A 72,089-nucleotide genomic window follows, 5' to 3' on the forward strand; every position below is an offset into this window, starting at 1 on the left:
ATGCCTTACGGGGAGGCATCGGGCAAAAACCAAGTGGAGGAAGGAGGAGAGGGTGCCAGAAAAGATGCCTGGGGGCAATCCCGTTGAGCGCTTCTTTAAGAATAAGGGTACTACGAAGGCACAGCCTTTCCTCTAGCACCAATCCTGTGTTGGGAAATGTGTCCCAAAAAGCCAATCGTCAAGCTGTTGACGGTTGAGCAACCAAGTATTGTAATTGATTTGTTAATAAATAAAATATATTTGGCATTTTCATCATAAGCTTTCATCTTCTAATGAACTCCGTTGTTATGATGAAGTCCTTAGGACTATTTAAGTTCGATAAAGAGAGGATTTATCGATTAGTCCTTAAAACTGTTCACGACCAAATGATAGGCTGTTAATAAGGACGACAGCTTCTATCAAGTATAGGTCGCTGTAGGCCATATGGGTTGGTTGTCCTCTTAACCAAGGAGTGTGGAGACACTGGTATGGCATACAGGTGAGATGTAAGGGTACATCATCATTGAACATGACCAACTCCAGAGCATTCTGCTGTCGAGAATGTCTCTGATGGGATATAGGTATAAGTGTCCCTTAGACTTGAGATCGCCTCAGTGACTTGCAAGCAACTCACTGTGCTTTGGTACTGGACTAACTGAATTTCTAATTCAGAGACGGAAGGCTTCTGGGCACAGTCAAGTACTTGCGAAGTCAGAGTGTGATCGAGATGGGATTGACCACTCCAAGAGTTGGAGAAGAATGAGTCGTTGTATTTCAATTTAGCAAAACCTTGGCCAGGGTAATCCATCAGATGGATTTGATATTTTGAAATACAATGCGGACAACCTGATCAGAGTTGACAGTTGAGCTCTGGGGTATCCTATGATCATTTTGGTCAAGGGGATGAATTATATGAAAACTATATCCGCATGGGTTCTAAGGATGTTGTTCTACACATTCGACCTATCCGGTCGTCGGGTATCATTGCTAGATGGTCACTTCGATTGGTATAAGAATTTGTTCCTATGCTACCGACTTAGGTTCGGACCTATGAGGTCACACACATTAGAGTTCATGATCCGATCGGATGGTTGATCAACGATTAAGAATCATTATAGGGTTAAATAATCAATACGATTGATATTTAACCCAGTGCAAGTGTTGCAGGAGGATCGATTAGCAATTTGATTGCTAATTGGCTTAATTTGATTAAGCCAATGGTCTGAGATTAAGTCTAATTAAATATAATTTAATTAGATTTATTTTGGGCTTGATTGGATCAAGTCCAATTGGTTTATTGGATAAGCCAAGTGCAAGGAAAGACTAGTCCTAGTTCAACTAGGACTTGGGTCAATCTAATTTCTAATTTGATTAGAAAATTAAATCAGATTTAAATCTAATTTAATCTGATTAAATTAGGTTTTTAATTAGGTTAAAACCTATTTTAATTGGGTTGATCTAATTTTGATTTGATTTGGTTTGGAAAACCAAATTAAAACAAGTTATGAGACAGAATCCTAGTAGGACTAGGATTCCACCTTGCGCCACATAAACCTTCTCCACGCCCTCTCTCTTATTCAACGCCAATCTCCACTTATTTTGTGCGACAAAAGCCCTCTCCCAGATCTCTCCCACGTTCACAAAAGGTCTCCTCTCTTCTTTCTTACATGGAAGGTGATTTGGATCAAATCTAAAAGGAATAAGTTTGGATTTCGAATTCTATGAGATAGAGTTTTAGAAATCCAAAACTCTTTCAATTTTGCACCGAATTTATCCAAATTTTTTTTGGAATTTTCGTGGCTTTTAGGGTTTATATTGTACACCCTTTTCTGATGATCCATGCACGAAAATATGGAGGAGGTGCTCAAGAGTTGGGCGTCCCTTAACTTGCCATGTTTGGATAAGCCTTGACTAGGTGTTTGACCTAGACAAGGACTGTATCATATCTATTTATATAAGATGAGTTTCTTAATGAAATTTTAAGAAGGGATAGTTTTTTGAGAGTCCTTTCTACCATCCAAAAATCAGAGAGAAATACCTTTGGATCGTGGAGATATAAAAGACGCAAGTTTGGGTGTCTAGAGAGAAAAACGTGAAGAAGAAGAGGGTCTTCTTCTAGGGTTTTTATTTTCATATCTTTCCTCCTTCCATCTTGAGTTTCCTGAGAGCATCTCAGATCTAAAACTCCTTCTTCTACTTTTCATCTTTGGAAGATTCTAAATCAAGAAGAAGGAGGCACCTGATCAACCATCAAAGAAGGATCAGCGCAGTACTAGCATACTGTGCTGATTTCCTGAAGCAGGACTTCTGATCGAGATTCGTGGGCTCGTGTGGACGACTCCTAGAGGTCGGACGCGTGTGCGGCTTGCAACATCATCCTTAAGCCTGGATCAGTGAGGTTAGAGCATCTAACTTGCAAGGTAATAGATCTGATCTATTATTTAATACATACATTAGATGTAGCTAGTATAGAAACATGTTGATATGATCAACATGTAGTTCATACTATATTTATATAAATTTTAATTTTTGATTTAATGCTATATAATAATCATGTAATAGGATCTTAGATCTAGGAATTTTTTGATCTTAGAAAATAAATTTTGATTTATTTTAGTCTTCCACTGTATGATCTTGAAAAAGTTTCAAGATCTAACCCTGAAACCCTAGATCTGGTTCCTACAATTGGTATCAGAGCCCAGGTTCTTTATTACATGATTATTTATACATGCTTAGATTATTTTTTAGATTAGATCTAATTTATAATCTGATTATTAAATCTGAAATTAAAATTTTAGATCAATCACAAACTGCAAGGTTGTCCTGCTGTAAGGTTTACCCCTTACAGTGCAAAGGTTGTCCTAGTTTGTGTAGATCTATCTTTAATCATAAATTTGTTAGATATGATCTAGATTAAATTTATGATTTATTAGATTTAAAAGATATTTAAATCTGAAATAAAATCTCTTTGTTAATAATTTTTATGCAAAGAAATTATTTAAAGTTAAAATTGTTTCAATTACATGAACCTGTTTAGATTAGATCTAAAGTAGTTTCATGTTTATTTCACTTGCATCTTGATTTTGAATCAAACATGCAATATGATTGGTAGAATCATATTGTAAAATTATTTTACAAATATGAAAATTATTTTTTGAAAAGCCGAACCCAACCCTCAGCCCAAAACTTAATTAAGAATTAAGAAGTTGTTTGATTAGGTTCTAGGATTGTGAATTGAAGAACCTAAGACACAAATCATAACACATTGGGTTAATGGGTTAGTGGAAATTAGGTCCATTAATTGGGTTAGACCTATGGTTAGATTAAAGATGGACTTAATTAGAGAATTGACTAAATCTAATCAATTGTTGTCTTAGATTAGGTCAAGGATTCTCTAGATCAATTACAATAGTTGTAGTTGGTCAAGTCCATGTCTTTAACGAGAACCAAATGGACTTGATTCTTGGCTAAGCGGTCTAGCACGAACTGTTAGGTTGATCTAATCGAAACTAATTAAACCAGTTGGTGTCTAAGGTAAACCAGACCGGTGGTTTTTAATTGGGAGCCCGCTTACCTGGCCATTCATGATGGTGTCTAAGGCAAGCTTTGGCAGACCCTCCCACTGATCGAACTTACCTGGCCTCTTGGTGAAATTATGTTTTGATCGGATCACTTGACTATTCGAGCTGACCCATGTCAGCTAGGTAAATCAGTGTGACTGATTTAGGTGCTCCTAGACCAGCCCTTTTAATGGTCTCCCTTAAGCTGACTTGGTGAAGTCAGTGGGAGGATCATGATAAGCTGGTTCATCTGACCTCATCCTCTATATTATTTAATCTTCTAAAATTATTAGGTCCTTAAAATGATAAAGTTATGGAGATAACTGAGTCATAGCCTCCCATTAAGGTGTTTGATAATGAGTCCATGAACTCAATAATCATTGCAGACCCAAAGGCCTGGTGCTTGTTGACTAATGGAATTATCACTCATCATATGATGACTTGGAAGTGTCTCTCTAATGGTGGTTAGGTGAGCCAACCAAAGTTGGGCTTAATCATTCATTGGTTAGATACACCAAGTATAATCATGTTAATGGTTGGACCTAACCGGATCCTTACAGTGGAGGCCAAAGCCTACTGATTAGGTTTCTGGGGCAAAATTAAAATTACTAGAAATTGTTTAGAGAAATAATTGGTTATGAACCTACCCTTAGATGTACATGGGTTGGCCAACCAAAGTTGGGCTTGTATGCAGTCTAAGTGGATTCTAGTACCCGCTAAGGAATTAGGGTAATTCCTCGAATTGAAGGTAGAGGCTACCAATTCGAATAAAATAGTGGGAGAAACCTTTTGATTAAAGTCCAAATCTTTAGGTTTAATGAATCAATTACTAATTAGGTTATGGTTCTCCTTTGTGCAAATATGGCCACTTCCCTATCGCTCCGATCATTGTTGGACAATGATAAGTTGGTGGGACCCAACTTCGGTAGCTGGTACCGAAAGTTGAAGATAGTCCTGGAGCATGAACGGATCCTATATGTGATAATGGATCCTGCACCTGAGGAGCCAGCTGTCAATGCACGTGGAACAGTCAGAGACACTTACCAGAAGTGGCTCAGTGACCGGACCACGGTGCGCTGTATCATGCTGGCTGCTATCATGAGCGACGAGTTCAGTCACAGATTCGAGATGGCTCAGCCAAAGGACATGCTTCAAGTGTTGGAGGATACTTTTGGCACACCCGATGACGTAGAGAGGCACAAGACTAGTTGTGCCATCTTCAACGCCAAAATACGAGATGGAGTCTCTGTCACTGATCATGTATTGTACATGATCGAGCTGATGGAACGATTGAGCAAGCTCGGCTTTCCCTTGCATGAGCAGCTTGGGAAAGATGCAATACTGAACTCGCTGCCCAAGTCTTGTCTCCCATTCCTCACTCATTATAGAATGACAAAGCCTGAAGTAAACTATCATGGGTTAATGGGGTTGCTTCAGAACTTTGAGAAGGATCACCAACTCCTCAAGGAGTCGGTGAACTCAGTGAACTCAGTGGGAGGTTCATCTTCTGGTTCTCGACCCTTTGAGAAAGGAAAGAAGAACAAGAAGAAGAAAGTCAAGAAGGTGCAAGTTCAGGCTGGGACATCTGTGCAGAGCCAGACCAAAAAGATCAAGCCTGATAAGAGTCTATTCTACTGGCAAGCACCCTAGATTAGATAGTGTGTCAAATATCTACTTATGGCATTGGAGGCTAGGTCATATAAATAAGAACAGAATAAACAGGTTGACTCAAGAGGGAATCCTCAAAGTCAGTAATTGTGAATCACTTCCAACCTGTGAGTTCTGTCTTCTTGATAAAATGACCAAGTCACCCTTTACTGAAAAAGGTGAGAGAGCTACTGAGCCCTTGAGCCTAGTACATACTGATGTATGCGGACCCATGAGCACCAGTGCTAGAGATGGATATTTCTACTTCATAACTTTCACGGATGACCTATCCCAATATGGATATGTCTATCTGATAAAACATAAGTCGGATTCATTTGAAATGTTCAAACGATTTCGAAGTGAAGTAGAAAAATAAACTGGGAAGAGTATTAAAACTCTTCGATCTGATCGAGGAGGAGAATACCTTTCTAGTGAATTTCTCACATATCTAGGAGAGAATGGGATTCTCTCCCAATGGACTCCTCCAGGAACACCACAGCATAATGGTGTGCCTGAAAGAAGGAATCGGACTCTGTTAGACATGGTTCGATCCATGATGGGTTTTGCTAGCTTGCCGATATCCTTCTGGGGATATGCACTCGAATCGGCTTGTTATCTGTTAAATAGGATTTCAAGTAAGTCTGTAATTAAGACTCCATATGAGATATGGATAGGGCGTAAGCCAGTACTTTCACACCTTAGGGTCTGGGGGTGCCCGGCCTATGTCAAACGATTAGTCACAGACAAACTTGGACCTAGGTCTGACAAATGCTCATTCATAGGGTACCCCAAAGAGACAAAAAGATATTTTTTCTACCATGCTGATGAACAAAAGGTGTTCGTCAGCCTTAAGGCAATCTTTTTAGAAAAGGAGTTCCTTGGTGAAGGAACCGTTGCCTCTAAGGTTGAACTTGATGAAGTTCAACAGGTAGAAGGACCGACACCAATAGCTGAACCTGAGTCGGATATGATTAGATCATATCCGGAGCCCAATATACCTGCACCATTAAGGCGATCCGGTAGAGTACCGCGTCAGCCGGACAGATACTTCGGTTTCTTGGTCCGGAACGGTGATCCCATCGAACTTGATGAGAATAATGAGGATCCGATCACCTATATGGATGCTATGCAGAGACCTGATTTCAAGAAATGGCTTGAAGCCATGAAATCCGAAATGGAGTCCATGAAGGTCAACGATGTATGGACATTGGTTGACCCACCTAAAGGGGTTAAACCCATTGGGTGTAAATGGGTCTTCAAAAGGAAGAGGGGCGCAGACGGAAAGGTGGAGACCTATAAAGCCCGTCTGGTTGCCAAGGGGTATCGTCAACGTTATGGTATTGACTATGACGAGATGTTTTCCCCTGTGGCAATGCTCAAATCTATTCGGATAATACTTGCAATAGCTGCCCATCTGGATTATGAGATCTGACAGATGGATGTAAAGACAGCTTTCCTGAATGGAGAGCTGACTGAAGAGGTGTATATGATACAACCTGAAGGGTTTACATCCACAGATGAGTCCAAGGTGTGCAAGCTTTAGAGATCCATTTATGGATTGAAGCAAGCTTCTCGGAGTTGGAACATGCGTTTTGATAAGGTGATCAAAACGTATGGCTTCATTAAGAATGGAGAAGAGCCCTGCATCTATAAATGGGCAAATGGTCCAGTTGTGGTATTCCTTGTCTTGTACGTGGATGACATTCTCTTAATCGAGAATGACATCCCCGTACTATAGAGAATAAAAGTTTGGTTGTCATCACAGTTCTCCATGAAGGACTTGGGTGAAGCATCCTACATCCTAGGGATGAAGATCTATAGGGATAGATCTAAAAGGATGCTTGGGTTATCCCAGTCTATGTACATAGACACTGTGCTGAAGAGGTTCAGCATGGAAAATTCCAAGAAGGGCTATCTACCGATAGGCCATGGAATTTCTCTCTCTAAGAAGGATTGTCCGACAACTCCTGAAGAGAGAGAGCGTAGGAGTAGAGTCCCATATGCTTCAGCCGTGGGATCTATCATGTACGCCATGATATGTACAAGACCAGATGTGGCATACTCACTAGGAGTAGTGAGTAGATACCAATCTGATCCTGGAGAAGATCACTGGAAAGTGGTTAAAGCCATCCTTAAGTATTTGAGAAATACTAAGGACCAATGGTTGATTTATGGCGAGTCAGATCTGAAACTTGTGGGGTTCACAGACTCTAGCTTCCAATCTGACCATGATGACAGCAGGAGTGTGTCGGGTTATATCTTTACTCTGAATGGTGGAGCCATCTGCTGGAAGAGTTTCAAGCAGCATACTGTGGCAGACTCTGTTTGTGAAGCGGAGTATATCGCAGCATCAGATGCTGCGAAGGAAGCTGTGTCGCTGAGGAAATTCATCAACGAGCTCGGAGTAGCACCCTCCCTCGATGGTCCGATCCTGCTCTACTACGACAGCACTGGTGCCATAGCTCAGGCGAAGGAACCCAAAGCACATCAGCGGACGAAGCACATCTTGCGTCGCTTCCACCTGGTCCGGGAGATCGTGGATCGAGGTGACGTCGACCTTCAGAAGATCGATGGAAAGGAGAACCTAGCCGACCCCTTCACTAAAGCCCTGACAATAAAGGAGTTCGACAACCACAAGTCAAAAATGGGTATTAGATACTGTGCCGAGTGGCTTTAGGACAAGTGGGAGTTGTTGGAAAATGTGTCCCAAAAAGCCAATCGTCAAGCTGTTGACGGTTGAGCAACCAAGTATTGTAATTGATTTGTTAATAAATAAAATATATTTGGCATTTTCATCATAAGCTTTCATCTTCTAATGAACTCCGTTGTTATGATGAAGTCCTTAGGACTATTTAAGTTCGATAAAGAGAGGATTTATCGATTAGTCCTTAAAACTGTTCACGACCAAATGATAGGCTGTTAATAAGGACGACAGCTTCTATCAAGCATAGGTCGCTGTAGGCCATATGGGTTGGTTGTCCTCTTAACCAAGGAGTGTGGAGACACTGGTATGGCATACAGGTGAGATGTAAGGGTACATCGTCATTGAACGTGACCAACTCCAGAGCATTCTGCTGTCGAGAATATCTCTGATGGGATATAGGTATAAGTGTCCCTTAGACTTGAGATCGCCTCAGTGACTTGCAAGCAACTCACTGTGCTTTGGTACTGGACTAACTGAATTTCTAATTCAGGGACGGAAGGCTTCTGGGCACAGTCAAGTACTTGCGAAGTCAGAGTGTGATCGAGATGGGATTGACCACTCCAAGAGTTAGAGAAGAATGAGTCGCTGTATTTCAATTTAGCAAAACCTTGGCCAGGGTAATCCATCAGATGGATTTGATATTTTGAAATACAATGTGGACAACCTGATCAGAGTTGACAGTTAAGCTCTGGGGTGTCCTATGATCATTTTGGTCAAGGGGATGAATTATATGAAAACTATATCCGCATGGGTTCTAAGGATGTTGTTCTACACATTCGACCTATCCGGTCGTCGGGTATCATTGCTAGATGGTTACTTCGATTGGTATAGGAATTTGTTTCTATGCTACCGGCTTAGGTTCGGACCTATGAGGTCACACACATTAGAGTTCATGATCCGATCAGATGGTTGATCAACGATTAAGAATCATTATAGGGTTAAATAATCAATACGATTGACATTTAACCCAGTGCAAGTGTTGCAGGAGGATTGATTAGTAATTTGATTGCTAATTGGCTTAATTTGATTAAGACAATGGGCTGAGATTAAGTCTAATTAAATATGATTTAATTAGATTTATTTTGGGCTTGATTGGATCAAAGTCCAATTGGTTTATTGGATAAGCCAAGTGCAAGGAAAGACTAGTCCTAGTTCAACTAGGACTTGGGTCAATCTAATTTCTAATTTGATTAGAAAATTAAATCAGATTTAAATCTAATTTAATCTGATTAAATTAGGTTCTTAATTAGGTTAAGACCTATTTTAATTGGGTTGATCTAATTTTGATTTGATTTGGTTTGGGAAACCAAATTAAAACAAGTTATGATACAGAATCCTAGTAGGACTAGGATTCCACCTTGCGCCACATAAACCTTCTCCACGCCCTCTCTCTTATTCAACGCCAATCTCCACTTATTTTGTGCAACAAAAGCCCTCTCCCAGATCTCTCCCATGTTCACAAAAGGTCTCCTCTCTTCTTTCTTACATGGAAGGTGATTTGGATCAAATCTAAAAGGAATAAGTTTGGATTTCGAATTCTATGAGATAGAGTTTTAGAAATCCAAAACTCTTTCAATTTTGCACCGAATTTATCCAAATTTTTTTTGGAATTTTCGTGAATTTTAGGGTTTATATTGTACACCCTTTTTTGGTGATCCATGCATGAAAATATGGAGGAGGTGCTCAAGAGTTGGGCGTCCCTTAACTTGCCATGTTTGGATAAGCCTTGACTAGGTGTTTGACCTAGACAAGGACTCTATCATATCTCTCTATATAAGATGATTTTCTTCATGAAATTTTAAGGAGAGATAGTGTTTTGAGAGGCCTTTCTTCCATCCAAAAATCAGAGAGAAATACTTTTGGGTCGTGGAGATATAAAAGATGCAAGTTTGGGTGTCTAGAGAGAAAAACGTGAAGAAGAAGAGGGTCTTCTTCTAGGGTTTTTATTTTCATATCTTTCCTCCTTCCATCTTGAGTTTCCTGAGAGCATCTCAGATCTGAAACTCCTCCTTCTACTTTCCATCTTTGGAAGAGTCCAAATCAAGAAGAAGGAGGCACCTGATCAACCATCAAAGAAGGATCAGCGCAGTACTAGCATACTGTGCTGATTTCCTGAAGCAGAACTTCTGATCGAGATTCGTGGGCTCGTGTGGATGACTCCTAGAGGCCGGACGTGTTTGCGGCTTGCAACATCATTCTTAAGCCCGGATCAGCGAGGTTAGAGCGTCTAACTTGCAAGGTAATAGATCTGATCTATTATTTAATACATACATTAGATGTAGCTAGTATAGAAACATGTTGATATGATCAACATGTAGTTCATACTATATTTATATATATTTTAATTTTTGATTTAATGCTATGTAATAATCATGTAATAGGATCTTAGATCTAGAGATTTTCTGATCTTAGAAAATAAATTTTGATTTATTTTAGTCTTCCACTGTATGATCTTGAAAAAGTTTCAAGATCTAACCCTGAAACCCTAGATCTGGTTCCTACATCCTGTTGGTGCAAAAATCCGACTGCATCGGAGAGGCTGGAGTCGCGGTCGCCGTCGGGACCTGCAAAAGAAGTCTAAACCGAAGGTGGGGTTGCTCCGGCAAGACCCTCCGACGCTCAAGTCAGTTCTCTGCCTCAACAAGAATGGAGTGCTCGAATGAAAATTTTAGTAGAGTTTCTAGGTAAAAAAATGAGAGCTTAGATAATAACGTATCTGGGGTCCCCCTTTTTATAGGCGGAGGGAGCAACAGACTGATAGCGATGTTTGTAATCGTCTGGCAGTGGGCTACCCATGGTCAGGAGGAGTTTATTGCGAAGAGTAGCAGAGTGGAATCATGGCTATCATCGGGACATGCCATGTGGAGTCTATCGCGGGGAGTGGAGCAGCGTCCGTTGTCGCGACTTGCCAGAGGATGGAGGAATCACATGGTATCCATCGCAGAAACTGGAGCAGGATCATGGCCATTATTGTGGTCTACCAGGGAGTGATGGAGCCGTGCAGAATCCATCACAGGAAGTGGAGCAGAGTCGTGGCCGTTACTGCGGCCCACCAGGGAGTGATGGAGCCGTGTGGAATCCGTCGCAGGAAGTGGAGCAGAGTCGTGGCCGTTGCTGTGGCCTACTAGAGGGTCCAGGCCTGTCAGCCGAAGTCCGGCTGGAGTGTCTGGCGGAGAGAGGTGGCTAGTTACCCATCTGAGAGGAGCTCGGAGTCCGGCTCTCGTAGGAGTCCGGATGAAGTCTTCCTTCAGTCGAAGTCGGGGACGAGATCTAGCTCCCGTGGGAGTCTGAACAGAGTCTTCCTGCAGCCGGAGTTGGGGACGAGGTCCGGCTCCCGTAGGAGTCTGGGCAGAGTCTACCTGCAATTGGAGTTGAGGGCAAAGTTCGGCTCCCGTAGGAGTCCGGACGAAGTCTACCTGCAATTGGAGTCATGGGCGGAGTCCGGCTCCCGTAGGAGTCCGGACGATGTCTGCCTGTAGCCGGAGTTGGGGATGAGGTCCGGCTCCCGTAGGAGTCCGGACAGAGTCTACCTGCAATTGGAGTTGGGGCGAAGTCCGACTCCCGTAGGAGTCCGGATGAAGTCTGCCTGCAGCCAGAGTTGGGAATGAGGTTCGGCTCCCGTAGGAGTCCGGGCAGAGTCTTCCTGCAACCAGAGTTGGGGATGAGGTCTGGCTCCCGTAGGAGTCCGGGCGGAGTCTACCTGCAATTGGAGTTGGGGCGAAGTCCGGCTCCCGTAGGAGTCCGACGAAGTCTACCTGCAATTGGAGTTGGGGCAAAGTCCGGCTCCCGTAGGAGTCCGGACGAAGTCTGCCTGCAATTGGAGTTGGGGCGAAGTCCGGCTCCCGTATGAGTCCGGACGAAGTCTGCCTGCAGCCGGAGTTGGGGGCGAAGTCCGACTCCCATAGGAGTCCAGATGAAGTCTACCTGCAATTGGAGTTGGGGCGAAGTCCGGCTCCCGTAGGAGTCCGGATGAAGTCTGCCTGCAGCCGGAGTTGGGGGCAAAATCTGGCTCCCGTAGGAGTCCGGACGAAGTCTACCTGCAATTGGAGTTGGGGCGAAGTCCGGCTCCCGTAGGAGTCCGGACGAAGTCTAGAAGATGGTCGATCATCGTGGAAATTTGGGTGGAGTCCATCCGTCGTGAAGAGTTCGGTCGATGCTGGTGGGGGCTTATCTGTCAGCAAAACTTGGGAGCGTTGCAGGGGCTCGACCGCCCGAGAGGTTTAAAGAGACGTCGTCGGAGGTCGAAAATCGGTTGGATCCCCGGAGGGTCACTCCTGTGACGATCTTCGACTGGGGGATATTTTATACCCAACACTAAGCGTGACCAACATGAGAAGTCTCATGGATGTCTGCTCACTCGTTGGTGACTTTCTCGATGCTGTAGTTGTATGACTGATCCTTCAACCTGTGGTGCTACAGCTGCTCACAGTAAAGCTGCTGGAGTTTGACTACACATAAATATTAATCTCAATAAGCCATTATAATGGATGTTGGTGACAGTTGGTCCACTGTAGAAGTAGGGTGTGCACCTAGATGAGAACTTTCGATCCTAGCAGAAGAAAATAGTCCTTTGAGATTTAAGAAGCTGAGTCTTTAAGTCTATGGCTATAGCAGTGTGATTAATGAAAAAAAATTTTCATGAGAATCGTATATGGACTCGAGCTGATTGAATCTATCATATGACCGATGATAAGGTTTGACGATTCATCCATGACCTGCCATCTGGTCGGAACTCACGATAGAGAGACTGTATCATACGTTAACTACACCTAAAGGTTCATCACTTTTTATTCTGCTGGGTTGCCACTACATACTGCTAGGTGTCACTGGTAGATTATGAGACCCACGAGCATCATCTTGATGATCGATGATCCTTGATGGGCAGAGTTGGAATGGTTCCAACTCATTGAAAAGAGTTTCAATGATATTATGATAGGGATCATAATATATCTCACTATCAGATAGAATAGAATGTATAGGATCACACATAAAGAGACTTTTGACTGATCAGATGGTTGAATTACGATTATGAATCATGATAGAATTTGATTATCAATTTGATTGATGATTAATCCAATACAAAAGTTGCAATCAAGTAACTCGCTAAAGAGTTAGTGAGTTATAGGAGAATTAATTAGCAATGAGATTGCTAATTAGCTCAATTTGATTGAGCTATGAGGCTTGCATCAAGTCTAATTAAATTAAATTTAATTTGACTTGACATGGATTTGATTTGATCAAACCTAATTAGGTTATGAGATAACCAAATTACATGAGAGAAAGATTTTTTGTTGAATTAGGATTTAAATTTTACTTAATTTCTAATTAGACTAGTATCTAAATAAGAGAGTTTAAATTTCTATTTAGACTAAGAATTCTTCTCTTCATTGGTGCATCAAATCCTAATTGGATTAGGATTAAATTGAGTTTAACTCAAGCACCAAGAGAGAGTCCAAAAGGATTAGGACTCCTTCTCTAATTAGGTGATATCTAATCTAAATAGTTTGGACTTCAAATCAGATTTAGATTTTAATCTATTTGGGTCTAATCAATTTTTAATATGATTAGAATTGGTTAGAGTTTAAATTAGTTTAAATCAGTCACCTAAAGAAGAGTCCTAAAATCTTAAAACTCCCTCTTCCATGAACCACAACCAAGTCCCACACCAATCAATTTTTGGATGCCCAAAAGGAGAAGTTTTTGCATGAGGTTTTTAACATATAAGAGGCTCTCTTAATCCTTTCTTCCATGAGAAACCTGGGTGCAAAAAGGTTTGTGTTGGGCAGCACAAAAAGGGTTAGAGTCCTAAGAGAATTGGACTCTTATCTCCTATCAAAACTCTATCCTCTCTTCCTATTTAAACCATGGACCATATGAGGTGTTGTATGGCTAATTGTGATCAGATTTGAACACCAAAAATTAGAGAGGAGTGTGCATGAAAAAACCAAGGGGAGAGGGCGCGGTGTGTATGTCCATGGCGTGAGGTATGGTTGCTTCATATCTCTTCTTTCTTACAACAACCAAAGATTGGTTGTTAGGACATTTACTCTCCCATCAATTGTCCTAGTTTGGACATGGGTTTCTCCTCTCCTCTTTTTCCAAAAGTTGGATAAAATTTTTACATCTCTAGTGTAGAGATTTGGTGCATGGGTTTTAGGAAGAAATGAGAAGAAAAAATTTTTCTCATGATCTCTAGCGTAGAGATCAATATCCTCCTATTTTTTCTTCTTCTCTAAGAGTGTCTTAAGAGAAAAAAAAAATTTCAACTATCAAGATATGATCTCTGCAAGAGAACTAGCACCTCGATGAGATTAATAAGCTTCTGATCAGATCGAAGTCTCGTGTGGATATCCATAGAGATCGGACACTTGTGCAGTTTCAAAAGATTTTTAGAAGACATCCTTGATTATCAGTTCATGATGAAGATTGATTCGTGCCAAGGTGTGAAGCCTATTTATTTTTTTCTATTTGATTTATGTATCTGAATCCTATCTCACATATGTCGATCCTGCTTATGGTTTTAAGATTTGATCTTATGCATGCTTAGATTAAATTAGATTTAATCTGAATTTTTTTAAAATTTTACTACATAATTGTTTTAAAAATTTTTACATGCATGAAACTATAAAACTCCAACTTGTACAAGATCGGATATGATATACCCACTAGGAATAGTGAGCAGATACCAATCAGATCTGAGTGAGAACCATTGGAAGGTTGCAAAAACTATCCTTAAGTATTTGAGAAATATTAAGGACCAGTGGATCGTTTATGAGAAATCTGACTTGAAACTCATGAGATACACTGATTTCAATTTTCAATCATATCGTCATGATAGCAAGAGCATGTCGAGATACATCTTTATCCTAAATGATAGAACTGTCTATTGAAAAAGTTTCAAGCAGCACACTATGGCTGACTCAGTATGTGAAGCAGAGTATATCGCAATATCTGATACTGCAAAGGAAGCTGTGTGGCTAAGAAAGTTCATCACTAAACTTGAAGTGGCATCCTTCATTGATGGTCCAATTTTGCTTTACCACGATAGTACTGGAGCCATGGCTTAGGCAAAGGAGCCGAAAGTACATCAACAGACAAAGCATATTCTGCATCGCTACCATTTTGTTCGAGAGATCGTGGATCGAGGTGATGTCGACTTTCAAAAAATTGACTGAAAGGAGAATCTGGCTGACTCATTCACTAAAGCCCTTATTGTAAAGGAGTTCGAAGATCACAAAATGAAGATGGGTATACGATGCTGTATCGATTGGCTTTAGTATAAGTGGGAGTTGTTGGAAAATATGTCCTAAAACCAATCATCAACCTGTTGATAACTGTGCTAATTGATGAATTGTATATGAATTAAATATTAATAAAATATTTATTTGGTATTTTTTATCATAAGCTTGTACATCTTTTATATCGAACTTCTATGTTATGATGAAAGTCTTTAAGATTTTTTTAAATTGATAAAGAAGGATTTATCGTTTAGTCCTTAAATGAGTTCGCGACCAAATGATATGCTATTACTAGAATGATAGACATATCAAGTGTAGATCATTGTGTGCCATATAAGTTGGTTGTCCTTTTAACTAAGGAGCATGAAGGTACTGGTATGACAAGCAGGTGAAATATATGAGTACATTTCACTGGACGTGACCAACTCCAGAGTACTCTGCTATCAAGAGTTATTCCAAAGGGATATGGGTATAAGTATCCTTCTAACCTGAGATCACCACGGTGACTTACAAGTAACTCTTTATACTTTGGTGTCAGACTATCTGAATTTTTAATTCAGGATCAGAAGATTTCTAGGCACAGTCAGTACTTGTGAAGCGGTGCGTGAGTCAAGATGGAATTGACCACTACAAAGGATTGGAGAGAATGCTTTGTGTTTCAATTTAATAAGACCTTGGCCAGGACAGTCCTTGTGAGGAGGGTAGGATTTATTAAGTTGAGACACATAATGGATATACTGTTAAGAGTTGATAATTTAAACTCTAAGTCATCCTAACATCAAGGGTCAAAGGGATGAATTATACGATAACTATATCTAAGTAGGTTCTTGAGTATTGCTTTGCATACATTCGGCCTATCCGGACATCGGATACTATTACTAGATGGTTACTTTGATTGGTATAAGAATCTATTCCTATGCTACTAGCTTAGGTTCAAACCTATGGGATCACCCACATTAGAAGTTTCTCTCCAATCAGATGGCTGATCTGAAGAGTCCTCTGGATGGGGACTCTGGTGAAGAGTCCCATTGGATAGAAATTATATCATTAATAAAGGATTAGTTAGTGATTAGATCACTAATTAGCTCAATTTGATTGAGTATTAAAATATGGATCAAATTTAATTGAATTGGATTCAATTAAGTCAAGTCCGATTAGGTTATGAGATGACCTAAACGATAAGAAAGAATTGATCCTGATTTGATCAGATCTATGGCTCAATTAATTTATTGATTTGATCAAATTTAATTGAGGTTATGAGAGTCTAATTAGATTAGATTCATCATATTTTATTTGGATCTAATTGGATTGGATTTGAAAGAAATCCAATTGACTAAATCTAGAGTCCCAAATGAATGGAACTCTCTCTCTCCCTTTGCGCCTCCCCTTCTCTCCATGCCTTCTTTCATCGCATAAATTATTTTGTGCATTGAATAATCCACACCAAAGCCTCCTATTGTCATCCATTAGTGATAGGATTAGGTTTGTTTTAAGTTGAATTCAAAAAGTTTGTAGTTAAACCTAAAACTTTATCCTTAACCTCCCACACACCGGCACCTTGTGAAGGACCCTGATTTGTGCGACAAAAAAGAAGAGCTCCCATATGTTTTCTATGTCTATAATCCTCTAGTCGGCCCCTCTTTTAGTCGATAAGGATGAGGAAGAGTTGGGGTTTAATTGAAATTCAAAAAAGTTTGAATCGCAACAAACTCTGGCTCTTATCCTGCCTAATCTATATTGCCGGTTAACATAAAGGGATGAGATTCTTTTGTGCACCAATTGCTCTTGGATTTTCACTATGAGATAGCTAAGAAGGAGGGTAGCCAAATATCCTTTGGGGCATGAGGTTTGGATGGGCTTCTATCTTCTTTGGTGGGAGCAAAGGAGGAGATCTATCTCCTCTCGGGTGAGAGATCTAGAATTATTCTAAGATTTCTAGGTGAGAAAAAAATCAAAGAAAAAAGAGTCTTCATTTGATTTTCTTCTACCTTCCAGTAACCTCCTCTAATCTATCTTGGACATCAAAAAGGTCTGAGGCAATTGAAGAAGGAGATCAAACAAGATCCACCATCAGAGCTGACTGCACGAGCTAGCACTCCCGCAGAGGGCTGATCGATCTGAGGGCTTCGTGTGGACCATTCGTAGAGGTTGGATACTTGTGTGGATGCGAGCAACTAGTGAGGACTTTCATATCTATGTTCTTGATTGTGGAGTTTGATTACCCACTCTCAGATATTGGATTTGGAACCCTAATAGTAGTAAATTAGATCTATTGCTGTGTGCTGATTTTTATTCACATGATTGTTATTTTAAATTCAGATTTTTATGCATATAAATTCATGTCATAGATCCATTTGTAGGAGTTTTAAGATTAGATCTTATGTATATATTTATAGATTAAATAGTTTAATCTAATATTCTTCTACTATAAAATTTTTGAAATACATGCATAAAATTCCTACACATCCCAACAGACAAAGGATAGTTGTTCTTGGGATAAGCTTTGTTGAGGTCGATGAAGTCGATGCACATGCGCCACTTTCTGTTTGCCTTCTTGACCAGCACAACATTGGCTAGCCAGTCCAGATATATGACCTCTCTGACAAAATCGGCCTTGAGTAGCTTGTCCACCTCCTCTGCTATGGCTTTTTGGCACTCTGGGGCAAAACTCTGCTTCTTTTACTTCACTGGATGATGCGTTAGATCCATCCTCAGTAAAGGAACCAGATCTAGAATTTCAGGGTTAGATCTTAAAACTTTTTCAAGATCAGGCAGTGGAAGACTAAAATAAATCAAAATTTATCTTATAAAATCAGAGAATTCCTAGATCTAAGATCCTATTACATGATTATTACATGATATTAAATCAAAAATTAAAATATAAAGAGCAAGAACTACATATTGATCATATCAACATATTTCTATACTACATCTAATGTATGTAAAATAGATCAGATCTATTACCTTGCAAGTTAGACATTCTAACTTTGCTAATCCGAGCTTGAGGATGATGTTGCGAGCCGCACATGCATCTGGCCTCTAGAAGTCATCCACACGAGCCCACAAATCACGATCAGAAGTCCTGGTCTAGAAAATTAGTACAGTATGTTAGTACTGCGCTGATCCTTCTTCGATAGTCGATCAGATACCTCCTTCTTCTTGAATTGGACTCTTCTAAAGATGAAAAGTAGGAGAAGGAGTTTTAGATGAGACACTCTTAGAAAACTTCAGATGGAGGAAGGGAAGAGATGAACCCAACAATTCTAGAAGAAGACCCTCTTCTTCTTCTCTTTGCTCTAACCCAGACATCTAGTTTTGTGTCTATTAGATCTCCATGCCCCAAGACACTTTCTCCTTGGTATTTGACCTAGACAAGGACTCTTCATACCTCTTTATTTTAAATCCATCTGATGGATTACCCTGGCTAAGGTTTTGCTAAATTAAAATACAGCGACTCATTCTTCTCTAACTCTTGGAGTGGTCAATCCCATCTCGATCACACTCTGACTTTGCAAGTACTTGACTGTGCCCATAAGCCTTCCATCACTGAATTAGAAATTCAGTTAGTCCAGTACTAAAGCACAGTGAGTTGCTTGCAAGTCACTGAGGCGATCTCAGGTCTAAGGGATACTTATATCTATATCCTATCAGAGACATTCTCGACAGCAGAATGCTCTGGAGTTGGTCACGTTCAATGATGACGTATCCTTACATCTCACCTGTATGCCATACCAGTATCTCCACACTCTTTGGTTAAGAGGACAACCAACCCATATGGCCTACAGCAACCTATGCTCGATAGAAGCTGTCGTCCTTATTAACTACCTATCATTTGGTTATGAACAGTTTTAAGGACTAATCGATAAATCCTCTCTTTATCGAACCTAAATAGTCCTAAGGACTTCATCACAACAATGGAGTTCATTAGAAGATGAAAACTTATGATGAAAATGCTAAAAATATATTTATTTATTAATAAATCAATTACAATACAAGGTTGCTCAACCATCAACAGGTTGACGATTGACTTTTGAAACATATTTTTCAACAACTCCCACTTGTCCTAAAGCCACTCGGCACAGTATCTAATACCCATCTTCGACTTGTGGTTGTCGAACTCCTTTATCGTCAGGGCTTTATTGAAGAGGTCGGCCAGGTTCTCCTTTCCGTCGATCTTCTGAAGGTCGACATCATCTCAATCAATGATCTCCCGAACCAGGTGGAAGTGCCACAAAATGTGCTTCATCCGCTGGTGTACTTTGGGTTCCTTCGTCTGAGCTAGGGCACCAGTACTGTCGCAGTAGAGCAGGATCGGACCATCGAGGGAGGGTGCCACTCCGAGCTCGATGATGAATTTTCTCAGCCACACAGCTTCCTTCACGGCATCCGATGCTGCGATGTACTCCACCTCACAAACAGAGTCTGCCACAGTATGCTGCTTGAAATTCTTCTAGCAGATGGCTCCACCATTCAGAATAAAGATATAATCCGACACGCTTCTACTGTCTTCATAGTCAGATTGAAAGCTGGAGCTGTAAACCCCACAAGTTTCAGATCTGACTCACCATAAACCAACCATTGGTCCTTAGTATTTCTCAAATACTTAAGGATGGCTTTAACCACTTTTCAGTAGTTTTCTCCAGGATCAGATTGGTATCTACTCACTACTCCTAGTGAGTATGCCACATCTGGGCTTGTACATGTCATGGCGTACATGATAGATCCCACGATCGAAGCATATGAGACTCTACTCATATGCTCTCTCTCTTCAGGAGTTGTCGAACAATCCTTCTTAGAGAGAAAAATTTCATGGCCTATCGGTAGATAGCCCTTCTTGAAATTCTCGATGCTAAATCTCTTCAGCACAGTGTCTATGTACGTGGACTGGGATAACTCAAGCATCTTTTTAGATCTATCCCTATAGATCTTCATCCCTAGGATGTAGGATGCTTCACCCAAGTCCTTCATGGAGAACTGCAATGACAACGAAACTTTTATTCTCTATAGTGCGGGGATGTCATTCCCGATTAAGAGAATGTCATCCACGTATAAGATAAGAAATACCATAACTGGACTATTTGCCCATTTAGAGATGCAGGGCTCTTCTCCATTCTTAACGAAGCCATACGTTTTGATCACCTTATCAAAATGCATGTTCCAACTCTGAGAAGCTTACTTCAATCCATAAATGGATTTCTGAAGCTTGCACATCTTGGACTCATCTGTGGATGTAAATCTCTCAGGTTGTATCATATACACCTCTTTAGTCAGCTCTTCATTCAAGAAAGTTGTCTCTACATCCATCTGCCAGATCTCATAATCCAGATGGGCAGCTATTGCAAGCATTATCCGAATGGATTTGAGCATTGCCACAGGGGAGAACATCTCGTCATAGTCAATACCATAATGTTGACGATACCCCTTGGCAACCAGACGGGCTTTATAGGTCTCCACCTTTTTGTCTGCACCCCTCTTCCTTTTGAATATCTATTTACACCCAATGGGTTTAACCCCTTCAGGTGGGTCAACCAATGTCCATACATCGTTGACCTTCATAGACTCCATTTCGGATTGCATGACTTCAAGCTATTTCTCGAAATCAGATCTCTGCATTACATCCATATAAGTGGTCCGATCCTCATCGCTCTCATCGAGTTTGATGGGATCACCATCCCGGACCAAGAAACCATAGTATCTATCCGATTGATGCAGTACTCTATCGAATCACCTTAATGGTGTAGGTACATTGGGCTCTGGATCTGATCTAATCAAATTCGACTCAAGTTCAGCTATTGGTGTCGATTTTTCTATCTATTGAACTTCATCAAGTTCAACCTTAGAGGCAACGGTTCCTTCATCAAAGAACTCTTTTTCTAAAAAAGTTGCCTTAAGGCTGACGAATACCTTTTGTTCATCAGTATGGTAGAAAAAATATCTTTTGGTCTCTTTGGGGCACCCTATGAATGTGCATTTGTCAGATCTAGATTCAAGTTTATCTGTAACTAACCGTTTGACATAAGCCGGGTACCCCCAGACCCTAAGGGGTAAAAGTGCTGGCTTACGTCCTGTCCATATCACATTTGGAGTCTTAATTACAGACTTACTTGGAATCCTATTTAACAAATAACAGGTCGATTCGAGTGCATATCCTCAGAAGGATATCGGTAAGCTAGCAAAACCCATCATGGATCGGACCATATCTAATAGAGTCCTATTTCTCCTTTCAGACACACCATTATGCTATGGTGTTTCTGGAGGAGTCCATTAGGAGAAAATCCCATTCTCTCTTAGATATGTGAGAAACTCACCAGAAAGGTATTCTCCTCCTCGATTAGACCGAAGAGTTTTAATACTCTTCTCAGTTTATTTTTCTACTTCACTTCGAAATCATTTGAACATTTTAAATGAATCTGACTTATATTTTATCAGATAGATATATCCATATCTGGATAGATCATCCGTGAAAGTGATGAAGTAAAAATATCCACCTCTAGCACTTGTGCTCATGGGCCCGCATACATCAGTATGTACTATACTTCACTTCGAAATCATTTGAACATTTTAAATGAATCTGACTTATATTTTATCAGATAGATATATCCATATCTGGATAGATCATCCATGAAAGTGATGAAGTAAAAATATCCACCTCTAGCACTTGTGCTCATGGGCCCGCATACATCAGTATGTACTAGGCCCAAGAGCTCAGTAGCTCTTTCACCTTTTTCAGTAAAAGATGACTTGATCATTTTATCAAGAAGACAAGACTCACAGGTTGGAAGTGATTCACAATCACTGACTTCGAAGATTCCCTCTTGAGTCAACCTGTTTATCCTGTTCTTATTTATATGACCTACCCTACAATGCCATAAGTAGATATCTGATACACTATCTAATCTAGGATGCTTGCCAGTGGAATAGACTACGTTAACAGATTGTGATAACATATATACACCATTATTCAAATATCCATAAAAAATAGTAACACCATTCATAATGATATTACAAACTTATTTCTTTATTGAAATTTCATAATCATTTTTGGCTAGAAGGCCTACAGAAAAAATATTTAAAAAGAAACTAGGACAGAAATGACAATCATTAAGAACAACGGTATGGGACTCAAATACAAGTTTCAAGATTTCTAATGCTAGAACTGGAACTGATCTTCCATCTCCAACGTTCAGGAACCTCTCATCTTGCTCGAATCTCCTACTGACCTGCAACCCCTGTAACAAATTGCAAATATGGTAAGGGCTACCAGTATCCAATACCTAGTCAGTTAGATCACAAATAGAGAAATTGCAAGGAGTTATCATATAAATACTTTGCCCAACAACAGCTTGCTTCTTTCTCTGCCTGTTCGGATCCAGGGAGGCAATGTAATGAGGACAGTTCCTCTTCCAGTGCCTCCGCTTCTTGCAAAAGAAGCATTCAGCTTGACTCTTATCGGGCTTGATCTTTCTGGTCTAGCCCTGCACTAATGTCCTAACCTGAACTTGCACCTTCTTCACTTTCTTCTTCTTGTTCTTCTTCTCTTTCTTAAAGGGTCGAGAACCAGAAGATGGACCTCTCACTAAGTTCACCGACTCCTTGTGGAGTTGGTGATCCTTCTCAAAGTTCTAAAGCAACCCCAGTAACCTGCGATAGTTTACTTCAAACTTTATCATTCTATAATGAGTGAGGAATGGGAGATAAGACTTGGGCAGTGAGTTCAGTATTGTATCTTTCCCAAGCTACTCAAGTAAGGAAAAGTTGAGCTTACTCAAATGCTCTATCAGCTCGATCATATACAATACATGATCAGTGACAGAGGCACCATCCTGCATTTTGGCGTTGAAGATGGCACAACTAGTCTTGTGCCTCTCCATATCATCGGATGTGCCAAAGGCATCCTCCAACACTTGAAGCATGTCCTTTGGTTGAGTCGTCTCAAATCTGCGACTAAACTCATCGCTCATGGCAGCCAGCATGATGCAGCGCACCGTGGTCCAATCACTGAGCCACTTTTGATAAGTGTCTCTGACTGTTTCACGTGCATTGACAGCTGGCTCCTCAGATGCAGGATCCATTATCACATATAAGATCCGTTCATGCTCCAGGACTATCTTTAACTTTCGGTACCAGCTACCGAAGTTGGGTCCCACCAACTTATCATTATCCAACAATGATCGGAGTGATAGGAAAGTGGCCATGTTTGCACAAAGAAAAATCATAACCTAATTAGTAATTGATTCATTAAACCTAAAGATTTGGATTTTAATCAAAAGATTTTTCTTACTATTTTATTCGAATTGGTAGCCTCTACCTTCAATTCGAAGAATTATCCTAATTTCTTAGTGGGTACTAGAATCTACTTAAACTACACACAAGCCCAACTTTGATTGGCCAACCCATGTATATCTAAGGGTAGGTTCATAACCAATTATTTTTTTAAATAATTTCTAGTAATTTTATTTTTGCCCCATTCCCTAATCAGTAGGATTTGGCCTCCACTGAAAAGGTCTGATTAGGTCCAACCATTAGCATGACCATACTTGGCCCATCTAGCCAATGAATGATTAGGCCCAACTTTGGTTGGCTAACCTAACTATCATTTAAAAAGATGCAATCAAGAAATCATATTATGAATGACAATTCCATCAGTCGATAAGCACCAGGCCTTTGGGCCTCTAATGATTATCCAACTGATGGACCCATTATCATCTACTTAATGGGAGGCTATGATCTAGTTATCATCATAACTATTTTATTTTAAGGACCTAATAATTTTAGAGAATTTAATTGATTTAAAGGAAGAGGTCAGATGAACCAGCCACTGGCTTCACCAAGTCAGCTTAAGAGAGACCATTAAAAAAGTTGGTCTAGATGCACCTAATCAGTCACACTGATTTACCTAGCTGACATGGGTCAGCTCGAATAGTCAAGTGATCCGATCAAAATATAATTTTATCAAGAGGCCAGAAAAGTTCGATCGGTGGGAGGATCTGCCCAAGTTTGCCTTAGACACCATCAAAAATGGCCAGATAAGCGGGTTGCCAATTAAAAACTATCAGTCTGGTTTATCTTAGACACCAACTGGTTTAATTAGTTTCGATTAGATCAACCTAACAGTTCGTGCTAGACCGCTTAGCCAAGAATCAAGTCCATTTGGTTCTCGTTAAAGACATGGACTTGACCAACTACAATTATTGTAATTGATCTAGAGAATCTTTGACCTAATCTAAGACAACAATTGATTAGATTTAGTCAATTCTCTAATTAAGTCTATCTTTAACCTAACCTTAGGTCTAACCCAATTAGTGGACCTAATTCTCATTAACCCATTAACCCAATGTGTTATAGTTTGTGTCTTAGGTTCTTCAATTCACAATCCTAGAACCTAATCAAACAACTTCTTATTTCTCAATTAAGTTTTGGACTAAGGGTTGGGGTTCGGCTTTTCAAAAATAATTTTTATATTTATAAAATATTTTTACAATATGATTCTATCAACCAAGTTGAATGTTTGATTCATAATCAAAATGCAAGTAAAATAAGTATGAAACTACTTTAGATCTAATCTAAATAGATTCATGTAATTGAAATAATTTTAACTTTAAACTGCATAAATTTTTCAGACATATATATGATGGTTCTTTGTGTGGAAATTATTAACAAAGAGATTTTATTTTAGATTTAAATACTTTTTAAATCTAATAAATCATAAATTTAATCTAGATCATATCTAACAAATTTATGATTAAAGATAGATCTACACGAATTAGGACAACCTTTGCACCATAAGGGGTAAACCTTACAACAGGACAACCTACAGTTTGTGATTGATCTAAAAATTTTAATTTTAGATTTAACAATCAGATTATAAATTAGATCTAATCTAAGAAATAATCTAAGCATGTATAAATAATCATGTAATAAATAACCTAGGCTCTGATACCAATTGAAGGAACCAGATCTAGGGTTTCAGGGTTAGATCTTAAAACTTTTTCAAGATTAGGTAGTGGAAGACTAGAATAAATCAAAATTTATCTTATAAAATTAGAGAATTCCTAGATTTAAGATCCTATTACATGATTATTATATGGTATTAAATCAAAAATTAAAATATAAAGAGCAAGAACTACATGTTGATCATATCAACATGTTTCTATACTACATCTAATGTATGTAAAATAGATCATATATATTACCTTGCAAGTTAAATGTTCTAACTTTGCTAATCTGGGCTTGAGGATGATGTTGTAAGCCGCACATATGTTCGGCCTCTAGGAGTCATCCACACGAGTCCATGAATCACGATCAGAAGTCCTGGTCCAGGAAATCAGCACAGTATACTAGTACTGTGCTGATCCTTCTTCGATGGTCAATCAAATATCTCCTTCTTCTTGATTTAGATTTTTTCAAAGATGAGAAGTAGAAGAAGGTGTTTTAGATGAGACACTCTCAGAAAACTTATAGATGGAGGAAGGAAAGAGATGAACCCAGCAACTTTAGAAGAAGATCCTCTTCTTCTTCTCTTTGCTCTAACCCAGACACTTAGTTTTGTGTCTGTTAGATCTCCACGCTCCAAGACTCTTTATCCTTGGTTTTTGGATACCCCAAAGGTCTCTCAATGCTATATATTTTTCAAAAATTTTATGAAAAAATTTATTTTAAATAGAGAGATATGAAGAGTCCTTGTCTAGGTCAAATACCTAGTCAAGGATTATTCAAACAAGGCAAGACAAGGGGCGCCCAACTCTTGGACATCTCCTCCTTCTTTTTCTACCATGGACTACCAACAAAGGGTGCATATTATATGCCATAAAAGTCACAAAAATTTTAAAAAAAATCTGGATAAAATCAGTGCTATAAGGAAAGAGTTTTGATTTTCTAAAACTCTATTTCATAGAATTTGAAATCCAAACTAATTCCTACTTTGACTTAATCTACAACCACATTTCATGTAAGAGAGAAAGAGAGGAAAGTTTTGAGAATGCATGAAGACCTGGGAGAGAGGGTTTTGTCGTACAAAATAAGAGAGAGTGGGATAAGAGAGAGTGGGCGTGGGGGGCTAAGATGGTGCAAGGTGGAATCCTAGTGTTACTAGGATTCAATCTATGACTTGTTCAAATTTGGTTTTTCAAATCAAATCAAACTAAAATTAAATCAACCTAATTAAAATAAATCTTAATTTAATTAAAAATTTAATTTAATCAGATTAAATTAAATTTAAATCTAATTTAATTTTCTAATCAAATTAGAAATTAGGTTGACCTAAGTCCTAATTGAACTAGGACTAGTTTTTTCTGGCACTTGGCTTATCCAATAAATCAATTGAACTTGATCCAATCAAGCCCAAACTAAATCTAGTTAAATCATATTCAATTAGACTTAATCTTAACTCATTGGTTTAATCAAATTAAGTCAATTAGCAATCGAATTGCTAATCGATCCTCCTGCAATACTTGCACTAGGTTAAATGTCAATCGCATTGATTGTTTAATCCTAGAATGATTTTTAATCGTTGATCAACCATCCGATCGGATCATAATGTGTGTGATCTTATAGGTCCGAACCTAAGTCGATAGCATAGAAATAAATTTCTATACTAATCGAAGTGACCATCTAGCAATGGTACCTGACAATCGGATAGGTCGAATGTGTAGAACAACATCCTTAGAACCCATATGGATATAGTTTTCATATAATTCATCTCCTTGACCAAAATACTCATAGGACACCTCAGAGTTCAACTGTCAACTCTAATCAGATTGTCCACATTGTATTTCAAAATATCAAATCCATCTAATGGATTATCCTGGCCAAGGTTTTGCTAAATTAAAATACAGCGACTCATTCTTCTCCAACTCTTGGAGTGGTCAATCCCATCTCGATCACACTCTGACTTCGCAAGTACTTGACTATGCCCAAAAGCCTTCCGTTACTGAATTAAAAATTCAGTTAGTCCAGTACCAAAGCACAGTGAGTTGCTTGCAAGTCACTAAGGCGATCTTAGGTCTAAGAGACATTTATACCTATATCCCATCAAAGACATTCTCAACAGCAGAATACTCTGGAGTTGGTCACGTTCAATGATGATGTACCTTTATATCTCATCTGTATGCCATACTAATGTCTCCATACTCTTTGGTTAAGAGGACAACCAACCCATATGACCTACAGCAACCTATGCTCGATAAAAGCTGTCGTCCTTACTAACAGCCTATCATTTGGTCGTGAACAGTTTTAAAGACTAATCGATAAATCTTTTCTTTATCGAACTTAAATAGTCTTAAGGACTTTATCACAACAACAGAGTTCATTAAAAGATGAAAACTTATGATGAAAATATCAAAAATATATTTTATTTATTAATAAATCAATTACAATACAAAGTTGATCAACCATCAATAGATTGACGATTAGCTTTTGGGATATATTTTTCAACACTCAGATTATGGGATATCACCTCTGAATCGATGCCAGGCATGTTTGCAGCTGACCAAGTGAAGAGATGTGCATTCTCTTGCAAAAGAGCTATTAGCCAGCTTTTGATTACCTCATCCAAGCACAAGCTGATCTTCACAGTTTGGCCTGGGTTCTCCTTCTCTAGCGAGACATCCAAGAGGTCCTTGATTGGTTGGGAATGCCCTTCAATTAGGTCATCACAGGCGTCAAGCCCTATCGGGGGCTTAGGTTGGACCTCCTCCTGGACTGGTTGGCCCTTTGCTTGAAATTTAGCAGTAAAGCATTCTTGGGCCATGGTCTAATTGCCTCGAATCTACCCTACTCCATGCCTGATCAAAAACTTCACCATTAGATGGTAGCTTGAAATGACAATCTTTAGAGTCCATAAGTTCGAATGGCCGAGGATTGCATTGTAGGATGAAGGAAGCTTAACCACCAAGAAGTTAACTTGAATTGTTGTTCGTTAGGATTTGAGTGCCCATAATGAGAGGCAGCTTGATCATTCCCTCTGAGATCATCGAGCTCCCGGAGAAACCCTAGATCGAGGTGTCAAAGCTACTCAGCTGGTCAGATGTGAACCTCATGTGGGTGAAGATAGTAAAGTACAAGCTATCTATCGAGCTTTCATTATCAATAAAAATACAGTGTATATTAAAATCAGTGATATTCATTGTTACAACTATCGCATCATTGTGCAGGGCCAGGACACCCTCTGTGTCATGCTTGGTGAAGATGATAGCCTCTTCCTACTCATCCTCGAGCCTCAACCTCTTCACCTCTAGGGACTCCGCCGACCTGGATGATCTCCCAGTGATCATATGGATCTCCCCATGGATGGATCTCTCTTCTTCTGCCATCTGCCCCCCCGCCTGCCGTCCCTCCTGTTGCACCGATGCTGGCTATGGCTGAGGTAGAGAAAATAGTTGTTAAGGTAAAAGAAGTGGCTGCTGAACTCTCAGAGATCGATATTGAGGAGCTGCCCTCCAAACAAAGTGATTCAGCCTCCATTGTCTGATGAGCCTCTCAATGTCATCGCAGAACTGATGGCAATCTTTAGTATTGTGGCCATGATCATGATGGTAAAAATAATACTTATTGGGGTCACGGTGGCGCTCCGACTTCGTTTGCCTCTACGAAGGCTCAGGCAGCTCAAGCCATATCTGCATCAACACCTCACTCCATGGAACAATCAAAGGTGTGTAGTTATTGTAATGCCTAAGAGGTAAGGGCTGTCTATCCCTCCTTGGAGGACTTCGGGACCAATGATTTCGGCCCCCACTTTTTCATCCCTAGAATGGGGATCGAGAGCACCGACGGGCTCTCTCTTCTTGCCTTAGGGAGTGCTCCTTATTCGATCCTACTGCAACAGAACTGACAGGGGGATCATCAGCAAAGGCTTCCTCATGCGTGCATACTTCTCCGCACGAGCGAGCATATCTGAGAAATTTTAGAGATAAATTTTGGTCAATGACATTTTCAAGTCATTCTTCAGTAGGCCGTCCATCATCGCAGCCATCGTGGTCGACTGGTTCAGATCACGGATCTCTAGGGTCGTTGTGTTGAATCTATTCACAAAAGTGCGGATCGACTCACCCTCTTTTTGCTTGATGGTGTGGAGATAGTCAGACCGCTTCTTCTATCATCGGTGGCTAACAAAATAATCGATGAAAGATCGACACAAGTCTTTAAAAGAATAAATGGAGCTCGGCTTCAAGCTTGAATATCACTGTCAAGCGGCCCCCTTAAGGGTCGGAGGGAATGTTCAACAAAGGATTGCGTCCGATGCTCCTTGGAGGAGCATTGTTGCCTTAAAGATCTCTAGATGATCAATGAGATTAGCAGTTCTATCGTAGACCTCCAGTTGAGGTAATTTGAAATGTAGAGGAAGTGGCTCCTGTATGATCCTTGGAATGAAGGGTGGCTTGTTGTTGAACCCCTCGTAAGGTAGCATCGAGAAATTATTATTATTGAGAGTATTTTCTATCTTCTTGTCCAATTATTGGTCGAGCACCTGAAATCGCCTTTCGATGTCGAGATCTTGGATGGTGCAAGCCTCAAAGTGCAGAGGAGAATAACGACCAAGGGTTGAATCATACCTTGGTCGCAGAATTGGAGATCGCCGCCTGGCTGACTAGGCCCTAGGGCCACTCTGATGAGTCGGCCTCTTCTCCAGACTTCGAGGAGGTGCCTGTGACTTTGACTGAAGCAGTGGTGTGGGGTCAAGTTCAGAATAGGATTCTACAGGGATTCCACCATAGGAATTGTAGGCTGCACTGCTGGAGAAGGTGCAGGGGGAGCCTGAGCAGGCAGCGACACCATCTGAAGGAGCACAAGAAAAATTTGGACCGCTTGGACTACGGTCATCAGATTCTAGACTTACTAAAAAAGCTGATTGAACTGGTCAGCCATGATTGGTGCTGCCTGGGCTGGTCGCGGAACCTCCGATGCTGTTGGCTGCACTTGGTTATTGACTTAGCCTACCGTCTGACGGGAGGCGACGGCATTGGAGAGTCGAAAAAATATTTGTCTAGGAGCCATGATGCAAGTGTTGGTCCTTTCTCTATCTGTTGCTGCTCAAAATTAATCGAGGTCAGAGAGAGGATGATTGAGCCTCGCACAGGATTGCTAGCGCTGGAGTAACCTACAAAATAAGTCTAAATCGGAGGTTGTGGCTCCGATGAGGACCCTCCGATACTCAAGTTAGATTCAGAGAATAATGAAACAGCAACACGCTCTCTGAAAGAGATTGATTGGCTTACCTGGTCTTTGGGGCTTTGGTGATTTATATAGAAGGCTGTTGAATAGCTGGTTAAATAGCTGTGAGATTGTGTGATCCTGAGTTTGTAGGATCGTTGGACATACCATTATGGATAAGATAATTCAGCCTTCAATCACTCCTACAAGATTGGGGGAGTCAGTTACACCTAAGTTGATCCACTCGAGGTGGACAGCTATCGCGTACATCAAAAAAATAAATCAACTGAGGTAATAGGGGTGGCTCATATGCTAAATGGACTGCACGGGTGCCTCCACTCTGCATAATGGTTGGTGGTTGTGGCAGTGGCTCAACAACTTAAAGTAGCCTACGACACCATGCCGATCCAAGCACTCATGGTAATCATCGATCCGAGGCACTTACGAGAACCACCATAACAATATGTTTATCCATAGCCCTACCAAATTTGATAAGTTCAAACTCTTCACTAGTTCAATGTTAACAATTTTCGGTGCTAAATCCTAACCTATTATTAATGTTGGTTTCAAAAGGAAAAAAATAAAGATATTTGATGCCAATAAGTATATATCAAATACACACACACACACTTGCTCTCTTAAACTTTTCTCTCCATCCAAGAAAATTTTTATATATAATTAAATACTATATATGTGGTAGATAAAGAGACTTGGCCTGCTTTCCTTTCTAAGAAGTTTTAACAATAGAAGCAATTGGTTGTAGCAAAAAAATTATTTTTATAATTAACAAATGACCAGATTTGTGATTTCAAGCTTTCTAAATTTTAGAAATAAAAATTAATTATGTATACACATGAATCAAGGTTAAGTGTATATTAGACTGCTAAACACCATCATTAAGAAGAATGTCCCATAATCTAAGCACAATAACTTTAAAAAGAAAGCAACAATTAATTAATGCTCTCAATTTATTAAGAATCAATTTGATTAGAATCTTAACAATCAATAATTAATGAAGGGCCTGAGAATATGAGGATTATGAGAGATGGTTGGGCGAGTCCAATAAATGAATGGAATAAGCATTAATAGAATAGTATTTAAGTTATCATTGATCAAAATTATTTCTTAGCATTTAAGATGGATTTGTTTTTAAAAGATGACATTAATGGAATAATATTTAAGTTGATGTTAATTAAAGTTATCTCTTAGTATTTAAGAGGGGTCTCTTTTCTGATGAATAAATATAATAATTTTGAAGCCATTTTTGAAAACAAAAGATCAAATACAATCTCCACTCCAACCAAAACAGAAAAAATATAAAAATCTTTTCAAAGCAAATAGATACAATTTGATTTCTATTTTTTGAAAGCATATCCAAAAAAATTGAGGCTCTTAAATTCTATTTTTATTTTTTATTTTTCACTTCAGTACACTCATCTTAACCTATGCGTATAACATGTGCCAGCTCGAATTAATGTATTATTGTACTTCATGGGCCTCTTGCCCCAGCTTTAGAGAGCCCTTGCAACTGAGACAACATTGATAGATTAAGAGAACTAAAGAGCTTGTTAATATCTGATAGAATGGTTTAAAAATAGTAAGAAATGATGGATTAGAAAGGATCTTTCGTGGAGTTAAGATCGTTGAATCTTCACAAGATTTGTTCAATAGCTTATCACGTATGCTATGCATAAAATATTATTTTTTAACTATTTTAACTATTTTTAAAATATATATAGAATTGATATAATAAAATAAATAAATAAAATTAAATATTATTTTAAGAAAATCACATCCCATCCATTGCATGGGATTACAAGCTAGTATTTTATGATAATGAAAAACATATATGAGAGGGCCCTCACATTGTAGGGATATCCACTTTACTTAAGAAAAAGTGCTTGATTGGAGAAACATTGAAATATTGACTTCTAACTTATGGCCAAGCGCTGTGATCATGACCGGATCCAATCAATACTGGTAGTCTCTTCGGCATCTCGTGTAACAAAATTCAAATCAACCATTAAATTGGATGATATTCATAAGTTTGCCATTCCAATTTTCATCTTACATGAGAGCAAATCCCTAAATATACGAAATACAAGTGGCATTTAACCCAAGAATTTTCCATCCTTGTTGCCTCTCTCTCCCAACCTCAACCATAGCCCATTCGGCATTGCTTATAGGCTCCCACTTCAAGTAGCTTAGTTGTTGGCAAACGCCTCCCCTCCTCCGTTGAATGATTTTGTTGAAGAATTTTTTTATCCACGTGGCTCTCTCCCACTTTTTCCAAAGCCTCATATATCAAATGGAAGCTCTACCAAGCAGAAACCTTTGTTTTAATATGTATGTGTTAGATTTAAGTTAGGCTTACTCCTTTGTTGCATCAATCATATTTTTTTCCTTGAAGCATAATTGTTTTTGTCATCTCATTGATGTAATTGAAAAAATAATAAATTTATATTCTTTTTTTATGAAAAAGGAGGAAAAATCCATCCAATTTTTTTAAGAAAAAAAAGGTACAAAAAGATACATAAAAAAAGAGGAGCTCCCCATCATAATAAACACTGAAATTCAAATTTCAAATTCTCCACAGCATCCCATCAACATGTCAATTTCAAATTCCTCCATACAAATAGAAATACTAATATTTAAATTTTAAAATTTAAATTTAAAAAGTGAGAGACATTCTTCATACTACCGTCGGAGTTGGAGCATCACAGACTGTCAATTCAACTTGTCTCAAAAAAAGAGAGGAAGGCTCAAATCCAATCTGCAGCCTAGAGAAGGGTCTGACGGCTGCTTAATGCATTTGATACTTGGCAAACAACCCTTAACAAGTTTACTTCATAAGCCATTTCTCTTATATAATTATATTTTGGAATCATCTATTGCACCAATTGGGTAGAGTAGAAACTTAGGATAAGTTAGATGGTCATGAAAATTAAGAATACTTATTCGGTAGTTAATCAAATTACAAGATGTATCAGATTTGCTTAAGCTGTTTGACATTTAGCTTAAATTACAGGAGTAGACACTTGTTCCTGTTAGGATTTGACGCCTTGAGATTCAGCCCACATTGAGCCCACAGTGAGGTTCGCGGCGAAAAACGGAGTCCAACGAGACCAAGATCACCTGAATCGGAGCTCGGATGGAGGAGATACAAGCTTTTGAAGTCGGCACGAGAATCGAGGCGGCGGAGGACCGCCGGCGACCGGCGGCGGACGGCAGCGGCGCGGCCGCAGGCGGCGGCGCACGGGACGCGCGTCCCAGGCCCGCGTGGGACGCGGGACCCAGGCCCGCGCGGGACGCGCGTCCCAGGCCCAGGCCCGCGCGGGACGCGCGACCCAGCGGCCTGCTGGCCCATCCCCGGTCCACCGTGGACCGGGTGGTCCACGGAGCGGTCTGTGGACCGCGTGGACGTTTCCCATATGGTTCTCGCGGTCCACGGCACTATTCCGTGGACCGGAGCGCGATCGGAGGGCCCAGATGATTCCCGGTCTTGATCCAACGGTCCGGAGGGGTTTTTGGTTTTGTTTAGGATTCCTAATCACTCTCTAACCTATGTTTAAGGCTTTAAAAAGCCTGAGAACGAACAGAAGAGTGGGTGTGGTTGTTTTCTCGCCGCCGTACGAACCGAGAGGAGAGAGAGAGGCGTGAGGGGCTGTGAGAGAAGGAGCAGGAGGCTCCTGGACAGCGGTCTCCAGGCTCTTCAGGGGTTCAGGGGGGTCTCCAAGAGAGAGAGAGCTTTTGTGAGGGAAACTTCATGTGAGAGAGAATTGGGTGTACAAGGGTTGAGGGTGAGGTCTCCTCTTGTAAAATTTTCTTTTCATAGTGAAGTTTGCATGCCCCGTGGAGGCGAGCCCTTTTGTAGCTGATCCACGTATTTTGATTGTTTTCCTTCTGTTTTGTTTCTTCTTTCTTCCTGCTGCATCGCGTGGTACTGAAAGGGTCTTGGGAGGTGGTGTCCTGGCCAGACATCCACCCAACAAGTGGTATCAGAGCAAGGCGGTACAAGGACGCAGATTGCAGTGGTGGTGAGCAAGACTGAAGATAGAGAAAACAGGAACAATCAAGATGGAGATCAACAAGTTTGATGGTAAGAGCAATTTCTCCTTGTGGCAGGCAAGGGTGAAAGACGTGCTCATCCAACAGGGGTTGATCGAAGCTCTCTTATGCGATGAGAAGCCGACCACCATGGAGGTGCGGGATTGGAAACGGCTACAGATGCAGGCGGTGAGTACCATCCGCATGTACCTGGCGGATGAGGTGGTGATCCATGTGCTGAGCGAGACTTCCCCGACGGTGCTGTGGTCGAAGCTCGAGGAGTTGTACATGGCGAAGTCTCTCACCAACACTCTTTTCCTCTGGAGGCAGTTTTACCAACTGCGGATGACTGAGGGACAGAGCGTGCAGGAGCATCTGAGCCACTTCCAGAAGATCCTCACCGACCTTCTCAGCGTTGGCGAGAATGTTGAGGAGAAGACCAGGGCGCTGGTTTTGCTGGCGTCGCTTCCCCCTTCGTACGAGTCCTTGGTGACTGCTCTTCTAGTGGGGAAGAGCACTATCAAGATGGACGAGGTCACCGCGGCGATACTCCAGAACGAGGTTCTCAGGAGGGAGAACCCAGCTTCGAGCTCAGGTGGCGATAGCTCAGCTTTGGTGGCTTCTGGAGGTGCAGGAGGCGGTAGACGGAGCGACAGGAGATCGCATCGAGGGCGGTCTAAGTCCAGGAGGGACTTGAGCAAAACCAGGTGTTACCGGTGTGAGGAGTTGGGGCATCTAGCCAGAGATTGCCCCCAACTGAAAAATCGGACGGTGGCTGCTGTAGCGACGGCCGGCAGTGATTCAGATGGAGATGTCCTAGAGATATCTGACGAGGTATCTACTTCTTCCCAGCAGTGGATATTAGATTCTGCATGCCCCTATCATGTGTGTTGCAGAGAGGAGCAGTTTGACTCCCTGGAGAACAGTGAGAGCACTGTATATCTGCCAAATGGATCGAGCTGTGCGATCAGAGGCATTGGGACGGTCAGCTGGAGGACACATGACGGTGCAGTGAGGAGATTGGGGGAGGTCCGATACATACCCGATTTCAGGCGAAATCTTATCTCACTTAGCAGACTGGATTCGAGAGGCTACAGGACGGTAGCTGGTGGAGGAATCCTGAGGGTGCTACACGGCGATAGGATTGTGCTGGAGGGGAAGAAGGGGAGCAGAGGACATTATTACCTGGCAGGGAGCCCAGTGCGAGGTGGAGTATCGGGAGCCAGGTGGAGCCCAGAGCGAGGTGGAGCTCCAGGAGGCGGATCGGGCACGAGACAGGAGACTCGGGAGGACGAGAGGCGACGTCGCAAGGTAAGATTCCTATTGCCGCAGGATGATGCCCCGAGCAGGTCTCAGGTCAGGAGGAGCACAGCATACGACGGAGATGGGATCGAGCAGCCTGGCTCGACTCCCATGTTTGCCCATCCATGATCAGCAGGCGATTGTCCCAGGGCATGGGGGCGCGGAGATCCAGAAGCTCTCGGAGTTTGAAAAAGGCCGAATATCGAGTCGAGGTGGAGATTGTTAGGATTTGACGCCTCGAGATTCAGCCCACATTGAGCCCACAGTGAGGTTCGCAGCGAAAAACGGAGTCCAACGAGATCAAGATCACCTAAATCGGAGCTCGGATGGAGGAGATACGAGCTTTTGAAGTCGGCACGAGAATCGAGGCGGCGGAGGACCGCCGGCGACCGGCGGCGGACGGCAGCGGCGCGGCCGCAGGCGGCGGCGCGCGGGACGCGCGACCCAGGCCCAGGCCCGCGCGGGACGCGCGACCCAGCGGCCTGCTGGCCCATCCCCGGTCCACCGTGGACCGGGTGGTCCACAGAGCGGTCTGTGGACCGCGTGGACGTTTCCCATACGGTTCTCGCGGTCCACGGCACTATTCTGTGGACCGGAGCGCGATCGGAGGGCCCAGATGATTCCCGGTCTTGATCCAACGGTCCGGAGGGGTTTTTGGTTTTGTTTAGGATTCCTAATCACTCTCTAACCTATGTTTAAGGCTTTAAAAAGCCTGAGAACGAACAGAAGAGTGGGTGTGGTTGTTTTCTCGCCGCCGTACGAACCGAGAGGAGAGAGAGAGGCGTGAGGGGCTGTGAGAGAAGGAGCAGGAGGCTCCTGGACAGCGGTCTCCAGGCTCTTCAGGGGTTCAGGGGGGTCTCCAAGAGAGAGAGAGCTTTTGTGAGGGAAACTTCATGTGAGAGAGAATTGGGTGTACAAGGGTTGAGGGTGAGGTCTCCTCTTGTAAAATTTTCTTTTCATAGTGAAGTTTGCATGCTCCGTGGAGGCGAGCCCTTTTGTGGCTGATCCACGTATTTTGATTGTTTTTCCTTCTGTTTTGTTTCTTCTTTCTTCCTGCTGCATCGCGTGGTACTGAAAGGGTCTTGGGAGGTGGTGTCCTGGCCAGACATCCACCCAACAGTTCCAGACCTCGGTGAAATTTCATCTTGGTAATGGATTGAATATCTTGTTTTGAAATGACACATGGTTAATTCCTCAACCCATTAAGGACCGGTTCCCTTGTTTGTTTGTTCTTTCGTCCACAAAAAACATCTCCATTGCAGAAGCATACACACACTACAGAAACATCAACTACTGGCCTCTCGCATCATACCAACACTCCACGAACTGAGTCATCAACAATTGAGGAATGAGATGTCTGCGGTAAAGCCCTCGAATAAACAAGATCCAATAGATTGGAAATGGTTTCCATGCTACAAGTTCTCAACAAAATATTGCTACTGCTTCCGATTGGATGGAGGAATTAGGCTATTTTTCAGCAGAATCGTATGGAAAATTAGTGTTCCAGAAAAAGTTAAATGCTTTACCTATCTCTGCTTCCATGACAGAATTTTAACTAAATCCAACCTCATCAAGAGAGGTTGGAAAGGTGCGGATAGCTACTCATTATGTTACTCCAACCCAGAAACAGTGGATCATCTTTTATTATAGTGTTCATTCTCTAGAGTAGTTTGGTGAATACTTCTGCAAAATTTTCATCTCAAGAATCTCCCACAAACCCAATTCTTGCTGTGGAGTTCCAGACGATCAGATGAACATTCGCGGCCTCTTCAGAAAGGACTGGATGTTCTCATTACAATGGCTCAATGGACATTATGGAAAGAGTAGAATAAAAGATGTTTTGAGTTTCATGCTTACCTACCAACATTTGTAGCTAAGCAAATCGTAAAACTTTTCTTATCCTGGATAGAACACACGACCAACCAAAACTGTTCTTCAATTCAACAGATATCCAATAATATGAAAAAGCTGCTGGAAAGATCATAATCTTCTCAACACAACACAGCCAAACACTTGAGTACTACATCCCACATCTTTACAGAGATTGCAAAGTTGGAAGACTGGAAATATGGAACTCTGTATTAAACTCTGAATACTTTCCCTCTTCAGCATCCTGAACTATGCGTGAAGTCAGCACCTTCACACTTTCATTTATTCATATTACTACTAAAGTACTGTACTTTTTTCTTATCAAAAAAAAAAAGTATCTTCATACTTATGAAATGACTGAGTTAGGTCTTCCCTAACTCATTCGCATCAAAAAAAAAAAAAAAATGTTACATGCAAGTAAATGATCACTGATGTAGAAATGCATGTTACTCAATGAACAATATTTTTTTTAATGACTTATGAAAAATCTAATCCAACAAATGCACAAAGCACCTAGGCCTGAGCCCGACATGTGTTGTGCTGAAATCATTAGAAAAGTTTATCATATGATGGATACTATTTACACATTTGGTTCCTTCGATCTTACATGAAGAAGGTGGCGTCGTAATTGATGGGTTGATTTTGGAACCTATCAAATTAAAAGAATTTATTTTTATCAATTTAATGTAAAGTTTCATTTATCTTATTATTGGATAACCTATCCAACGACCTGACTCATACATCTTACCCAGTAAAAGTGACTCACAACTTAATTCAGTAATGATTCAATACTACGTATGCCATCTTTTTTTAAACTCAGCTCATCCGATCACCATCCATCATGGAACCAAATGCACATGAATAAAGAAGAGTAGATCACGCCGCAATAAGTTATCATCGTCATCATCATTTTCAATAATGAAATATATGATAACATTTTCAATCTAATACTTTTTACCTAAAAGTAAGCTAGATATGACAAAGAGACCAGCCATAAAAGACTTGACCAACTATCTTAATCCATGAAAACTCCACACCTCATGATCCAAATCCATCTATAATCCCCACTCATTCATGACCGTTTTCGTAATCCAGATCAAAATTAAAAAAAAAAAATCTTCAAAACTCATTTAAGTCCAAAATTCTTGAACCAAACCCGGCTGGACCTGTCCAATTCTGGCCACCTAGTCGCATGCACGGCGGTACCAGAGCACTTGGCCATCTCATGCCAGCTCCGACCGCACAGGGACAGAGAGGGAGCCGTTCCTCCGTTATGGACGTAACATACGCCTCTTCCCTTCCTATTACACCGCTCTCCCCGTACGTTTACCCCCGTCTTCCGGATTGCATCCTGTCCTCTAACGTCTGAGCCATATATATATATGCTTACCGGCAACATATTCCAGCCCCTCGTCATGGTGTTCGCCTCCTCTTCCTTCCACCACACCTTGTTTCCTTCTCTCTAATGGTATCTTCTCATCCTGTCCAAGTCCAGAGAGGAAGAAGGGGGAGGGGGAGAGAGAGGGAAAGAGATGTTGCAAAGGGCAGCGAGCAACGCCTATTCGTGGTGGTGGGCCAGCCACATCAGGACCAAGCAGTCCAAATGGCTCGACAACAACCTACAAGGTTATCCTTCTTCCTCTTCATAGTATTATATGTTGTGGAAACATTTCAGTGCAACCAAGATTCATTACAGTTATAAATATACATCATCTTTTCTAACCTTTTCGAAGAACATTTTCATATACTACGTCTGAAATCCTTGAGAAGTTTTAATGAAAAACGAGGAATCGGATCCCGACCATTCTCTTAATGCTGGTTTCTCCATTACAAGTAGTAAAGAGATTTTCATACTCATAGCATGTGAAAGCATCTCTTGCTCTCTCTAAGTGAAAAAAAGCAAGTGAAAATTTATCTGGTCTGCTTAATCTTAGGATTCTTGGGATGGATAATTAAGGGGACAAAAAATTGCATGGTTGAATAGAAAAATTATCTGTCATCCAAATAAATTCTTTAGGATGCATCTAACCAACTTTTCATGGGCTTCAAGACACAAGGCAGTCCATATTTTTAGCTTATTGTCAGTTGCTCATAGAAAACAACCCTTCTGGTACCTCCTTAAATCTTACTTTTATATTTAAATATCATTTATATTTTGAGCAAGGGATTATAAAATACATTTCTGTATTATCTGTAGACATAAAGCTAATAACTTATAACCGATTGCAAAAGGTCAAAATTGTGGTATCGCAGTGTTGCATTTGATATGGTGCGTGTGTCCATGCTGACTGCTCCTTTTTTTTTTTCTTTTTCTTTTTTTTTTCTTTTCCTTTTTTTTTTTTTTTTTTTGAGAGAGAGAGAGAGATAACATCACGAGTTTGTGTTTTTATAGTTCATAATCTAAAGTTCTAGACCTTTTTTGGTGTGCAGAGATGGAGGAGAAGGTGAAAGCCATGATCAAGCTCATAGAGGAGGATGCTGATTCCTTTGCTAGGAAGGCAGAGTTGTACTTTAGGAGGAGACCAGAGCTCTTAAACTTTGTTGATGAAACCTACAAAGCATATAAAGCACTAGCTGATAGGTACGATCGTATATCAGGAGAATTGCACAAGGCCAACCACACTATTGCAACTGCTTTTCCTGACCAAGTCCAGTTTGACATCGATGATGACGACGACGATAGCTCTCCAAAGGCAATGACTGCTATCGATACCAGTAAATTTGACAAGTCACCAATAGAAATTCCACCATTTAGTTTGAGAAACACAAACAAAGAAAGCCAACCTGTCCTGACGAAGACAAACCATAGGAGGATTAGCCCCCAGATTAGCAAAGAGAAGGCACAAGAAGAGATAGACAGGCTTCAGAAGGAAATCCTGGTATTGCAGACTGAGAAGGAGTTTGTGAAGAGCTCTTATGAGAGTGGAGTAAAGAAATACTGGGACATAGAACGGCAGATTACTGAGCTGCAAGAGGAAGTTTCTTCATTGCAAGATGCTTTCAATGCCAGTGCAGTCATCGAAGATGACGATGCTAGAGCTTTGATGGCAGCAAGAGCCATTAAGTCATGTGAGGATACCTTGGTGAACCTGCACAAGCAGCAAAAGAGAACAACAGAAGAGGCAAGAATAGAGTCAAAAAGAATAAAGGATGCCGAGCAGAAGCTGAAGGCACTTAAAGTTGAGTGTAGTCAGTCTCAGATGGAGAACGGGGAGAACTTTGATCAAAATGGAGAGCAGATTTCTAACACCATGAATGGGGAGAAGGAAGGATGCACTTTGGAACCGGAGAGGCTAGAGTTGCAATTGATATGCCAGCAAGTAAGGGAACATATTGAGATGAGCTCTGATGCATCAGTGGTGGAGATTGCAGAAAGGATTGATGAGCTTGTAGATAAGGTCATCAGCTTAGAGCTCACAGTTTCATCTCAGACTGCACAGATTCAGGGATTAAGATCAGAAACAGATGAGCTTCATAAGCACTTGCGCAGCCTAGAGGAAGATAAGGCAACTCTGATTGATGACTCCAACAGCATGACTGAAAGGTTAAAGCAAGCAGAAGATGAGTTACAAAGAATTCAACTTCTTGAGAAGTATGTTCAAGATGAAAAAGGTATGGTTCAAACTCATTTGGCTAAAGCTTGCGATAGCCTTGACGATCTTTCAGAGAAATTGCAGTCCCCAAAACATCATGGAGAGAAGAAACCACTGACAGAGGGCAGGCAAGAAAGAAGGATCAAGCAGATGGGTGCAGATGATAGAAATAGTCGAATTCCCCCGGCAGAGTTGCAAGTGGAAGAGCTGGATGATCTACCAGACTTGCAAAACTTGCTAGTGAAGGGATTAGAAGGCAAAGAAAAGATGTTATTAGCTGAGTACTCATCTATCCTTAAAGACTATAAAAATACAAAGAAAATGCTTACTGAGATAGAGAAGAGAAATGAAGAATATCACGTTGAGAGAATGGAACAGGTCAATGAATTGAAGAGTGCCAATGCTATGAAAGACGATGAGATCCGATCTCTAAGGAAAATGCTGAGCTCAATACAAAAAACTGTTCATGTAAATGCAGCAAAGAACTCTGAGAAGTCTGACAATAATGTTACAGACACCATGCCAAAGACAAATACACCATTTGATGCAACAAATACTGATAGCCCTCATGCAGAAGTAGACATCAAGCTGTACCAAGTCAATGAATCACACACAGCCTCACCTATCGAAGAAAAATTTAGGGCAGATATTGACACGCTGCTAGAGGAGAACTTGGACTTCTGGTTAAGATTCAGCACATCATACCATCAAATCCAAAAATTCCAGACGACATTTAATGACTTGCAATCTGAGATGGAGAAGCTAAGGTATATGAAGCCACAAGAGGGAAGTGGTGGTGCTATGGCTGCTGCTGATCAGACCATAAAGCAGGAATCAGTTCCAATCGACAAAAAGCTAATAGAACAGAACACTGAACTCCAAGTTTGGTTAGAAAAGAATGAGCTGCTAAAGGGGGAGTTGCAGTGCAGGTTCTCATCCCTTTGTAACATGCAAGAGGAGATAACAAGGATCTCAAAAGAAAGTGAGAAACAAGATGTGCGGTTCACTTCCCATCAGGCTGCGAAGTTCCAAGGTGAGGTGCTTAACATGCAACAGGAGAACAAAAAGGTGGCAAAAGAGCTGCAAACTGGATTGGATCATGTGAGGGGGCTTCAGGTTGAGGTTGGAAGGGCACTGTCGAAGCTCCATGAGAATTTCAAGTTGGCTGGATCAAGAAACCACCACCAAAAACAGTCCCTTGGGCATGTATCAAGCAAGCAGAAAATACCATTGAAGACTTTCTTGTTTGGTGCCAAGCCTAAGAAGCCATCAATATTTTCATGCATGAATCCAGCACTGCATAAGCAATATAAAGATTTAAGGGCTGGGTTTCCTGCATAAATTCAGCTTAGTGGTGGAACTTCACCTCTTCTTGTCATTGCGTCGTTCGCATATGAAGCGGATTTTCTCATCATCTTGTGTGCTAATTTTTGGTCTCTTTTGTGAGCTTAGAAGATATTTGTACACCTGGTTTGAGGGCCACATTGATGCACAATGGAAAGATAGTCTGGCTGTGTTATGTTTTCCTGAGTCTACCATTACCTTTTGTGTTTGTTGATCTAGAAAATTTTGTAAACCATCAACAAGATGGTCTTACTCTCACGTCTTTAAATTATGCATTAGACATGATAAATGACTTTTAACAAAGTATATGAACTGCACAAATTGATGCTGTAGCAAGATATAGTGCCAATATTACATTTGGAACCATGATCAAGAACCTCTCCCATACAATGTGGCACAATCTTTTTCCCTGCTAGAAGTCCAAGCAATTGTCTCTGTTTTCAATTCAGTATTTGGAAAAAGAACGTTAGAAGAAACACTACAGAGTTACTAATCTTTGGAGGACCCTTGGTCAAGTTTACCTGACTAGAATATCTATATATGACTTGGTTACAGATTTCAACTACATGATTGTAATCGAAGGGATGATTTTATCTGCAACATAGTGCAACATTAAATCACCCTTGCAAAGAGACGTGTCCATGACAAAAGGTGAATCAATGCAAGTTGATCCTGCAATAACATTAGTAGAAGTAGAGAATAGGTTGTGCTAATTTATTGGTTGGACTTACAAAGCTACTTGAACCATAATATTGAATCAATCTAGTTATTACCTGCATCTTGAAAATCATGCATAACTTGTAGATTCGACAAGAAGTCAGAAAACTATGATGTATACTTATGGAAATGAGATGGTGGGATTGACCTTTCTCATATTTCTTCAACGGAAGTCTAAGACTTGCTACTTTTGAATATGCTATATGTTGTAACTTCTTATGCTATTCCCATGCATTTGTGAAAGCAATGATCATATGCTAGTGAATAGTGATTAACTTTTTCTCATGAGAATGAAATAATATACTAGGAATATATTCTAATTCTATCTATGGGATAATGCTTAAATTTCACATATGAGATCCCTATGCATGTCCCACTAATGTAAGGTAGATAGTATGTGTTTAGATGTGGTACTCTCGAGCTTTGGGAACACAGAAGAGGCTAAGAAGTTAAGGAAGCGAGCCATGTTAGATGTATGTCCTAGAAGCCAATATGACTGATACATTGTAATTAATATAGGACACAATTTTGTACTTAATATATTGATATGATCAATAAAAGGGCAAATTCTTTTTCATTCAAGTATAATGTGTCTTTGAATCGTCCATGGAATTAGTTTTGATACATACTCTCAAGCTATTGAGAATTAGAGACATGTATTTAATTCCTAAAGACTTTTGGTCATAGGATCATCATGAGAACGATGATAGATCTGGATAGACTGGCACATAAATCGCTTCCTTCGGGATAGATGAGTCTCTAATTTACTATGTAGAGACATAGGGCGATAAGTGTAGGTGGTTGTTAGAGAACAACTGGCACTGAGCGTGACCATACGAGAGATCACTTGGATTTCTATTCAATCGTCGGTGATTATCTCGATGCTGTAGTTGTATATCTGATCTTTTGACTTGAGATGGTACTACTACTCGCAGTGAGGCTGTTGGAGTTTGATTGACACATAAATATGGATCTCAATGAGCCCTTGTAGTGAATATTGGCGACAGTTGATCCACTGTAGGAGTAGGGTGCGCATCAAGATAGGATCTATCAACCTTGATAGAGAAGAGTAGTCCTATGAGATTTGAGAAGCTAAGTTCATGAATCTGTGGCCACAGTAGAGTGATGTTGGAAAATATCCCAAAAGCCAATCATCAAGCTGTTGACGGTTGAGCAACCAAGTATTGTAATTGATTTGTTAATAAATAAAATATATTTGGCATCTTCATCATAAGCTTTCATCTTCTAATGAACTCCGTTGTTATGATGAAGTCCTTAGGACTATTTAAGTTCGATAAAGAGAGAATTTATCGATTAGTCCTTAAAACTGTTCACGACCAAATGATAAGCTGTTAATAAGGACAATAGCTTCTATCGAGCATAGGTCGCTGTAGGCCATATGGGTTGGTTGTCCTCTTAACCAAGGAGTGTGGAGACACTGGTATGGCATACAGGTGAGATCTAAGGGTACATCATCATTGAACGTGACCAACTCCAGAGCATTCTACTGTCGAGAATGTCTCTGATGGGATATAGGTATAAGTGTCCCTTAGACTTGAGATCGCCTCAGTGACTTGCAAGCAACTCACTGTGCTTTGGTACTGGACTAACTGAATTTTTAATTCAAAGACGGAAGGCTTCTGGGTACAGTCAAGTACTTGCGAAGTCAGAGTGTGATCAAGATGGGATTGACCACTCCAAGAGTTGGAGAAGACTGAGTCGCTGTATTTCAATTTAGCAAAATCTTGGTCAGGGTAATCCATCAGATGGATTTGATATTTTGAAATACAATGTGGACAACCAGATCAGAGTTGACAGTTGAACTCTGGGGTGTCCTATAATCATTTTGGTCATGGGGATGAATTATATGAAAACTATATCCGCATGGGTTCTAAGGATGTTGTTCTACACATTCGATCTATCCGGTCATCGGGTACCATTGCTAGATGGTCACTTCGATTGGTACAGAAATTTATTCCTGTGTTACCGGCTTAGGTTCGGACCTATGAAGTCACACACATTAGAGTTCATGATCTGATCGGATGGTTGATCAACGATTAAGAATCATTCTAGAGTTAAATGATCAATACGATTGACATTTAACCCAGTGCAAGTATTGCAGGAGGATCGATTAGCAATTTGATTGCTAATTGGCTTAATTTGATTAAGCCAATGGGCTGAGATTAAGTCTAATTAAATATGATTTAATTAGATTTATTTTAGGCTTGATTGGATCAAGTCCAATTGGTTTATTGGATAAGCCAAGTGCAAGAAAAAACTAGTCCTAGTTCAACTAGGACTTGGGTCAGTCTAATTTCTAATTTGATTAGAAAATTAAATTAGATTTAAATCTAATTTAATCTGATTAAATTAGATTCTTAATTGGGTTAAGACCTATTTTAATTAGGTTGATCTAATTTTGGTTTGATTTAATTTGGAAAACCAAATTAAAATAAGACATAAGATAGAATCCTAGTAAGACTAGGATTCCACCTTGCGCCACATAAGCCTTCCCCACGCCCTCTCTCTTATTCAACGCCAATCTCCACTTATTTTATGCGACAAAAGCCCTCTCCCAGGTCTTTTCCACGTTCACAAAAGGTTTCCTCTCTTCTTTCTTACATGGAAGGTGGTTTGGATCAAATCAAAAAGGAATAAGTTTGGATTTCGAATTCTATGAGATAGAGTTTTAGAAATCCAAAACTCTTTCAATTTTGCACCGAATTTATCCAAATTTTTTTAGAATTTTCATGAATTTTAGGGTATACATTGTGCACCCTTTGATAGTGATCCATACATGAAAATATGGAGGAGGTGCTCAAGAGTTGGGCGCCCCTTAACTTGCCATGTTTGGATAAGCCTTGACTAGGTATTTGATCTAGACAAGGACTCTATCACATCTCTCTGTATAAAATGAGTTTCTTCATAAAATTTTTGGAGAAGATAGAGATTTGAGAGACCTTTGTGCCATCCAAAAATCAGAGAGAAAGATCTTTGGGTCGTGGAGATATAAAAGATGCAAGTTATGGTGTCTAGAGAGAAAAACGTGAAGAAGAAGAGGGTCTTCTTCTAGGGTTTTTTGTTTTCATATCTTTCCTCCCTCCATCTTGAGTTTCCTGAGAGAATATTAGATCTGAAACTCTTCCTTTTACTTTCCATTTTTGAAAGAGTCCAAATCAAGAAGAAGGAGGCACCTGATCAACCATCAAAGAAGGATCAGCGCAGTACTAGCATACTGTGCTGATTTCCTGAAGCAGGACTTCTGATCGAGATTCGTGGGCTCGTGTGAACGACTTCTAGAGGTCGGACGTGTGTGCGGCTTGCAACATCATTCTTAAGCCCGAATCAGTGAGGTTAGAACATCTAACTTGCAAGGTAATAGATCTGATCTATTGTTTAATACATACATTAGATGTGGTATAGAAACATGTTGATATGATCAACATATGGTTTATGCTATATTTATATATTTTAATTTTTGATTTAATGCTATGTAATAATCATGTAATAAGATCTTAGATCTAAGAATTCTTTGATTTTAAAAAATAAATTTTGATTTATTTTAGTCTTCCGCTGTATGATCTTGAAAAAGTTTCAAGATCTAACCCTGAAACCCTAGATCTGGTTCCTACAATTGGTATCAGAGCCTAGGTTCTTTATTACATGATTATTTATACATGCTTAGATTATTTTTTAGATTAGATCTAATTTATAATCTGATTATTAAATCTGAAATTAAAATTTTAGATCAATCACAAACTGCAAGGTTGTCCTGCTGTAAGGTTTACCCCTTACAGTGCAAAGGTTGTCCTAGTTTGTGTAGATCTATCTTTAATCATAAATTTGTTAGATATAATCTAGATTAAATTTATAATTTATTAGATTTAAAAAATATTTAAATCTGAAATAAAATCTCTTTGTTAATAATTTTTGTGCAAAGAAATTGTTTAAAGTTGAAATTGTTTCAATTATATGAACCTGTTTAGATTAGATCTAAAGTAGTTTCATGTTTATTTCACTTGTATCTTGATTATGAATCAAACATGCAATATGGTTGGTAGAATCATATTGTAAAATTATTTTACAAATATAAAAATTATTTTTTGAAAAATCGAACCCAACCCTCAACCCAAAACTTAATTAAGAATTAAGAAGTTGTTTGATTAGGTTCTAGGATTGTGAATTGAAGAACCTAAGACACAAATCATAACACATTGGGTTAATGGGTTAGTGGGAATTAGGTCCATTAATTGGGTTAGACCTATGGTTAGATTAAAGATGGACTTAATTAGAGAATTGACTAAATCTAATCAATTGTTGTCTTAGATTAGGTCAAGGATTCTCTAGATCAATTACAATAGTTGTAGTTGGTCAAGTCCATGTCTTTAACGAGAACCAAATGGACTTGATTCTTGGCTAAGCGGTCTAGCACAAACTGTTAGGTTGATCTAATCGAAACTAATTAAACCAGTTGGTGTCTAAGGTAAACCAGACCGGTGGTTTTTAATTGGGAGCCCGCTTACCTAGCCATTTCTGATGGTGTCTAAGGCAAGCTTTGGCAGACCCTCCCACTGATCGAACTTACCTGGCCTCTTGGTGAAATTATGTTTTGATCGGATCACTTGACTATTCGAGCGACCCATGTCAGCTAGGTAAATCAGTGTGACTGATTTAGGAGCTCCTAAACCAGCCCTTTTAATGGTCTCCCTTAAGCTGACTTGGTGAAGCCAGTGGGAGGATCATGATAAGCTGGTTCATCTGATCTCATCCCATAAATTATTTAAATCTTCTAAAATTATTAGGTCCTTAAAATGATAAAGTTATGGAGATAACTGAGTCATAGCCTCCCATTAAGGTGTTTGATAATGAGTCCATTAACTCAATAATCATTGCAGACCCAAAGGCCTAGTGCTTGTTGACTAATGGAATTATCACTCATCATATGATGACTTAGAAGTGTCTCTCTAATGGTGGTTAGGTGAGCCAACCAAAGTTGGGCTTAATCATTCGTTGGTTAGATACATCAAGTATGATCATGTTAATGGTTGGACCTAACCGGATCCTTACAGTGGAGGCCAAAGCCTACTGATTAGGTTTCTGGGGCAAAATTAAAATTACTAAAAATTATTTAGAGAAACAATTGATTATGAACCTACCCTTAGATGTACATGGGTTGACCAACCAAAGTTGGGCTTGTGTGCAGTCTAAGTGGATTCTAGTACCCGCTAAAGAATTAGGGTAATTCCTCGAGTTGGAGGTAGAGGCTACCAATTCGAATAAAATAGTGGGAGAAACCTTTTGATTAAAGTCCAAATCTTTAGGTTTAATGAATCAATTATTAATTAGGTTATGGTTCTCCTTTGTGCAAATATGGCCACTTCCCTATCGCTCCGATCATTGTTGGACAATGATAAGTTGGTGGGACCCAACTTCGGTAGCTGGTACCGAAAGTTAAAGATAGTCCTGGAGCATGAACGGATCCTATATGTGATAATGGATCCTGCACCTGAGGAGCCAGCTGCCAATGCACGTGGAACAGTCAGAGACACTTACCAGAAGTGGCTCAGTGACCGGACCACGGTGCGCTGTATCATGCTGGCTACCATGAGCGATGAGTTCAATCGCAGATTCGAGACGGCTCAGCCAAAGGACATGCTTCAAGTGTTGGAGGATGCCTTTGGCACACCCGATGACGTAGAGAGGCACAAGACTAGTTGTGCCATCTTCAATGCCAAAATGTGGGATGGTGCCTCTATCACTGATCATGTATTGTACATGATCGAGCTGATGGAATGATTGAGCAAGCTCAACTTTCCCTTGCATGAGCAGCTTGGGAAAGATGCAATACTGAACTCGCTGCCCAAGTCTTATCTCCCATTCCTCACTCATTATAGAATGACAAAGCCTGAAGTAAACTACCATGGGTTACTGGGGTTGCTTCAGAACTTTGAGAAGGATCACCAACTTCACAAGGAGTCGGTGAACTTAGTGGGAGGTTCGTCTTCTGGTTCTCGACCTTTTAAGAAAGGGAAGAAGAACAAGAAGAAGAAAGTGAAAAAGGTGCAAGTTCAGGCTGGGACATCAGTGCAGAGCCAGACCAAAAAGATCAAGCCTGATAAGAGTCTATTCTACTAGCAAGCACCCTAGATTAGTTAGTATGTCAGATATCTACTTATGGCACTGTAGGCTAGATCATATAAACAAGAATAGAATAAACAGGTTGACTCAAGAGGAAATCCTCGAAGTCAGTGATTGTGAATCACTTCCAACCTGTGAGTCCTGTCTTCTTGGTAAAATGACCAAGTCACCTTTTACTAAAAAAGGTGAGAGAGCTACTAAGCTCTTGGGCCTAGTACATACTGATGTATGCAGGCCCATGAGCACCAGTGCTAGAGGTGGATATTTCTACTTCATAATTTTCACGGATGACCTATCCTGATATGGATATGTCTATCTGATGAAACATAAGTCGGATTCATTTGAAATGTTCAAACGATTCTGAAGTGAAGTAGAAAAATAAACTGGGAAGAGTATTAAAACTCTTCGATCTGATCGAGGAGGAGAATACCTTTCTAGTGAGTTTCTCACATATCTAAGAGAGAATGAGATTCTCTCCCAATGTACTCCTCCAGGAACACCACAGCATAATGGTGTGTTTGAAAGGAGGAATCGGACTCTGTTAGACATGGTCCGATCCATGATGGATTTTTGCTAGCTTGCTGATATCCTTCTGGGGATATGCACTCGAATCGGCCAGTTATCTGTTAAATAGGGTTCCAAGTAAGTCTGTAATTAAGACTCCATATGAGATATGGACGGGATGTAAGCCAGCACTTTCACACCTTAGGGTCTGGGGGTGCCCGGCCTATGTCAAACGATTAGTCACAGACAAACTTGGACCTAGGTCTGACAAATGCTCATTCATAGGGTACCCCAAAAAGATAAAAGGATATTTTTTCTACCATGCTGATGAACAAAAGGTGTTCGTCAGCCTTAAGGCAATCTTTTTAGAAAAGGAGTTCCTTGGTGAAGGAACCGTTACCTCTAAGGTTGAACTTGATGAAGTTCAACAGGTAAAAGGACCAACACCAATAGCTGAACCTGAGTCTGATATGATTAGATCATATCTGGAGCCCAATGTACCTGCACCATTAAGGCGATCCGGTAGAGTACCGCGTCAGCCGGACAGATACTACGATTTTTTGGTCCGGGACGGTGATCCTATCGAACTTGATGGTAAGGATCCGATTACCTATATGGATGCAATGCAGAGACCTGATTTCGAGAAATGGCTTGAAGCCATGAAATCCGAAATAGAGTCCATGAAGGTCAACGATGTATGGACATTGGTTGACCCACCTGAAGGGGTTAAACCCATTGGGTGTAAATGGGTCTTCAAAAGGAAGAGGGGTGCAGACGGAAAGGAAGAGGGGTGCTTCAGGAAATCAGCACAGTATGCTAGTACTGCGCTGATCCTTCTTTGATGGTTGATCAGGTGCCTCCTTCTTCTTGATTTGGACTCTTCCAAAGATGGAAAGTAGAAGGAGGAGTTTCAGATCTGAGACACTCTCAGGAAACTCAAGATGGAAGGAGGAAAGATATGAAAATAAAAACCCTAGAAGAAGACCCTCTTCTTCTTCACGTTTTTCTCTCTAGACACCCAAATTTGCATCTTTTATATCTCCACGACCCAAAGGTATTTCTCTCTGATTTTTGGATGGTAGAAAGGCCTCTTAAAAAACTATCTCTCTTTAAAATTTCACGAAGAAACTCATCTTATATAGAGAGATATGATAGAGTCCTTATCTAGGTCAAACACCTAGTCAAGGCTTATCCAAACATGGCAAGTAAAGGGACGCCCAACTCTTGAGCACCTCCTTCATATTTTCGTAGATGGATCAACAGAAAAGGGTGCACAATGTAAACCCTAAAAGCCACAAAAATTCCAAAAAAAATTTGGATAAATTCGGTGCAAAATTGAAAGAGTTTTGGATTTCTAAAACTCTATCTCATAGAATTCGAAATCCAAACTTATTCCTTTTAGATTTGATCCAAATCACCTTCCATGTAAGAAAGAAGAGAGGAGACCTTTTGTGAACGTGGGAGAGATCTGGGAGAGGGCTTTTGTCGCACAAAATAAGTGGAGATTGGCGTTGAATAAGAGAGAGGGCGTGGAGAAGGTTTATGTGGTGCAAGGTGGAATCCTAGTCCTACTAGGATTCTGTCTCATAACTTGTTTTAATTTGGTTTCCCAAACCAAATCAAATCAAAATTAGATCAACCCAATTAAAATAGATCTTAACCTAATTAAGAACCTAATTTAATCAGATTAAATTAGATTTAAATCTGATTTAATTTTCTAATCAAATTAGAAATTAGATTGACCTAAGTCTTAGTTGAACTAGGACTAGTCTTTCCTTGCACTTGGCTTATCCAATAAACCAATTGGACTTGATCCAATCAAGCCCAAACCAAATCTAATTAAATCATATTTAATTAGACTTAATCTCAGCTCATTGGCTTAATCAAATTAAGCCAATTAGCAATCAAATTGCTAATCGATCCTCCTGCAACACTTGCACTGGGTTAAATGTCAATCGTATTGATTATTTAACCCTATAATGATTCTTAATCGTTGATCAACCATCCGATCGGATCATGAACTCTAATGTGTGTGACCTCATAGGTCCGAACCTAAGCCGGTAGCATAGGAACAAATTCCTATACCAATCGAAGTGACCATCTAGCAATGATACCCGACGTCCGGATAGGTCGAATGTGTAGAACAACATCCTTAGAACCCATGCGGATATAGTTTTCATATAATTCATCCCCTTGACCACAATGATCATAGGACACCCCAGAGCTCAACTGTCAACTCTGATCAGGTTGTCCACATTGTATTTCAAAATATCAAATCCATCTGATGGATTACCCTGGCCAAGGTTTTGCTAAATTGAAATACAGCGACTCATTCTTCTCCAACTCTTGGAGTGGTCAATCCCATCTCGATCACACTCTGACTTCGCAAGTACTTGACTGTGCCCAGAAGCCTTCCGTCCCTGAATTAGAAATTCAGTTAGTCCAGTACCAAAGCACAGTGAGTTGCTTGCAAGTCACTGAGGTGATCTCAAGTCTAAGGGACACTTATACCTATATCCCATCAGAGACATTCTCGACAGCAGAATGCTCTGGAGTTGGTCACGTTCAATGACGATGTACCCTTACATCTCACCTGTATGCCATACCAGTGTCTCCACACTCCTTGGTTAAGAGGACAACCAACCCATATGGCCTACAGCGACCTATGCTCGATAGAAGCTGTCGTCCTTATTAACAGCCTATCATTTGATCGTGAATAGTTTTAAGGACTAATCGATAAATCCTCTCTTTATCGAACTTAAATAGTCCTAAGGACTTCATCATAACAATGGAGTTCATTAGAAGATGAAAGCTTATGATGAAAATGCCAAATATATTTTATTTATTAACAAATCAATTACAATACTTGGTTGCTCAACATTCAACAGCTTGACGATTGGCTTTTTGGGACACATTTCCCAACAACTCCCACTTGTCCTAAAGCCACTCGACACAGTATCTAATACCCATCTTCGACTTGTGGTTGTCGAACTCCTTTATTGCCAGGGCTCTAGTGAAGGGGTCGGCTAGGTTCTCCTTTCAGTCGATCTTCTGAAGATCGATGTCACCTCGATCCACGATCTCTCGGACCAGGTGGAAGCGGTGCAAGATGTGCTTCATCCGCTGATGTGCTTTGGGTTCCTTCACCTGAGCTATGGCACCAGTACTGTCGCAGTAGAGCAGGACTGGACCATCGAGGGAGGGTGCTACTCTGAGCTCATTGATGAATTTCCTCAGCCACACAGCTTCCTTCGCGGCATCCGATGCTGCGATGTACTCCACTTCACAAACAGAGTCTGCCACAGTATGCTGCTTGGAACTCTTCCAGCAGATGGCTCCACCATTCAGAGTAAAGATATAACCCGACACGCTCCTGCTGTCATCATGGTCAGATTGGAAGCTGGAGTCTGTGAACCCCACAAGTTTCAGATCTTACTCGCCATAAACCAACCATTGGTCCTTAGTATTTCTCAAATACTTAAGGATGGCTTTAACCACTTTCCAGTGATCTTCTCTAGGATCAGATTGGTATCTACTCACTACTCCTAGTGAGTATGCCACATCTGGTCTTGTACATATCATGGCGTATATGATAGATCCCACGGTTGAAGCATTTGGGACTCTACTCATACGCTCTCTCTCTTCAGGAGTTGTCGGACAATCCTTCTTAGAGAGAGAAATTCCATGGCCTATCAGTAGATAGCCCTTCTTGGAATTCTCCATGCTGAACCTCTTCAGCACAGTGTCTATGTACATGGATTGGGGTAACCCAAGCATCCTTTTAGATCTATCCCTATAGATCTTCATCCCTAGGATGTAGGATGCTTCACCCAAGTCCTTCATGGAGAACTGTGATGACAACCAAACTTTTATTCCTTGTAGTGCGGGGATGTCATTCCCGATTAAGAGAATGTCATCCACGTACAAGACAAGGAATACCACAACTGGACCATTTACCTATTTATAGATGCAGGGCTCTTCTCCATTCTTAATGAAGCCATACATTTTGATCACCTTATCAAAACGCATGTTCCAACTCCGAGAAGCTTGCTTTAATCCATAAATGGATCTCTGAAGCTTGCACACCTTGGACTCATCTGTGGATGTAAATCCTTCAGGTTGTATCATATACACCTCTTCAGTCAGCTCTCCATTCAGGAAAGCTGTCTTTACATCCATCTGCCAGATCTCATAATCCAGATGGGCAGCTATTGAAAGTATTATCCGAATAGATTTGAGCATTGCCACAGGGGAAAATGTCTCGTCATAGTCAATACCATAACGTTGACGATACCCCTTGGCAACCAGACAGGCTTTATAGGTCTCCACCTTTCCGTCTGCGCCCCTCTTCCTTTTGAAGACCCATTTACACCCAATGGGTTTAACCCCTTCAGGTGGGTCAACCAATGTCCATACATCGTTGACCTTCATGGACTCCATTTCGGATTTCATGGCTTCAAGCCATTTCTCGAAATCAGGTCTCTGCATAGCATCCATATAGGTGATCGGATCCTCATTATTCTCATCAAGTTCGATGGGATCACCGTCCCGGATCAAGAAACCGTAGTATCTATCCGGCTGACGCGGTACTCTACCGGATCGCCTTAATGGTGCAGGTATATTGGGCTCCGGATCTGATCTAATCATATCCGACTCAGGTTCAGCTATTGGTGTCGGTCCTTCTACCTGTTGAACTTCATCAAGTTCAACCTTAGAGGCAACGGTTCCTTCACCAAGGAACTCCTTTTCTAAAAAGATTGCCTTAAGGCTGACGAACACCTTTTGTTCATCAGCATGGTAGAAAAAATATCTTTTTGTCTCTTTGGGGTACCCTATGAATGAGCATTTGTCAGACCTAGGTCCAAGTTTGTCTGTGACTAATCGTTTGACATAGGCCGGGCACCCCCAGACCCTAAGGTGTGAAAGTGCTGTCTTACGTCCCGTCCATATCTCATATGGAGTCTTAATTACAGACTTACTTGGAACCCTATTTAATAGATAACAGGCCGATTCGAGTGCATATCCCCAGAAGGATATCGACAAGCTAGCAAAACCCATCATGGATCGGACCATGTCTAACAGAGTCCAATTCCTCCTTTCAGACACACCATTATGCTGTGGTGTTCCTGGAGGAGTCCATTGAGAGAGAATCCCATTCTCTCCTAGATATGTGTGAAACTCACTAGAAAGGTATTCTCCTCCTCGATCAGATCGAAGAGTTTTAATACTCTTCCCAGTTTATTTTTCTACTTCACTTCAGAATCGTTTGAACATTTCAAATGAATCTGACTTATGTTTCATCAGATAGACATATCCATATAGGTATAGGTCATCCGTGAAAGCTATGAAGTAGAAATATCCACCTCTAGCACTGGTGCTCATGGGTCCGCATACATCAGTATGTACTAGGCCCAAGAGCTCAGTAGCTCTCTCACCTTTTCCAGTAAAAGATGACTTGGTCATTTTATCAAGAAGACAGAACTCACAGGTTGGAAGTGATTCACAATCACTGACTTTGAGGATTCCCTCTTGAGTCTACCTGTTTATTCTGTTCTTGTTTATATGACCTAGCCTACAGTGCCATAAGTAGATATTTGACACACTATCTAATCTAGGGTGCTTGCTAGTAGAATAGACTCTTATCAGGCTTGATCTTTTTGGTCTGGCTCTGCACAGATGTCCCAGCCTGAACTTGCACCTTCTTTACTTTCTTCTTCTTGTTCTTCTTCCCTTTCTCAAAAGGTCGAGAACCAGAAGACGAACCTCCCACTGAGTTCACCGACTCCTTGAGGAGTGGGTGATCCTTCTCAAAGTTCTGAAGCAACCCCAGTAACCCGTGGTAGTTCTCTTCAGGCTTTGTCATTCTATAATGAGTGAGGAATGGGAGATAAGACTTGGGCAACGAGTTCAGTATTGCATCTTTCCCAAGCTGCTCATGCAAGGGAAAGCCGAGCTTGCTCAATCGTTCCATCAGCTCGATCATGTACAATACATGATCAGTGACAGAGACTCCATCTCGTATTTTGGCGTTGAAGATGGCACAACTAGTCTTGTGCCTCTCTACGTCATCGGGTGTGCCAAAGGTATCCTCCAACACTTGAAGCATGTCCTTTGGCTGAGCCGTCTCGAATCTGCGACTGAACTCGTCGCTCATGATAGCAGCTAGCATGATACAGCACATCGTGGTCCGGTCACTGAGCCACTTCTGGTAAGTGTCTCTGACTGTTCCACATGCATTGACAGCTGGCTCCTCAGGTGCAGGATCTAATATCACATATAGGATCCGTTCATGCTCCAGGACTATCTTCAACTTTCGATACCAGCTATCGAAGTTAGATCCCACCAACTTATCATTGTCCAACAATGATCGGAGTGATAGGGAAGTGGCCATATTTGCACAAAGGAGAACCATAACCTAATTAGTAATTGATTCATTAAACCTAAAGATTTGGACTTTAATCAAAAGGTTTCTCCCACTATTTTATTCGAATTGGTAGCCTCTACCTCCAATTCGAGGAATTACCCTAATTTCTTAGCGGGTACTAGAATCCACTTAGACTGCACACAAGCCCAACTTTGGTTGGCCAACCCATGTACATCTAAGGGTAGGTTCATAACCAATTGTTTCTCTAAATAATTTCTAGTAATTTTAATTTTGCCCTAGAAACCTAATCAGTAGGCTTTGGCCTCCACTGTAAGGATCCGGTTAGGTCCAACCATTAACATGATCATACTTGGTGTATCTAACCAACGAATGATTAAGCCCAACTTTGGTTGGCTCACCTAACCACCATTAGAGAGATACTTCCAAGTCGTCATATGATGAGTGATAATTCCATTAGTCAACAAGCACCAGGCCTTTGGGTCTGCAATGATTATTGAGTTCATGGACTCATTATCAAACACCTTAATGGGAGGCTATGACTCAGTTATCTCTATAACTTTATCATTTTAAGGACCTAATAATTTTAGAGGATTAAATAATATAGAGGATGAGGTCAGATGAACCAGCTTATCATGATCCTCCCACTGGCTTCACCAAGTCAGCTTAAGGGAGACCAGGGCTGGTCTAGGAGCACCTAAATCAGTCACACTGATTTACCTAGCTGACATGGGTCAGCTCGAATAGTCAAGTGATCCGATCAAAACATAATTTCACCAAGAGGCCAGGTAAGTTCGATCAGTGGGAGGGTCTGCCAAAGCTTGCCTTAGACACCATCAGAAATGGCCAGGTAAGCGGGCTCCCAATTAAAAACCACCAGTCTGGTTTACCTTAGACACCAACTGGTTTAATTAGTTTCGATTAGATCAACCTAACAGTTCGTGCTAGACCGCTTAGCCAAGAATCAAGTCCATTTGGTTCTCGTTAAAAACATGGACTTGACCAACTACAACTATTGTAATTGATCTAGAGAATCCTTGACCTAATCTAAGACAACAATTGATTAGATTTAGTCAATTCTCTAATTAAGTCCATCTTTAATCTAACCATAGGTCTAACCCAATTAATGGACCTAATTTCCACTAACCCATTAACCCAATGTGTTATGATTTGTGTCTTAGGTTCTTCAATTCACAATCCTAGAACCTAATCAAACAACTTCTTAATTCTTAATTAAGTTTTGGGCTGAGGGTTGGGTTCGGCTTTTCAAAAAAAAATCATTTTCATATTTGTAAAACAATTTTATAATATGATTCTACCAATCATATTGCATGTTTGATTCATAATCAAGATGCAAGTGAAATAAACATGAAACTACTTTAGATCTAATCTGAACAGGTTCACGTAATTGAAACAATTTCAACTTTAAATAATTTCTTTGCATAAAAATTATTAACAAAGAGATTTTATTTCAGATTTAAACATCTTTTAAATCTAATAAATCATAAATTTAATCTAGATCATATCTAACAAATTTATGATTAAAGATAGATCTACACAAACTAGGACAACCTTTGCACTGTAAGGGGTAAACCTTACAGCAGGACAACCTTGCAGTTTGTGATTGATCTAAAATTTTAATTTTAGATTTAATAATCAGATTATAAATTAGATATAATCTAAAAAATAATCTAAGCATGTATAAATAATCATGTAATAAAGAACCTCGCTCTGATACCAATTGTAGGAACCAGATCTAGGGTTTCAGGGTTATATCTTGAAACTTTTTCAAGATCATACAGCGGAAGACTAAAATAAATCAAAATTTATTTTCTAAGATCAGAAGATCCCTAGATCTAAGATCCTATTACATGATTATTACATAGCATTAAATCAAAAATTAAAATATATATAAATATAGTATGAACTACATGTTGATCATATCAACATGTTTCTATACTAGCTACATCTAATGTATGTATTAAATAATAGATCAGATCTATTACCTTGCAAGTTAGACGCTCTAACCTTGCTGATCCGGGCTTAAGGATGATGTTGCAAGCCACACACGCGTCCGGCCTCTAGGAGTCGTCCACACGAGCCCACGAATCTCGATCAGAAGTCCTGCTTCAGGAAATCAGCACAGTATGCTAGTACTGCGCTGATCCTTCTTTGATGGTTGATCAGGTGCCTCCTTCTTCTTGATTTGGACTCTTCCAAAGATGGAAAGTAGAAGGAGGAGTTTCAGATCTGAGACACTCTCAGGAAACTCAAGATGGAAGGAGGAAAGATATGAAAATAAAAACCCTAGAAGAAGACCCTCTTCTTCTTCACGTTTTTCTCTCTAGACACCCAAATTTGCATCTTTTATATCTCCACGACCCAAAGGTATTTCTCTCTGATTTTTGGATGGCAGAAAGGCCTCTTAAAAAACTATCTCTTCTTAAAATTTCACAAAGAAACTCATCTTATATAGAGAGATATGATAGAGTCCTTGTCTAGGTCAAACACCTAGTCAAGGCTTATCCAAACATGGCAAGTAAAGGGACGCCCAACTCTTGAGCACCTCCTTCATATTTTCATGGATAGATCAACAGAAAAGGGTGCACAATGTAAACCCTAAAAGCCACAAAAATTCTAAAAAAAATTTGGATAAATTCGGTGCAAAATTGAAAGAGTTTTGGATTTCTAAAACTCTATCTCATAGAATTCGAAATCCAAACTTATTCCTTTTAGATTTGATCCAAATCACCTTCCATGTAAGAAAGAAGAGAGGAGACCTTTTGTGAACGTGGGAGAGATCTGGGAGAGGGCTTTTGTCGCACAAAATAAGTGGAGATTGGCGTTGAATAAGAGAGAGGGCATGGAGAAGGTTTATGTGGTGCAAGGTGGAATCCTAGTCCTACTAGGATTCTGTCTCATAACTTGTTTTAATTTGGTTTCCCAAACCAAATCAAATCAAAATTAGATCAACCCAATTAAAATAGATCTTAACCTAATTAAGAACCTAATTTAATCAGATTAAATTAGATTTAAATCTGATTTAATTTTTTAATCAAATTAGAAATTAGATTGACCTAAGTCCTAGTTGAACTAGGACTAGTCTTTCCTTGCACTTGGCTTATCCAATAAACCAATTGGACTTGATCCAATCAAGCCCAAACCAAATCTAATTAAATCATATTTAATTAGACTTAATCTCAGCTCATTGGCTTAATCAAATTAAGCCAATTAGCAATCAAATTGCTAATCGATCCTCCTGCAACACTTGCACTGGGTTAAATGTCAATCGTATTGATTATTTAACCCTATAATGATTCTTAATCGTTGATCAACCATCCGATCGGATCATGAACTCTAATGTGTGTGACCTCATAGGTCCGAACCTAAGCCGATAGCATAGGAACAAATTCCTATACCAATCGAAGTGACCATCTAGCAATGATACCCGACGTCCGGATAGGTCGAATGTGTAGAACAACATCCTTAGAACCCATGCGGATATAGTTTTCATATAATTCATCCCCTTGACCACAATGATCATAGGATACCCCAGAGCTCAACTGTCAACTCTGATCAGGTTGTCCACATTGTATTTCAAAATATCAAATCCATCTGATGGATTACCCTGGCCAAGGTTTTGCTAAATTGAAATACAGCGACTCATTCTTCTCCAACTCTTGGAGTGGTCAATCCCATCTCGATCACACTCTGACTTCGCAAGTACTTGACTGTGCCCAGAAGCCTTCCGTCCCTGAATTAGAAATTCAGTTAGTCCAGTACCAAAGCACAGTGAGTTGCTTGCAAGTCACTGAGGTGATCTCAAGTCTAAGGGACACTTATACCTATATCCCATCAGAGACATTCTCGACAGCAGAATGCTCTGGAGTTGGTCACGTTCAATGACGATGTACCCTTACATCTCACCTGTATGCCATACCAGTGTCTCCACACTCCTTGGTTAAGAGGACAACCAACCCATATGGCCTACAGCGACCTATGCTCGATAGAAGCTGTCGTCCTTATTAACAGCCTATCATTTGATCGTGAACAGTTTTAAGGACTAATCGATAAATCCTCTCTTTATCGAACTTAAATAGTCCTAAGGACTTCATCATAACAACGGAGTTCATTAGAAGATGAAAGCTTATGATGAAAATGCCAAATATATTTTATTTATTAACAAATCAATTACAATACTTGGTTGCTCAACATTCAACAGCTTGACGATTGGCTTTTTGGGACACATTTCCCAACAAGTCAGACTTCGCCTTTAACTTTAATTGCAGGAAGACTCCGCCCGGGCTCCTACGGGAGTCGGGCTTCGTCCTCGACTCCAACAGCTGCAGACAGACTTCGTCCGGACTCCTATGGGAGCCGGACTCTGCCGACAACTTCGACCTCAAGTAGACTCCGCCCAGACTCCTACGGGAGCCGGGCTTCGTCCTCGACTCCAACAAGAAGACTCCGCCGGCAACTTCGACCTCAAGTAGACTCCGCCCGGACTCCTACGGGAGCCGGGCTCCGTCCTCAACGTCAACTGCTGGTAAGCCCCGTCCGGACTCCTACGGGAGCCGGACTTCGCCTTTAACTTTAATTGTAGGAAGACTCCGCCCGGGCTCCTACGGGAGCCAGGCTTCGTCCTTGACTCCAACAGCCGCAGACAGACTTCGTCCGGACTCCTACGGGAGCCAGACTCCGCCGGCAACTTCGACCTCAAGTAGACTCCGCCCGGACTCCTACGGGAGCCGGGCTCCGTCCTCAACGTCAACTGCTGGTGAGTCTCGTCCGGACTCCTACGGGAGCCGGACTTCGCCTTTAACTTTAATTGCAGGAAGACTCCGCCCGGGCTCCCACAGGAGCCGGGCTTCGTCCTCGACCCCAACAGCTGCAGACAGACCTTGTCCGGACTCCTACGGGAGCCGGACTCCGTCGGCAACTTCGACCTCAAGTAGACTCCGCCCGGACTCCTACGGGAGCCGGGTTCCGCTCGCGACTTCAGCTCCGAGAGGGCTCCGCCCGGACTCCCACGGAAGTCGGGCTCCATCCACGACCCCAACCGCAAGGAGGACTCTGCCCGGACCCCTGCAGAGGCCGGACTCCGACCACAGCCGAACTTCAGCCGATGGATCTGCGCCCCCTGGCAGGTCACAATAACAACCATGATCCTGCTCCACTTCCTGCGGCAGGCCCTACGCGACCCCATTACCCCCCGACAGGCTATATTAACGGCGACGATCCTGCTCCACTCCCTACGGCGGATCCTATGCGATTCCACCACTCCCTGATAAGTCACGACAGCGGACATCGCTCCACTCCCCGTAACTGATTCCACGTGGCGAGCCATGGCGATAGCCACGATCCCACTCCACTACCCTCCGCAATAAATTCTTCCTGACTCTGGGCAGCCCACTACCAGACGGTTACGGATGTCGCTGCCAGGCTACAGCCTCCTCCGCCTATAAAAAGGGGGACCCAGATACATTATTCTCTAAGCTCTCATCTTTTATCTCAAAACTCTGCTAAATTCTCCGTTCGAGCGCTCCATTCTTGTTGAGGCAGAGAACTGACTTGAGCGTCGGAGGATCTTGCCGGAGCAACCCCACCTCCGGTTTAGACTTCCTTTGCAGGTCTCGACGGCGACCACGGCTTCCTCAACTCCAGCTTCTCCGACGCAAGCGAATTTTTGCACCAACAGGATTGGCGCTAGAAGAAGGGCGGCATCTTCGCAATACCCTTGTTCTTAAAGGAGCGCTCAACGGATCCACTTCCGGCCATCTTCTCCGGCACCCACTCCTCCTTCCTTCATCTGATGCCTTCTTGCGAGGCCTTTGCACAATTATCTCCGGCTATGGTCGCCGATGAGGAGTGGCCGGATGACCGGCCTCTGTCGGATTCCGTCAATGCCATCTCGGGGGAATCCCGGCGGGGGACAACCAACATACCAGCTGCATCCCCCAAGCGGCAAAAAGTTGAAGAACCCATAACCTTTACCGAAGAAGACACCCAGGGAGTCCAATTCTCTCATAACGACGCGGTCGTAGTTTCCTTGAATATAGTAAACTACGACGTCCGTCGCATTCTCATCGACAATGAAAGTTCGGTCGACATCTTGTTCTACGACGCCTTTTCAAGAATGTCCACTCTTGGCGGTCATCTGAGACCGATTTGCTCCCCCTTGATAGGGTTTACCGGTGACACCATTCCGACGGAGGGAATGATAGCTTTGGCTATGACCGCGGGTCAGTATCCAAAGCAGTCCAGGGCTCTGGTGAATTTCTTGGTGGTAAAGGCGCCATCCGCCTACAATGCAATCCTTGGCCGACCCGGCCTTAATGCTCTTCGAGCTGTCGTATCGACCTACCATTTGAAACTGAAGTTCCCCACCAGCCAGGGGATTGGAGAGGTCTGGAGAGACCAAGCCCTAGCTAGACACTGCTACAACATCGCCTTGCAAAGAAGCGATCAATCGGACCCCTGTCCTGTCGATGGATTGGATGCTCGCGATGACCTCACTGAAGAGAGGGGCGGCCCAATCGAAGATCTAGTACCAATCCCTTTGAATGATGGGAACGCGGATCATGTGGTGCTAATTGGTTCCAACCTGGGGGAGGAGGTGCGGACGCATCTTATTGATTTTCTACGAAGAAATGCGGACGTTTTCGCTTGGGTTCCAGCTGACATGCCGGGGATTGACACGGAAGTCATGGAGCATCATCTGGCTGTCGATCCAAAGCATCGACTGATAAAAGAAAAAATCCGGAGTCATACCTCGGAGAGGCAGAAGGCGATAGCCGAGGAAGTGGATAAGCTTCTCAAGGCCGAATTCATTAAGGAAGTCAATTATCCTGATTGGATTTTCAATGTTGTCTTGGTCAAGAAAGCAAACGGCAAGTGGAGGATGTGTATAGACTTCAAAAAGCTGAATAAGGCTTGTCCAAAGGACAGCTACCCCCTTCCCAGAATTGACCAACTGGTGGATGCTACTTCAGGCCATGAGCTCCTCACTTTTATGGACGCGTTCTCCAGCTATAATCAAATTAGAATGGCATCGGAAGATGAAGAAAAGACAGCTTTCATCACTAATCGCGGCCTTTACTGCTACAGGGTCATGCCATTCGGCCTCAAGAATGCAGGCGCAACCTACCAACGGCTGGTGAACAAAATCTTCAAAGAGCAGATCGGTCGAAACATGGAGGTCTACGTGGATGATATGCTTGTAAAAAGTAGGTCTTTCAGAAATCATGTCGCCGATCTCGAGGAAACTTTTGACGCCCTTCGAAAGTATAGAATGAAGCTGAACCCAACTAAATGCGCTTTTGGGGTAACCTCAGGAAAGTTCCTGGGCTTCATGGTATCAGGGCGCGGGATTGAGGCCAATCCAGAGAAAATTCACGCCATCCAAGAGATGACCGCCCCAAAGTCGATCAAGGAGGTTCAGTGCCTCACAGGGAGGATAGCGGCCCTTAATCGCTTTGTCGTGAGGTCAGCCGAACGATGCTTTCCCTTCTTTCAAACCCTCAAGCAGTCGAAGAACTTCTGTTGGACCTCTGAATGCCAACAGGCGTTTGAAGAATTAAAAAGCTACCTTAGCTCACCCCCGCTGCTGGCGAAGCCTGAACCTGGGGAGGAACTATTTTTGTACCTGACGGTCTCTCCCACGGCCCTCGCGGCCGTCCTTGTCAAAGAAGAAACGAAAGTCCAGCGACCAGTCTACTACATTAGCCGCGCATTGAGGGACACCGAGACCAGGTACACCAAATTAGAAAAACTGACCTACGCCTTGTTGATTGTAGCTCGGAGGCTCCGACCCTACTTTCAAGGGCACACCGTGACGCTACTCACTGATCAACCAATCAAGGCGGTTTTACACCAGGCTGACACCTCCGGAAGAATGGCAAAATGGGCGATTGAGCTCACAGAATTCGACATCAACTACAGACCTAGACCAGCAATAAAGGCCCAAATATTGGCAGATTTCGTAGTAGAGTGCACCATCTCAGAGGAGGCCGAGCCTGAGCAAGGCGAAGTTGACGACCTGAAGTCTCACCCGAACTCCCCCAACGAAGAGGCCAATCCCTCCGATTGCTTTTGGACCCTCTATATGGACGGATCTTCCAACATGGCAGGCGCGGGTGCAGGCCTGATCTTGGTCAGCCTGGAGGGAGTCATCACGGAGTACACTCTGCGTTTCGAGTTTCCCGCAACAAACAATGGAGCGGAATATGAAGCTCTGATCGCAGGATTAAGGATCGCCAAAGAGCTAGGAATATGTCAACTCCGGGTATACAGCGACTCCCAACTAGTGGTGGGACAAGTCAGCGGGAGTTTCGAAGCGCGGGAGGACAGTATGACCAGATATCTTGAGAAGGTAAAGGAGCTCACCCCCGCCTTCAGCAACTTCAGCATTAAACAGATTCCAAGGCTGGAGAATACCAGAGCCGATCTTCTCTCCAAACTGGCGACATCGGCTCCGACCGAATTGCCCAAAGGCATCCTTTTTGAAGTTCTAAAACACCCGAGTACAGAAGAATCACGGCCCGTAATAGAGATCGACCACGAGCCCAGCTGGGTCGACCCGCTGATAATCTATCTCAGAGATGGAGTCCTCCCCCAGGATGCGAAAGAAGCTCGAAAACTCTGAAATCAAGCCTCGAGATACCTCCTTTATGAGGGTAAACTGTACAAGAGATCATACTCCTTGCCCCTCTTAAAATGCCTCCGGCCTTCGGAAGCTGACTACGCCTTATGGAAAGTACATGAGGGAGTTTGCGGAAACCATTTGGGAGCCAGGTCTTTATCCCACAAGCTACTCCGCCAAGGATACTACTGGCCAACGATGCATCATGATTCGATTGAATATGTCAAAAAGTGTGATCGATGCCAGAGATACGCCAACGTCCAGAGACAGCCCGCCACCGGGCTCACACCCTTGAGTGCCCCATGGCCTTTTGCACAATGGGGGATGGACATCCTTGGCCCCTTTCCCATGGCGTCCGGACAAAGAAAATTTCTCCTTGTAGCGATCGACTACTTCACCAAATGGGTTGAAGCCAAACCACTAGCGAAAATCACAGAAGCGAAAGTGCAAGATTTTATCTAGAAATCAATCGTTTGCAGGTTCGGTTTGCCTAGAACCCTAATCACTGACAATGGGCGGCAATTCGCGGGAGTCAGATTCGCCGAATTCTGTGAAGATCTAAACATCTCCCACAACTTCACGTCAGTAGCCCATCCTCAGGCGAATGGCGAAGCTGAGGTGACTAACAGAACCCTTTTGCAGGGGATTAAGACAAGGCTTGAAAAAGCAAAAGAAACTTGGGCGGACGAGCTTTATCATGTGCTATGGGCGTATCGAACTACCCAGAGGTTACCTACGGGGGAGACCCCCTTTGCTTTAGCCTTCGGAACGGAAGCCGTCATCCCGATCGAGCTTAAACTCCCATCGGCACGAGTCGTGGAATTCGACGAACACCAAAATTCACAAAGTCTTAGAGCCAACCTCGACCTGCTGGAAGAAAGACGGGAGATCGCTCAGGTTCGAATGGCAGCCTACAGACAGAAAGTTGCTCGATATTACAACGCCCGGGTCAAGAACAAAGCCTTTAAAGCAGGAGATCTAGTGCTTCGACGAGCTGCTGTCTCACAACCTCAGGACCGGGGGAAACTCGCCCCAAACTGGGAGGGACCTTATGAAGTCAAAGAAGTAGTCCGGCCCGGAACTTATTATCTTAAGGAGCTCGGAGGAGCCGACCTCCCGCGGCCGTGGAGCTCAGAAAACTTATGGATGTACTACCAGTGACTTCATTTTAATCGAAAATCGCATACCCACATGTCTTTGGACAATTCAAACAAACTGTATCAAAAACAAAAGGGCAACCTCATAAAGTCGAAGGCCCGATTCCATTTAGACCGGATAGGGGGAGAGACCTTACAACACCCATATGTGCCCCCACAGCCCTGTTAGGGACAGGAGGAGAACCTCGCCCTAACTTGAGCAAAGTCGAAGGCCCGGTTCCATTTAGACTGGATGGGGGGAGAGGCCTTACAACATCCATATGTGCCCCCACAGCCCTGTTAGGGACAGGAGGAGAACCTCGCCCTAACTTGAGCAAAGTCGAAGGCCCGGTTCCATTTAGACCGGATGAGGGGAGAGGCCTTACAACGCCCATATGTGCCCCCACAGCCCTGTTAGGGACAGGAGGAGAACCTCGCCCTAACTTGAGCAAAGTCGAAGGCCCGGTTCCATTTAGACTAGATGGGGGGAGAGGCCTTACAACGCCCATATGTGCCCCCACAGCCCTGTTAGGGACAGGAGGAGAACCTCGCCCTAACTTGAGCAAAGTCGAAGGCCCGATCCTTTTAGACCGGATGGGGGGAAGGCCCTGCAACGCCCATATGCGCCCCCCAAGAGGAAAACCTTGCCCTAACTTAAGCAACTTCGATCGATGGTAAGCCCAGCCCGGACTCCTACAGGAGCCGGGCTCCATCGCCGACATCAACTACAGGACAACCCCACCCGGACTCCTTCGGGAGCCGGGCTCCGCTGACAACAGCAACTGTCGATAAGCCTTGTCCGGGCTCCTACGGGAGCCGGACTTAGCCTATGACTTTGATTGCAGGAAGACTTCGCCCTGACTCCTACAGGAGCTGGGCTCTGTCCACGACGCCAAGGAAGGCTCCGCCCGGACTCCTACGAGAGCCGGGCTCTGCCCACAACTCCAACTTCAAGAGGGACTCTCCGTCCCGACTCCCACGGGAGCCGAACTTAGCCTCGACTTCAGCGGAGAAAGAACTCCAAGCAATAAAGGAAGGCAATGGATCGCAACAGTGATGATTGGAAAACAAACAGCACCCGAGGGCAACGGAAGCTCGGATCCCCAAATTCAAGCCCTAGGAGGGACCCCGGGCCCGAATGGCCCAAAGCGAACCTACAGCCATTGACGAAAAAATGACAACCGGGTATCTTCGAACGGCGTAAAAGTCGAAAAGGAGCTCGGCAAATAACAACCCTACACAGATAAAAGAAGTCGTCGATGACCTTAGGACGACGTAAAAAAAAAAAAAAAAAAAAAAGAGAAAAAAGAGAAGAAAAAGAGGAAGAAAGAGGAAAGGAAAATGAAGAAGCTCGACAAACAACTATTCGATGCAAAATGCAGACAAGGTAGCAAAATCTCCTTTTCATTTAACAAGATATACGTTACAAGACCCGGTGGGTCAAGAAAAAAAAAAAAAGAAGAAAAAGAAAAGATATACATCATTGCAAGCCTCGCGAACACGGTTCGGGAAGGATATACCGGAGGCCGCTCCCAGCTGCAAACTCCTCTCCCCGTCTCTGTCTTTCTCAGCCGCGTTCTCCAGTGCGTGTAACGGACCTATTGGCTCTCGCCTCGCCTCGCTTCGCTCCATCTCCGAAGTCCCAACCCTAGGGGGAAAAGGATGGGATAGATTTCCGGGGGCGGTAAGGGCAACGGCAGCAGTGACGAAGACCTATTTCAAGAAGAGCCGGAGTCACCTTGGAGGTAGCGGTGACGCCAGAGATATGCTCCATCTCCGAATGCTCCACGACAGCCGCCACCCAAAATGCTCCGGCAAGGTCGGCATGCGCTACTTCCACCGTCCCCGCAACAGATTTTGCTGCCCCACCATCGATGCCGACCACTTCTGGTCCCTCGACCCCGACGGCATCAAGGATCCCGCCACAGCTTGTGACGACAGCTCTGCCCTCTTGACCGGTATCACCCCACCTTGCTACTCCGAAATTCTCGGGCAGAATAACTTTACCGGCGGCCCCCGTTATTAAACCCCTGTTGTTGAAGGAATTCTTCCTTGAGCCCCCTTTAAAACGACGGAGATCCTCACCGGCCGCCGTTCTCCTCCTCACCTTCCTCCAAGCCCTAGACATCCCTTCAAGAATGGCCTCCGGGGTAGAGGACATGGTGTGGGAACCCTCAGAGAAGAATTGGGGGGCTGAAGAAGGCAAGGACTGGTGCGAGGGAAGTAGCTGAGTAGCTAGGCTCTCAGGCAAAAAAAAGATACCATCCTATCGACAGGATGAAGCCACGAAGGGAGATTAGGGGGTTTAAATAGCCGACGGATCCTAGCGCAGTTATGGCAGCGGGTGTTCCTGGGCCAACTGGTGCGTGCCACGTGTCCCACATGTCCCCCTCACCGCTATCGAGGGTTGACCATTCACAAATTTCCGTAGCACGATGCTTGGGATCGCGTTCCGACGGAGGTTTCGAAAAGACTCTTCAGGTCACCTTCACCAAAAAATGGGCTCTGACGTGCACACATTAAAGGCCAAAATATCTGGGGGCGGCAGTGCGCAGGATTCGAAGGGACGGCTTCGGCTGTGCCCATCTCTCTGTACTTCCTTCGTTCGAAATTCAAACTCAAAAGTACGGGGACTGGTGTTGGATATAAAATACCCCCAGCCGAAGTCCTCAACAGAATCAACGACTCTGCCAACAAGGCCGACCTTAAAAGAAGACTCTGCCCGAACTCTTACGGGAGTCGGGCTTCATCCTCGACTCCAACGGCTGCAGACAGACTGCACCCGGACTCCCACGGGAGCCGGACTCCGCCGATAACTTCAACAGCAAGTAGACTCCACCCGGACTCCTACGGGAGCCAGGCTCCGTCCTCAACATCAGTTGCCGGTAAGCCCTGTCCGGACTCCTACGGGAGCCGAACTTTGCCTCTAACTTTAATTGCAGGAAGACCACGCCCGGACTCCTATGGGAACCGGGCTTCATCCTCGACTCCAACGGCTGCAGACAGACTGCGCTCGGACTCCCACGGGAGCCGGACTCTGCCGATAACTTCAACAGCAAGTAGACTCCGCCCGGACTCTTACGGGAGTCGGGCTCCATCTTCAACATCAGCTGTCGGTAAGCCCTGTCCGGACTCCTACGGGAGCCGAACTTCGCCTCTAACTTTAATTGCAGGAAGACCACGCCCGGACTCCTACGGGAACCGGGCTTCGTCCTCGACTCCAACGGCTGCAGACAGACTTCGTCCGGACTCCTACGGGAGCCAGACTCCGTCGGCAACTTCGACCTCAAGTAGACTCCGCCCGGACTCCTACGGGAGCCGGGCTCCATCCTCAACGTCAACTGCTGGTAAGCCCCGTCCGGACTCCTACGGGAGCCAGACTTTGCCTTTAACTTTAATTGCAGGAAGACCCCGTTCGGACTCGTACGGGAGCCGGGCTTCATCCTCGACTCCAACAGCTGCAGACAGACTTCGTCCGGACTCCTACGGGAGTCGGACTCTGCCGACAACTTCGACCTCAAGTAGACTACGCCCGGACTCCTACGGGAGCCAGGCTTCATCCTTGACTCCAACAGGAAGACTCCGCCGGCAACTTCGACCTCAAGTAGACTCCGCCCGGACTCCTACGGGAGCCGGGCTCCGTCCTCAACGTCAACTGCTGGTAAGCCCCGTCCGGACTCCTACGGGAGCCGGACTTCGCCTTTAACTTTAATTGCAGGAAGACTCCGCCCAGGCTCCTACGGGAGCCGGGCTTCGTCCTCGACTCCAACAGCCGCAGACAGACTTCGTCCGGACTTTTACGGGAGCCGGACTCCGCCGGCAACTTCGACCTCAAGTAGACTCCGCCCGGACTCCTACGGGAGCCGGGCTCCATCCTCAACATCAACTGCTGGTGAGTCCCGTCCGGACTCCTACTGGAGCCGGACTTCGCCTTTAACTTTAATTGCAGGAAGACTCCGCTCGGGCTCCCACGGGAGCCGGGCTTCATCCTCGACCCCAACAGCTGCAGACAGACCTCGTCCGAACTCCTACGGGAGCCGGACTCCGCCGGCAACTTCGACCTCAAGTAGACTCCGCCCGGACTCCTAAGGGAGCTGGGTTCCGCCCGCGACTTCAGCTCCCAGAGGGCTCCGCCCGGACTCCCACGGAAGTCGGGCTCCATCCACGACCCCAACCGCAAGGAGGACTCCGCCTGGACCCCTGCAGAGGCCAGACTCCGACCACAGCCGAACTTCAGCCGATGGATCTGCGCCTCCTGGCAGGTCATAATAACAACCATGATCCTGCTCCACTTCCTGCGACGGGCCCTACGCGATCCCATTACCCCCGACAGGCTGTATTAACAGCCACGATCCTGCTTCACTCCCTATGGCAGATCCTGTGCGATTCCACCACTTCCTGACAAGTCACGACAGCGGACGTCGCTCCACTCCCCGTAACTGATTCCACATGGCGAGCCATGGCGATAGCCACGATCCCACTCCACTACCCTCCGCAATAAATTCTTCCTGACTCTGGGCGACCCACTACTAGACGGTTACGGATGTCGCTGCCAGGCTACAGCCTCCTCTGCCTATAAAAAGGGGGACCCAGATACGTTATTCTCTAAGCTCTCATCTTTTATCTCAAAACTCTGCTAAATTCTCCATTCGAGCGCTCCATTCTTGTTAAGGCAGAGAACTGACTTGAGCGTCGGAGTGTCTTGCCGGAGCAACCCCACCTCTGGTTTAGACTTCCTTTGCAGGTCCCGACGGTGACCGCGGCTTCCTCAACTCCAGCTTCTCCGGCGCAAGCGGATTTTTGCACCAACACAACCTGAGGGGTTTACATCCACAGATGAGTCCAAGGTGTGCAAGCTTCAGAGATCCATTTATGGACTGAAGCAAGCTTCTCGGAGTTGGAACATGCATTTTGATAAGGTGATCAAAATGTATGGCTTCATTAAGAATAGAGAAGAGCCCTGCATCTATAAGTGGGCAAATGGTCCAGTTGTGATATTCCTTGTCTTGTACGTGGATGACATTCTCTTAATCGAGAATGACATCCCTGTACTACAGGGAATAAAAATTTGGTTGTCATCATAGTTCTCCATGAAGGACTTGGGTGAAGCATCCTACATCCTAGAGATGAAGATCTATAGGGATAGATCTAAAAGGATGCTTGGATTATCCCAGTTCATGTACATAGACACTGTGCTGAAGAGGTTCAGCATGGAGAATTCCAAGAAGGGCTATCTACCGATAGGCCAAGGAATTTCTCTCTCTAAGAAGGATTGTCCGACAACTCCTGAAGAGAGAGAGCATATGAGTAGAGTCCCATATGCTTCAGCCATGGGATCTATCATGTACGCCATGACATGTACAAGATCAGACGTGGCATACTCACTAGGAGTAGTGAGTAGATACCAATCTGATCCTGGAGAAAATCGCTGGAAAGTGGTTAAAGCCATCCTTAAGTATTTAAGAAATACTAAGGACCAATGGTTGGTTTATGGCAAGTCAGATCTAAAACTTGTGGGGTTCACAGACTCTAGCTTCCAATCTGACCATGATGACAGCAGGAGCATGTCGGGTTATATCTTTACTCTGAATGGTGGAGCCATCTACTGGAAGAGTTCCAAGCAGCATACTGTGGCAGACTCTGTTTGTGAAGTGGAGTACATCGCAGCATCGGATGTCGCGAGGAAGCTGTGTGGCTGAAGAAATTCATCAATGAGCTCGGAGTAGCACCTTCCCTCGATGGTCCAGTCCTGCTCTACTGCGACAGCACTGGTGCCATAGCTCAGGTGAAGGAACCCAAAGCACATCAGCGGACGAAGCACATCTTGCGCCGCTTCCACCTGGTCCAAGAGATCATGGATCAAGGTGACATCGACCTTCAGAAGATCGACAAAAAGGAGAACCTAGCCGACCCCTTCACTAAAGCCCTGGCGATAAAGGAGTTCGACAACCACAAGTCGAAGATGGGTATTAGATACTGTGTCAAGTGGCTTTAGGACAAGTGGGAGTTGTTAGGAAATATGTCCCAAAAGCCAATCATCAAGCTGTTGACGGTTGAGCAACCAAGTATTATAATTGATTTGTTAATAAATAAAATATATTTGGCATCTTCATCATAAGCTTTCATCTTCTAATGAACTCC

At 42.5% G+C, this 72,089-nt stretch overlaps 1 protein-coding gene across 1 annotated transcript; it reads left to right on the forward strand.

The window, feature by feature from the left end:
- Positions 1 to 38,904: 38,904 nt before the first annotated feature.
- Positions 38,905 to 42,610, forward strand: LOC105035605 (protein NETWORKED 2A-like). The gene is made up of 2 exons (XM_010911207.4): positions 38,905 to 39,119; positions 39,924 to 42,610. The coding sequence occupies exons 1-2, from the start codon at positions 39,026 to 39,028 to the stop codon at positions 42,425 to 42,427; spliced, it is 2,598 nt and encodes an 865-aa protein (XP_010909509.1). The 5' UTR covers positions 38,905 to 39,025; the 3' UTR covers positions 42,428 to 42,610.
- Positions 42,611 to 72,089: the final 29,479 nt, after the last annotated feature.

The sequence above is a fragment of the Elaeis guineensis genome, chromosome 10 (assembly GCF_000442705.2).
Source record: "Elaeis guineensis isolate ETL-2024a chromosome 10, EG11, whole genome shotgun sequence".
In the NCBI taxonomy this organism is placed as follows: domain Eukaryota; kingdom Viridiplantae; phylum Streptophyta; class Magnoliopsida; order Arecales; family Arecaceae; genus Elaeis; species Elaeis guineensis.

What these genes read in the sequence shown, in the direction of transcription:
- LOC105035605 (XM_010911207.4), top strand. Translation starts at nt 39,026, where the DNA reads ATGTTGCAAAGGGCAGCGAGCAACGCCTATTCGTGGTGGTGGGCCAGC. An exon ending in GCTCGACAACAACCTACAAG is followed by an intron (nt 39,120 to 39,923) that starts GTTATCCTTCTT and finishes TTTGGTGTGCAG; the next exon opens with AGATGGAGGAGAAGGTGAAA.